General features: G+C 47.1%; 1 protein-coding gene across 2 annotated transcripts; it reads right to left on the bottom strand.

Moving 5' to 3' along the window:
• Window positions 1-19,683: 19,683 nt before the first annotated feature.
• On the bottom strand, window positions 19,684-69,221 carry LOC144121778 (protein spinster-like). Of its 2 annotated transcripts, none has more exons than XM_077655175.1 (10): window positions 69,024-69,221; window positions 68,242-68,393; window positions 58,693-58,759; window positions 56,557-56,696; window positions 51,759-51,902; window positions 45,192-45,387; window positions 38,924-38,989; window positions 32,807-32,905; window positions 28,710-28,878; window positions 19,684-21,393 (listed from the first exon to the last, which is right to left on the bottom strand). In XM_077655175.1, exons 1-10 carry the CDS (start codon window positions 69,138-69,140, stop codon window positions 21,293-21,295), a joined length of 1,251 nt encoding a protein of 416 aa, XP_077511301.1. In that variant the 5' UTR covers window positions 69,141-69,221; the 3' UTR covers window positions 19,684-21,292. The 2 variants fall into 2 exon arrangements, with proteins under 2 accessions (XP_077511301.1, XP_077511300.1); XM_077655174.1 differs by lacking the exon at window positions 19,684-21,393 and adding an exon at window positions 26,817-27,081.
• Between the last annotated feature and the right edge of the window lie 2,868 nt (window positions 69,222-72,089).

Here is a 72,089-nt window from a genome sequence, read left to right as displayed (position 1 = left end):
GCATCCGCGCCGGCTATACCGCGCGTCGTAGGCGAAACATAACAGACCGCCCCGCCGGGAGAAGGAGATCCCGATGGTCAGGGGACTACATCCGCTGTCCGGAGGGATGTCGCTCGATGATGCTCGTAATCGAAATCGGTCGTCCCTCGGCGTTGCTTGAGCGCAGCTCACAGAGAAGGCCTCGTTCTCAGGTTCAGGTTCACACAGGACACTGCAAAGTGACTTCGGGAGAGTTGCCACTTTTGTTCTCGTTCCCAGCAAGCGTTAGAACTACGCCGAAACGCAACCGCTCAGTCAGCAAGCACGACACAACCCTCACTAAGCTCTGCCAGGCTCTTTCCCCTTTTATACTACTGCCTAGTTCCTTACAGTAGTCAAGCAGCACTCAGAACGCGTCCACAAATGGGAAAATTGCACTAGAAAGCACGTCATCACTTTGAAACACTAAACAAAAGCAATGTGTTAAAAATCCTGCCTCAGGAAGAAAACATCAGTAACAAGCAACTTTGAGGCGGATTCCTACGTTAGGGGCCTCGACTTAAGCCATCGGCGTTACCGTTGAGACCCCTTTTTGTAACGCACCTCAAAGGAATATTGTTGCAAAGCGAGGCTCCAGCGCAGGAGGCGGCCATTTTTGAGAGAGATGGTCTGCAGCCATTGGAGAGGGCAGTGATCCGTCTCAATGATAAACCTCGAACCGGCTAGGTAGCATGACAATTTCTGGACGGCCCACACGAGACACGCACACTCTTTCTCGGTGGCGCTGTACGCCTGCTCACGACAGGTCAGCTTACGACTAGCATACAGGACGGGGTGTTCCACTTCTCCATTTTCCCGTTGGCACAGTACAACGTCCATGCCTCGCTCACTAGCATCGCACTGAACAACGAACCCTTTTGTGTAGTCTGGCGATCGTAGCACAGGCTGGCTTGTTAGGGCGCTCTTTAGGGCGCTAAAAGCTCTTTCCTTTGTCTCGCCCCAGACGACTGTTTGGGGCTCTGTTTTCTTTAGAGCATCCGTCAGGGGAGCCGCGATATCGGAGTACCTGGGGATGTACCTCTGATAGCAGCCGGCGACACCTAAGAACGACCGAATATCGGTCTTCGTGCGCGGTTGCGGGAAGTCTCGCACAGCGGCCACCTTTATTTCAGAGGGGCGGCGACGACCCTGTCCAATCACGTGACCGAGGTAGACAACCTCGGCCTGTGCTAATTGGCACTTGGGAGCCTTGACTGTCAAGCCCGCTTCGCGCAGGCGGGTTAGCACTGCCCGCAAGTGTGCCATATGCTCAGACCAGGATGCGGAGAATATCGCTACGTCGTCTAAATACGATAAAGCGAATTCTTCCTGTCCCCGCAACACTTTGTCCATGAGGCTTGAAAAGCAGTATGGCGCGTTCTTCAAACCAAAACTCAGAACTTTAGGACGGAATGTTCCCATTGGTGAAATGAACGCCGCATACCTGCTAGCCTCTTCTGTAAGTGGAACCTGCCAATAACCCTTGACAAGATCTAGGGTGGAAATAAACTGAGCGCTACTAACTTTCTAAAGGCTGTTACGTCTCGCCTACGACGCGCGGTATAGCCGGCGCGGATGCAACGGACGCCGCGGCTTTGTTCAAAGCGGCGGTCATTTGGACCCGTTCATCGCTGCCGCAACGCCTCCCGCCAAGCGCGTCCAGGCAGGTTTCAGTGCCACGTGTCGTCGTGCGTGCGTGTGTGTGTGTGTGCATGTTTTGCCCACGATTGTCAAAGCGCGGCAGCCGGGGAGAGGAGCTCCCCAACTGGGAGGCGAGGAGGTCTGACCGGCGCCGGCCTGGCGGACGCGCCCGTCACGTCTGGACATGTTCAAGCGTCGCCGTATCGGACGCCTCTTCCCAAGCCGTTCCTTCTTGCCCTCGACTCCGAGGGTATAAAACGCCGCTGCCCCGGACGCCGAGAGAGACTTCGATTTCTTCCTTCGAGTAACGTGGTCGCCCTGACCGGCTGCTCTTTTGCGATGCCAGAATAAACAAGTTGTTCTGTTGCCAGTCGACTCATCCTTTGCCGGGACCTTCGGATGTTTCCAGCTTTGCCCCAGGCCGCCAGGTCAACGCTACCCTTGGGGCTTGCAACCCATTTGCAACAAGGCGCTCCTCGATGTTAGGGATCGGATAAATTTGATCCTTAGAGATGGAATCAGGCCTGCGGTAGTCGACGCAAGGACGAGGTTCCTTGCCCGGTACCTCAACTAAAATTCAAGGGGAGGTATAATCACTCTCACCCGCTTCAATAACACCGAGCTGTAGCATTCTCTTTACCTCAGCCTCCATAATATCGCGCTGGCGGGGTGACACCCGGTACGCCTTGGATCGTACTGGCTCTGGGGAGGTAAGTTCTATTTCATGAGTAAGGACAAAAGTCCTACCAGGCCTCTCAGAGAACTGACCTTGAAACTTTTGTAAGAGTTGGTGTAGTTCGGTTTTCTGCTCAGGCGACAGCGGTGCTTTACTCAGTAAGTCACTAATGACCTGATCGGTGTCTTCCCTGTTCGTCACTGAGCCTAGCCCCGGAAGCTCGACCGGAAGCTCTTCGAGAACGTTTACCATCATACACACCACTGCTTCCCGTTGTCTATAGGGTTTGAGCAGATTACAGTGGTAAACTTGCTGTGCTTTCCGTTTTCCAGGCAGACTTACCACGTAGTTAACGTCCGACAGTTTTTGAACAATCCGTGCTGGGCCCTCTTACTGCACGTCGAGTTTGTTTTTTAGCGATGTGCGCAATATCATTACCTCATCGCCCACGTCAAAACGACGGGCCCTGGCTGTCCGATCATAATAAACCTTAGCCCTCTGCTGGGCCTTTGCCATTGCTTCACCTGACAACTCCTGTGCCCTTCTTAAGCGTTCGAGGAGCCTAAGCACGTACTCGACCACGACTGGGTCGTCGCCCCTGCCTTCCCACGAATCTCGAAGCATGCGAAGCGGAGACCGCAGTGAGCGACCGTACACCAGCTCAGCTGGCGAAAACCCCGTAGCCGCATGCGGCGCGGTCCTTAATGCAAACATCACCCCAGGCAGACACAGCTCCCAATCACTTTGTTGTTCAAAACACAATGCTCTCAACACGCGCTTCATGACGGAATGGAGCTTCTCAACGGAATTCGACTGTGGGTGGTACACTGAGCTGTGTAACAGCTTTACCCCACACCTTTCGAGAAAGGCTGTCGTCAAAGCGCCAGTAAACACTGTGCCCTGATCTGACTGGATTTCCGCAGGAAAACCAACTCGCGCAAATATGGACAGTAGTGCATTGACTATCTCAACTGAGCTGAGTTCTTTAAGCGGCACTGCTTCAGGGAACTTTGTCGCTGGGCAGATCACAGTCAAAATGTGTCTGTACCCCGTGGCTGTTACCGGCAGAGGTCCCACTGTATCCATAACGAGCCGTCTAAAAGGCTCCGTAATGATAGGTACCAACTTCAACGGCGCCCTCGATTTGTCCCCTGGTTTGCCAACCCGCTGACAGGTGTCACATGTCCTCACAAAGTGTTCTGCGTCACGAAAACACCCTGGCCAATAGTACTCTTGCAAGAGACGGTCCTTAGTCTTCTTAACTCCTAGGTGTCCGGACCACGAACCGCCATGCGACAAGCGCAACAGATCCTGACGGTAGCACTGAGGCACGATCAGCTGATCGAACTCCACTCCCCTGCGGTCTAGATACTTCCGGCACAGGACCCCACCTCTTTCCACTAAACGAGCATTTTTCTTAGCGATACCTTCCTTGACATTGCAGCGCATGTTTTCTAGGCTGCCATCCTTTTTTTGCTCGGCTATCAAAGCCGACCGGCTGACTTTTAGCAACCTATTAAGTCCATCTGACGTAAGCGCGATGAGCAAACCTCCAGATAGCTCTTCTAACTTTCCCGTGTCAGGCATTTCCTCTCCAGTACCTGGTGCCTTCAACGCTACAGGCTCAATTTTATTCAGTTCGGACGTGCTCTGAATATCAGCTTGCTGCGCCTCCGACCCTTTCTCATTGTTCGACAACGTCGGCCCCGCAACTACCGCCTTTGCAGCGAGCTCCCGAACTCTCGATCTGGTTAAGGCCTGAACGCTAGCCTCACCAAACAAAAGCCCCTTCTCGCGCAGGAGGTGATCGGACCTGTTCGAAAATAGGTACGGGTACTGGGGGGGGGGGGGGGGGGAGGGGGGGGGGGCAGCATAGATGACACTGCGGCCTCCGTCTCAATTGCTCCGAAAGGTCCTTCAATAAGCACTTTTGCTACGGGCAGACACACGCTATGAGCTTCCACGGCTTGCTTGATCCATGCGCACTCGCCCGTGAACATATCGGGTTCTACGTAAGAGGGGTGAACTACATCCATTGTAGCTGCAGAATCACGAAGCACTCGGCACTCTTTCCCGTTCACGAGGAAGTCTCGCATGTAAGGCTCGAGAAGCTTCATGTTCTCGTCAGTGCTGCATAATGACAAAAACACGGCTTTTGTTTTTGTTTCTGGACACTGCGCCGAAAAGTGACCCGGCTTCTGGCACGTATAACACACGCGCGCTTGCCTCGTCTCGAACCGCTTTCTGCGTTCGGCTTCGGCTGCCGCCGTCTCCTTACGTTCGGTCGGACTGCTTTCACTCGCATCCGCACTACGTGTGTTCCCCCTTGCTCTCATGGGTGTGAACTTCGGCCTCTCAGACTTGGAACCAAATTCACCCTTTTGACCGTCCTTAGCTCCGCGAGCCCGACGCGTCACAAACTCCTCGGCTAGCTCGGCGGCTTTAGCCACTGTACTAACGTCTGGCCTATCCAAAACCCAGTACCGCACGTTCTCAGGTAACCGACTATAAACCTGTTCCAGCCCGAAACACTGCAGAGTTTTCTCGTGGTCACCAAACGCTTTCTCTTCTTTGAGCCACTCCTGCATGTTTGACATAAGCCTGTAGGCAAACTCTGTATATGACTCACTTCTGCCTTTTTCATTTTCCCGAAACTTCCGACGGAACGCCTCCGCTGACAGCCTGTACTTTTTTAGCAGACTCGATTTCACTTGGTCGAAATCCTCTGCCTCCTATCTCTTCAAGCGAGCGACTACGTCGGCCGCCTCGCCGGGTAACAAAGTGAGCAAGCGCTGTGGCCACGTTTCTCGAGAGAACCCCTGCTTCTCGCACGTTCGCTCAAAGTTAACCAGGAACAAACCAATGTCCTCTCCAAGCTTAAACGGCCGCATCAGGTCAGTCATTTTGAACAATACTCGTTCTCCTGCACCGTGTGCCTGACTTCCATTACGAGCGCGTTCCATCTCTACCTCGAGACGCTTCATTTCCAAAGCGTGTTGACGGTCGCGCTCTTCTTTCTCTTTATCTTTTTATTCTTTACGTTCGCGCTCGTCTTTCTCTTTTTGCTCTTTACGTTCGCGCTCGTCTTTCTCTTTTTGCTCTTTACGTTCGCGCTCGTCTTTCTCTTTTTGCTCTTTACGTTCGCGCTCGTCTTTCTCTTTTTAATCTTTACGTTCGCGCTCGTCTTTCTATTTTTGCTCTTTACGTTCGCGCTCGTCTTTCTCTTTTTGCTCTTTACGTTCGCGCTCGTCTTTCTCTTTTTGCTCCCTCTCCTCAATGGTCTCAAGGCATTCCAACAGCTCGTCATCCTCAGCCTCCAACTCAAGAATAGCCCTTAGCAGTTCTGGTTTTCTGAGTTTGTCTGAGACATCCAGACCCAACTCTCTTGCAAGCTCCAGCAATTTCGGTTTGCGCAACGACTTCAAATCCATGGCTGCTCCGAATGCTGCTTTCTCTACTGCCTACTATTGTCTTGCCGCAAACTAACCCGGCAGCAACGACAACACAAATACCAGCTCTGTTTCTGACACTAACAAAAGCCTGGCAAAACTGAGAAGAAGAAAGTCCCGCACTCACCAAACCTCGCAGCCACGAATTCAGCGCAGTCGTTCCGCTACAGGCAACCAGTCATCACACAGGGATCGTTGCACTGCTCCCGGATGGTCGTTGTGCTGCTCAGCATACAGTCGACAGCATATCTTCGCTGCTGGCCTCCGTTGTCGCGATCTCACCGCTGGCAACCAGTTGTTGCAAATGGGTCGCAAGCCCCAAGGGTAGCGTTGGCCTGGCGGCCTGGGGCACAGCTGGAAACATCCGAAGGTCCTGGCAAAGGATGAGTCGACTGCCAACAGAACAACTTGTTTATTCTAGCATCGCAAAAGAGCAGCCGGTCAGGGCGACCACGTTACTCGACGGAAGAAATCGAAGCCTCTCTTTGGCCTCCGGGGCAGCTGCCTTTATACCCTCGGAGTCGAGGGCAAGAAGGAACGGCTCGGGATGAGGCGCACGAAACGGCGACGCACGGACATGTTGAGACGTGACGTGACGCGTCCGCCGGGCCGGCGCCGGTCAGACCTCCTCGCCTCCCAGTTGGGGAGCTCCTCTCCCCGGCTGCCGCGCTTTGACAAGCGTGGGCACCAACATGCACACACACACACGCACACACGAAGACACGTGGCATTGAAACCTGCCTGGACGCGCTTGGCGGGAGGCGTTGCGGCAGCGATGAACGGGTCAAAATGACCGCCACTTTGAACGAAGCCCCGGCGTCCGTTGCATCCGCGCCGGCTATACCGCGCGTCGTAGGCGAAACGTAACAGTATGCAGACGCATATGTCGCTCTTTGGTCGGACGTTGAAGGCTTCTTCAATCTCCCTGATCCGTTGATCAAAATACGACGGGATGACCATTGTGTTGATAAGCTGCGGAGCGCATTCATGCTCTCTGCAATGTTTTGCTAATTCACTGTTGATGGCGCCCTTCAGGGAACTTTTGTGCTCTCGAAGCCGTTTATTCAAACAGCGCCCTGTTTGACCAATGTATGTGCGTCCGCATGAACGAGGTATTTCATAAACCCCGCTTTTCACACATTTCACATGTTTTTTCAGTAGTTTTTTCTTGCACTGATTTTTTTTGCTCGCTGTTGACTTTGGCGCACAGGCTCCTTAACTTGTTGGATGCTGACATGAGCACTTTGACACCAGCTTTTGCTCTTACCTTTTTCAGACTGTGGGAAATGCCATTAATGCAAGGAATGACCGCGTACGGCTTCCTTTATTCTGATGCCGTTGTGACATTTCCTGCCTCTAGGTGCTTGCAGAATCCCTTCTGCTACACTTGATAGCAGTCTCGTCGGGCAACCTGCTGCTTTCAGCCGACGGTTAAGGGTGTCAAATCTGCCTTGAACCTCATGATGACAGGATCTCGTCAATGCGGCTCTCATTGCTGTTTTTTCTACCCCCGCTAGATGATCTTGGAGTGCGCAGATGTGTAGGGGAGCAGTCCCTTCTAGCTTCGTGGTCCGTACCGCCAGCATATGTGAGCGCCTAGAAAGGCTAGCGTAAAGTCAAGAAATCACATAACGTTGTTTTCGGAGAGTTCACTTGTTATTTCTAGCCCTAGTTCTTCTAGTCCTTAGCAAAAGTAGCAATGAGAGCCGCATTGACGAGATCCTGTCATCATGAAGTTCGAGGCAGTTTTAACGCCCAGAACAGTCGACTGAAAGCAGCAGTTTACCCGACGAGACTGCTATCCAGTGTCGCAGAAGGGATTCTGCAAGCACTTAGAGGCAGAAAATATGACACAACCACATCAGAAGAAAGGAAGCCGTGCGCGGCCATTCCTTACATTAATGGTATTTCCCATAGTCTCAAAAAGGTAGGCGCAAGAGCTGGTGTAAAAGTGCTCATGTCAGCACCCAACAAATTAAGAAGACTGCGCGCCAAAGTCAACAGCGAGCAAAGAAAAATCAATGCAAGAAAAGGCACCGAAAAAAGAAACATGTGAAATGTGTGAAAACTGGGTTTAGGAAATACCTCTGTCATGCGAACGCACCTACATTGGTCAAACAGGGCGCTGTTTGAATGAATGGCTTCGAGAGCACAAAAGATCCCTAAAGGGCGCCATCAGCAGTGAATTAGCAAAACATTGCAGAGAGCATGAATGCGCTCCGCAGCTTATCAACACACTGGTCACCCCGTCGTATTTTGATCAACGGACCAGGGAGATTGAAGAAGCCTTCAACATCGGGCAAAATAGCGACGTACATGCGTCAGCATACTTTTGATAGCGTTTCGCGACAGCGAAATTGATTACCTGCGTGCGTTGTCCTAATCTTTTACCACGTGTACATCTTATGCGTTTGTCATGCTTCTGTCCTTTCCTTATTGCACGAGCGAGATGTATATATTCGATCGAACGTGGATTAAAAATCTGGTTGTTAGTCAGCTTTGATTCCTGTCTCTCTCTACTTTGTTTCTTGCTGCGCTGCTCCCGCCACAAGAACATGAAATGTGCTAGAATTTTACACAGAAAGGAAATATGAATTCAAAAAGTCGCCCGATCCCGCCCATATAACAAGAAATAGCAGCGCAATACAGATGTAATTTCAGTTTATTAGATGTGCTCTTTGCATTTAAACGAATACAAACAGGAGACTCATATGTATGCACCATTTAACACGCAATGTACGGAGCACTACGACACCAGCAAATAATAATGATCAAAATTTTGTCTAGCTCTGAGAAATCTGAAAAAATGGAGCAATAAAAACATAATACAGGCTGAAAGTTGATGCACCTTAGGCAAACATTCTAAAGGGTACAAAAGCATATATGCACACGCTAAAGCGAACGCATGTAAAGAGCAACCTGGGTGCCAAAAGAAAAGACGATATGGGCGTACGATACAGATACGCGGTTTCAGGTCACGGATTTTCTGCAGGGTGAAACCTCCCTCTCGCTTTGCCTCTCGCACGAGCCTCGGAGTAATCTTGAGCTTGTTATCAAAACAGGAAAAAAAATTAATTCTACGAGGCGAAAATAAAAAACGAGCATAAACCACATACCTTGACGACGTTGCCAACAGAAACCCGGAGTGAAATGAAATGCTGCAACTATATATACGAGTTCAACGCAGCCTTCCGTCCTGCGCCTTCTCATGGCACAGCGAACGCTCAAACATACGCGTTACATCGTCGTTACACCCCCGTTTTATTTTCTTGTGACTAAGTGTGGAGATAAGACTTCTTGGAGCCGGATGGAAAGGGTACAGCAGACCACGCGTGCGGCAGAATACGGCGTGGGAGGCGAGATCAAGGTGATCAAGGCACAAGTAATCCGGTGGGGCTGGGTTGGGAGTCAGCGACGCGAACACAACACAAACTATACCGCTGCGACAGGACGGCAATGTAGGTAGAGCAGGTTAATCCATGGGCACTCGCAGCAAGAGTCTGGTTGCCTTCCGAAGATCTCTCCCGCCTATGACCGCAGTGGACGGCCACGCTGCCACCAAAAACACGCCACAGTCGTCGGAGGCGCTGAGGGATGCAGAGTGCGCGCTAGGAGTCGCCCATTGCCGTGAAATCCGCTGCCGCGAACGACGCCTGTAAGAGCGCCATTATGTTGTAGGGCCGTGAAGCTGTGCAAAAGGCTTGTGATGCGCCGCGCGCCGCTGAACCAGTTCCAAAAGGAATTATGTGGGCACGCCGAGGTGCGCGGGAAAGCTGCCATGAATCCGCAGCTACGAAGTTCACGACAGCCCAGTGATGAGAGCAAGAGCTGCTGCGCGCTGGGGCTTGCGCGCGAGCGGCTAGGGGCTGCGCGAATACGTGTGCGCAAGATGGCTTCTGTCCAGCGAGGAAGCCGGGCGAGCGACGGGAGGCCCATTACTGCGCCTCTGCTAGACAGCAACAAAACGAGGACTGCTGGTAGTTGGAGATGCCTGCAGGGACCGCCGCACCGTGCTGAAGTTGGAAACAATATAGAAGACGGGCACGTTGGTGGCCGCCGCTCCCGCGGCGATGCGATGAAAAGGCAGACCGCCGTCGCCTGCTTGCCTGCAGCATGGAGCCGACGGCCCACGAGAGAGATGCGGGGTAAACAGCGCTTCCTTCGGCTGTTCGAACAAAACTGATTTCTCAAAACGGCGAGTGCAAGCGCAAAACCTTCTCTCCCCGTAGCTTTTGGCTCGAGTGAGAGAGAAAATGGAGCGAGGAGTCAATTTGTGTTTTTTGTTGAAAAGCATTGGTCCCAAACACGTTCTCCCAGTTACCTTTCTGGGACCAAAATGCTATGATTTGTTTTTGTTTCTGCATAACACCCTCGAAAAACGTTTCTAGGACATTAGTGGGCGCACTTCTCTTTTGCTCGTGTTCCTGTGTCCTGCCTCTACGGCCTGGAAATGTTCGATAAATGTTGTACTGGGACTGGGACATTCCATCCTTCCAGGGCGCTCCTGGGTAGGTATGTTGTTTGCTGGTACACTTGCCGCGTTGGGCGGTACGGGTAACAAAAGTGCTCGCCGCTTTCGAATATAACTTGTTTCGGGATGTATGGTCCACCGAAAGTGATTAACGCCATCTTTGTTTTTCCCAACATTCTGCCCCGACGATCGTACGCCTTCCCAGAAAACAACGTACCTCCCCAGGAGCGCCCAGAAAGGATGGAATGTCCCTGTCCCAGTACATTTATCGAACATTTCCAGGCCGTAGAGGCAGGACATAGAAACACAAGCAAAAGGGAAGTGCGCCCACTAATGTCCTAGAAACGTTTTTTCGAGGCTGTTAAGTAGAAACAAAAACAAATCATAGCATTTTGGTCCCAGAAAGGTAACTGGGATAACGTTTTTGGGACCAATACTTTTCAACAAAAAATACAAATTGACTCCTCGCTTCCATTTCTCTCTCCCTCGCGCCAAAAGCTAAGGGGAGAGAAGGTTTTGCGCTTGCACTCGCCGTTTTGAGAGATCAGACAGTTTTCTTCGAACAGCCGAAGGAAGCGCAGTTCAACCCGCATCTCTCTCGTGGGCCGTCGGCTCCATGCTGCAAGTGGACAGGCGACGGCGGTCTGCCTTTTCATCGCATCGCTGGGAGCGGCGGTCACCAACGTGCCCGTCTTCAATAGTGTTTCCAACTTCAGCACGGTGTGGCGGTCCCTGCAGGTATCTCCAACTACCAGCAGTCCTCTTTACGCCGCTGTCTAGCAGAGGCGCAGTAATGGGCCTCCCGTCGCTCGCCCGGCTTTCTCCCTGGACGGAAGCCATCTTGCGCACACGTATTCGCGCAGCCCCTAGCCGCTCGCGCGCAAGCCCCAGCGCGCAGCAGCTCTTGCTCTCATCACTCGGTTGTCATTAACTTCGTAGCTGCGGATTCATGGCAGCTTTCCCGCGCACCTCGGCGTGCCCCCATAATTCCTTTTGGAACTGGTGCAGCGGCGCGCGGCGCATCACAAGTCTTTTGCACAGCTTCACGGCCCTACAACATAATGGCGCTCTTACAGGCGTCGTTCGCGGCAGCGGATTTCCAGGCAATGGGTAACTCCTAGCGCGCACTCTGCAGTTCTCAGCGCCTCCGAAGACTGTGGCGTGTTGTTGGTGGCAGCGTGGCCGTCCACTGCGGTCATAGGCGGGAGAGATCTTCGGAAGCCCACCAGACTCTTGCTGCGAGTGCCCATGGATTAACCTGCTCTACCTACATTGCCGCCCTGTCGCAGCAGTATAGTTTGTGTTGTGTTCGCGTCGCAGACTCCCAACCCACCCCCACCGGATTACTTGTGCCTTGGCCATCTTGATCTCGCCTCCCACGCCGCATTGTGCCGCACGCGTGTTCTGCAGTACCATGGGTGCGGCGAGCCAGGTCTCCTACATCAAGACGTCCCCCCTTTCCATCCGGCTCCAAGCAGTCTTATCTCCACACTTAGTCATAAGAAATGGCCAGGCTTAGCTTGGTTAAGCCAAGAATGCGTTGCATATCTCGATGGAGTTCCGTGCTGCTCCGTTGACTCGATAGGCTATTGACTCGATCGCCATTGAAACTGCCCGTGTAGCAGCGCTCGATCGCCTTTGAGTCGATAGACTATCGGTTCGAGGGCCCTCGAAATGCCCGTGCGCAAAAGGTATAAGACTGTCCCGGCGAAGGAGCGCAGCTTTTTTATACATATGCTGTGACGTCAATCATAGCGCAGCGCCCCTAGCGGTAGGAGCGGGAGTCAGGTGGTGGCCGCGGCCGCGCGCGACCGCGCCAGTTGGGGCCCAGCTTTGACTCCGTGACGTCACGCGCCGGCGCAGCGCTCCTAGCGGGAGGGGCGGGAGTCAGGCGGTGGCTGCGGCCGCGCGCGACCGCGCGAGTTGGGGCCCAGCTTTTCCTCCGTGACGTCACAGGCCGGCGCAGCGCCCCTAGCGGGAAGAGCGGGAGCCAGGTGGTGGCTGCGGCCGCGCGCGACCGCGCGAGTTGGGGCCCAGCTTTTCCTCCGGCTGTCGTGACGTCACGTCACGTGGTTTGGTGGCTGCCCGGCCGCGCCCAAGGGCTGAACTGAGTGATTGCAATTGCAACGCATAAAATAAAAGGGGGTGTAACGAGGATGTAAACGCGTATGATTGAGCGTCGCTGTGCCGTGAGAAGGCGCAGGACAGAAGGCTGCGTTGAACTCGTATATATAGTTGCAGCATTTTATTTCATCCCCGGGTTCCTGTTGGCAATGTCGTCAAGGTATGCGGTTTATGCTCGTTTTTTTATTTTCGCCTCGTCGAATTAATTTTTTTCCTGTTTTGATAACAAGCTCAAGATTTCTCCGAGGCTCGTGCGAGAGGCAAAGCGAGAGGGAGGTTTCACCCTGCAGAATATCCGTAACCTGAAACCGTGTATCTGTATCGTTCGACCATATCGTCTTTCCTTTTGGCACCCATGTTGCTCTTTACATGCGTTTGCTTTTGCATGTGCATATATGCTTTTGTACCCTTTAGAATGTTTGCTTAAGGTGCATCAACTTTCAGCCTGTATTATGTTTTTATTGCTCCATTTTTTCAGATTTCTCAGAGCTAGAGAAAATTTTGGCCATTATTATTTGCTGGTGTCGTAGTGCACCGTACATTGTTGTTAAATGGTGCATGCATATGCGTCTCCTGTTTGTATTCTTTTAAATACAAAGAGCACATCTAATAAACTGAAATGACATCTGCATTGCGCTGCTATTTCCTGTTATATGGGCGGGATCGGGCGACTTTTTGAATTATTTCCTTCGATAGCACTTCGATATAGCGCTTCGTGACAGAGAAATTGATTATCTGCGTGCGAAGTCTTAATATTTCACCACGTGTACATCTTATGCGTTTTTCATGCTTCTTTCTTTTCCTTCTTATACGAGCGAGATGTATACATTCGACGAACGTGCATTAAAAATCTGGTTGTTATTCAGCGTCGTATCCCGCCTCTCTGTCTCGTGCTGCGCTGCTGCCGTCACAAGATCATGCACCAACCAGCCCAAATTTTCACCTGGTTAAAGCACATTTCATGTAAACAGGTAAGTCTGAATGGCCTAGCCAGCAAGCATTCACGCGAATTGACAGATGTATTACACCACCTGTAACGTAAGCATGTGCCTGAAATTTGGCACATACGTGCGCTTAGATGCCTGAAGTCTGCATGAAAAAGAAGAAATAATTTTATTGAACCATAGCCGAGAAATCTCGCGTTAACCTTATGGGGCTGTCCCTGGGACGCACTTTTTGGACACGGCTAGTTGTGGGGACGTTTTTTGCACGTCTTCGGGAAAAATGAGAACCTCCTGGGGACATTCCAAATGTCCTGATGGGATATTTCTGGGAGATTTTGAGGAGGTTTTGTGTTGGGTTGGGACCGCAGCCATAGGTTTTCCTTGAGATAGCTTCGCGGCGTTCCGGCCCGGAGCCCGTGGATCACTCCTCTTTTAAATTCTTCTGGGACTGCAGCGTAGGCGTTCACTTGGTAGTCCTGACCGTCCATGTGGAGGGCGGTGATGTTCCGAATTAGTTTGGCGACGTCTTCGTTTGGTGTGCTCGCGATGATAGTTTTTGAGCCCGGGCGAAGTCTCACGACGAAGTCTTTGGTGCTCCCACAAGGTATGCCATTGCAAATGGCCAAGATTTCTTATCTACTGCTTAACAAAAGTTCCACAGTCATCCATGCAAGCACACAAAACATGAATACAAACCTTGCACTGACCTTATACTACATGGAAACTCGCTCATTCTTAATTACCCCACTCCAATGCCCTCTGCAATGTCCATGGTGAGAACTGCCAATCTACAAACTTACTGAAGGTATTTTCGTATCTGCTCATTTATTATTGGTGCATTAGAATTAGTCTGATTTAAATACAGTTTTCTGGTAGTTAACAGTCTTGATTCATAGCAAAGAAGAAAAATAAATCGAAGATACAAGGCGAGTCATGCACCAACTTGCTCAACAGTCGATTCTTCTGAAAAGCAAATGAACTCAGAAATGAAAGCTATTTTATGGGCATTCTACACACATTCTACATAAAAAAGGTCAAACAGAAATGTCTTGCAGACGTCTGTGAAAGATGCCTTAATTTCTACTAAAAATCACTGACATTTTTTTGTGTCTTTAAGACGTACCATGCTCAGTGAGCGGCCAGGCAGTCTACTTTTGAGGATAGCCCAAAATGAGTGGTTGACGCTTCCGATTGTCATACACGTTTCCTGTCGTAGACTGTCATTCAAGCCCATGTAGGCCTCTAGAATTTCTTTTGAGATATCTACAGGAAGTCTTGCAGAAAGTTTTAGCTCAAAAAAGTGGGAGCATTAATTACCTGGGATAGAAGGTGTCTACAAAGTGTTTCAAGATGCCTAGAAATGCCTTCTAATCATCTGCAAAATGTCTTGCACATCTTTTCAAGACGTCTTATAAACATTCAATAACTGTCGCAGAGGTCAACTAAGACACCTTAAGACGGTTTGTTCATCTTAGCGATGATCATGATAATGGATTTTTGTGGCGCAAGGGCATCTATGGCCAGAGAGCGCCATGGCACAAGGTATTTTCGATCACTCAAGGTGGGGTTCAAAGACCCATTTTCCAAGCATTTACCCCCTGATAAGCCGAGCACCAGGCTAGGGGAAAGTTTGTACCCATTGTATAACCGGTGAGTATCCTGCGGCACTGGGGATCGAACCCCTCACCTCCCGCATGCGAGGCGGATGCCCATCCACTTGGCCACCACTGCGGTGTTCATCTTAGCAAGGCGCATTATATCTGTTTAGTAGGTATACCGATGTGTGCAGTGGGCAAGGAGTTTGGTGTCACGCATGTGGCACAGGAATCGGAATAGCATTTCCGGTGCAATAAAATATTCCTGCTGTAGGAAGTTATGCATGTACGTGTAGGTAAAGTGAACGTTTTTGTTAAATTTCTGACGGCCACACTTCTCTCTAGGTGTTACCATGCATGTTAGCTGTTTAAATGCAATTACACTGCAGTTGCATATAACTCAAGCTGTAAAACGTCTTGTGAGGAAAACCTCCAGGCTTCTGTTCTGAAGCAGATTGTTTTGAAGACAACTTTCTTAAGTGGATTATTAAGTGTCTTGCGCAGCTGCTGAACACGTAAAAACCCTTCCTAAGAGAGCTTCCAGACATCTTGGCTAGATGTCTTCTGGACAGGTATCAAAGAGTGTCTTGCAGATATATTTTGTAGCCCAAGATGTCTAGACCATTAGAGAACTTTCAAGGCATATACAAGATATTCTGTGCTCAGTGGATCTGTGGCTGAACCCAAGTGTGTTGGCACCAAATGATAGCAAGAGCGGGCTGCTCAATTTAAGGCCAAGATTCAGCAAGTGCTCATCAAGCAAACTTCAAGCAACAATAGAGCCAAAAGCTATCAATAGATTCAGGTTCGTGGCAAAATGCACAGAGGGGAGACAGTGCCAAACCAGACCAGCATAGATGAAATTTTAGAGGAAGGATACAGCAGGGCAACCTCATCAGAGAGACTTGCAGCTGCTGAGATCGACGAAATTTCCTGCTCCAGGAATATCCAAGACGTTGATAATCCGCCGACGTTAAAAGTGCTCCGTTTTGCGTGCTCAATAACACAAGGGGCCATTTAGGGACACCTTTGTGAGTTTATCAGCAAACTCATTTACTGTCATCCTGCTGTGACCGGGTCATCATCATCACCATCATGTACATTAAATGTACAAGCATCAAATGCGCAGGAAGCAGGGATATGAACGTGCTTAAACTGGGAGAGTCAACAGGCGAAGCGAGGGACTGTGGTAATGGGTCTAGCTTGCATAGAGCAACCACTACTGCTGGAAACTCTGCTTGAATAATAGGGGTGAAATCCAGCAAGCGCAGTGAAAAGGACCTCTATACGCGGACAGAATATTTTCACACCTGCCTTTTCATTGCATTGCGAGGCGTCGGTTCTTATTGCAAAATTTGTATGAAGGGTCCTTAAATAATTTTCTAATAGTCCATTTAGAATACGAGGTGGTAAATGTGTTGCATTTTGCGGGAAAATGACGTCGAGAGCAGTGTGAACACAATAGCCATTGCTTAGTGCTGGAAGGATGTTATAAATTTGCACACTGAAAGGGTCAAGTAGTCTTTTCACAAACACAACTTGTTAAGTAGTGTATGAAGACGACGCCATTAGGCACCAAAGTCAGCTGGCAACAGAAAATGCTTTATGAATGGTGCAAATGCGATTCACAGATTCCGAGGTAAATCTGGACGGTTAGAGAATAAGTCTAGGTAAGAGAGAGGGAACGCAGGCTACAGGATACAGCACATTGGTAGGCACAAATTTGGGGAGGCCAAGGCTTGCACGAAGCACTTCTTGCTCAAAAAGGATGAGGACGAAGTTTGTAAACAGCACAGATACAAATTCTAAAATGGGTAAGACATACACTATGTAAATCATCAATAACAGAACTCACCTCATTCCGTACCGGTGACTACAGAACCTACGTAACATGCCCATGGCATGAGGCCCTTTCACCGCAGCATGGTTAATGTGAGGCTGCCAGGCAAGTTTGTTGTCATAAATGACACGCAGGTAATTGGTTGTGAATTACACGTAAGAGAGACAACTGGATCCTGTATAGGGTAAACTAAGTTGCTGAACCAGTGTTCTAGAGTACTCAAATATGATTGCAACTAATCATATAATGTATATCAGGTGCAGCCACAAAAAGGAATGTCGTCCGCATGGATGTAAGTGCGAACGTGGCAGTGGAGAGGAATGGAGCTCAGTAGTAAACAGCACCGCAGGGAGGGCAGCTCCTTGCGGTACACCTCTCAATTTTTTGTACCTCTCAGAATGTACACCATTAAAGATGCAAAAATATTCTGTTACAGAGGAGTGAGATATTCAAGCAAAGAAATAAGCTGGAAATTGAAAAGATTAACCTATGTATTAGGGTGGAGTATTCTACACTGTCGTAAGCTTTGGAGAGGTCTAGTGCATCCAAAGCAGCATACAGTTGTTGACGACCAAGGAAAATTTGACTCTCAATGTCAGCATTTGCATTCCTTATCAAATATCGTGGCCGGAAACAGCATTCACATGGGCTGAGAATAGTTCCGCAGTCCAAGAAGTCTGAAATTCGAATCAGTTACTCCCTTTCTATTAATTTTACCACATTTGATGTGAAAGAAATAGGCCTATAATTATCCAAATTGTAGCCTGACTTTTAAGTAAAAGGATCACCTTGACCAGTTTCCACTCAGAAGGTATCCAAGCGTGCATGACAGAATAGGTTACCAGGTGTAATAAGGAGTCAGGAGACTCCTCGAATAGAATCTTGAGTATCTTGAGTGACACCACCAGGACCGGGAGCAGCAGCTGGCAATCTCAGTAAAACTTGTGAAAGCTCCGATAGATTAACTTGAGAGTCATAATTGTTTGGCATCACTGGCGCAAAAAATGTACATTGGTCGCAAAGGTAGTACAGACGAGAACCGCTTTTGCAGGCCCTTGGCGATTCAACCGCATCGATAGCTTCTTTAGGTGAAAAAATTAATGCTTGTAAATTATGAGAGGTCGTGAGCTGTTTTCTGTTCCGTAGAAAGCCGAATAAAGCACGTCCGTTTCCCGACTTTGAAAGGTAATCGAAATGTTTGGCGTCATATTTGTCTTTCGTGTGTGAAACTGTACATTTGAAGGTGGCTGCAACGAACTCACAACTGTTCCTGTTATTTGGGCATTGGTTATGAAGAAGCCTCTTCCGTGCCACCTTGCTCCATCTATAATCTCCCATACACTCTGCATTCCTTGCATTCTACCAAAAATTAGAATTCCCTTCTGAACTTTGACTTTTTATGGCATTCCTTTAGAGCCAGGCATATGCTTGTTAACTGGTGATCCTTGGCGATATTACAAACTGACGCAAGAGCAGAGCGCAACGTCGTCTGAAAATTTGTCATAATTTACATGTGACCGCAACGGAGAGGTCGCAGGCGTTAAACGACATATGATATCAAAACGTATAGGTTAATGGTCGCTAGAGGTTCCCCATTCAGCAGTCAACCAATTCTTTATGCCAGTGCCAGGACTGGTGAATGCCAGATCTAAAACAGATTGAGTCTGTGACGGAAGGCAGTCACCACTCCCAAATTTATACACCTAAGGCTGTTATCTGAAACCCAGTCCCAAAGGCGCTTGCAGCACAGATTTGTCCTAAAGCCCCGCAACACATGATGTGCTTTGAAATCGCCAGCTACAAGAACTGGGTTTTTCAATTTAGCGAGCAGCAAGCAAGTCCAGAGGTCCAGTATCCTGTACTCCATAGGGGAAATAAACATTTAGTTAGGAAAAAGGAGGGCACCGAGGAAGAACAGTCTAATGCCAAAATCTCGCAGTCTAGATACATTTGCCAAAAAGATATCTTAGACCTGTGGCAAAATTTTGAAGAGAAAAAAAACCCCTCTTCTTGATTGGAAATCTAGACGAAATAAGCGATGGTCTTTCAAAAGAAAATGCTTGTTGGCCGAAAGCCACGTTTCTTGTAGAATTATGATATCCGGATTAAGAGTTTAAATCTGTTGAAGCTGAAAGAATTGAGTGACGGTTCCACTGTATAACTCGCAATGACGCTATTGTTGTTAAAGCATAATAGCAATTAACTGCCTGGTCTAAATTGTTATCCTAAGGCTTAGTGCCAAGCTGCTGCTTCTTTGATTTGGGCTGGGGACAAAAAGAAGATGAATGAGACATGGGGGACCCACTATGCTTGAGAACCCGTGCATCAGGCTCCATCATCACTGAATCATAGAAGATTCCAGCAACACTAGAAGTACCCCAGGTAGATACAGCGGTAGGGGCAGCTTGCTCCTGGGGCTGAAATGCTTCAGGTATTGAAGACTGGGTAAGTGTAGAGGGAATAGCTGTCAAGATCGGGGCCAAACTAGCCTGCACGGCATGGGTAAGCTGAGCCACCAGTGTTAGTAAAGCTCTTCGAGAGAGAGAATCCGCTCAACCTAACCTCAGGTGGTCGAAATTTCCAGAGCTCTTCACTACAGCATCCCTCATAGCCTGAGTCACTTTGGGACGTTAAACCCCCATAACCCATAAACCATTTCAGGCATCGAAGCCTCCACAGCAGACACAATTGCCTGCGAAAACATTGAGTCTAGCATAACCCCTTGACGAGCGGCCACATCTGCATAACTTTTGGCTCGTTCTTTAACCTCTGATATAGCGTCTCGACGCGAACATCAGGCACAATTAGGAATGACTTCCATTCGATTGCTCACTTGTTCCAATGAAACCTTTGTGGAATGCATATACAAACAGTTGCCTTGTAGCAAACGAAGGAGAAACAAAACAAACACAGAAACGAAACACAAAAGAGAGTGAGAAAATGCTTTAATAATGCATTAATACATGGAGCAATACTACTCAAAAACAATGCGTGAAATCAACAATTCTTCAGTACATAAATCGCATTGCTCTAAACACAATAAATACATAAACTGCACATATCAGTTTGACTGTAAAGAGATAAGAAAAAATATTCATATTTATGTGAAGACGCAAGTCTTTTTTACACAGCGTAGGATATTTGCAAGTTTCTCTGCGGGCCAGCTAGGTGAAATCACCCATGAGATTGCAGAGAAAAGGCCTGCATTAAATGCAGACAACGCCTGCAACAGAACACTAACCTTTTAGCCCTCATTGAGGGCAAAATTACTGTCGGAAAAATCCTGCACTTTGCCTCAACAGAACTGCAGTCTGAGCACTTTTGTACATCTCTTCGTGATGCGCATTTTTCCCATGGAAACAACAAAAAGTTTCCACAAAGTCATTGGTGCCGATATGCATAGAGGTCCAATAAATTATCACTGTACCAAGACTCTCCAATGTCCCCCGTACTTAGCCAGCAGAGAACAAATTTGCGTGCATTCAGCAACTTTACAATTCTATTCATACAAAGGAATATGCTGTTATATTGAATTACAACAGCAACAGATTGGCCACATCAGGTCTTTCCACAACTCCATTGTCTCCAAGTTGAAAAACAAAAACAAAAAATTACATTTCTTTCAATGGCTTTCACCAAATGAGTCAGCCTCTGTCCCTGGCCATCTTTATGCAGTCAACATCTGCTTTTATTTTCAAGACACTCGCAATTTACTTTATCAAATCCTAATGTGTCTGTACACAAGGTACAGTCAGTATTTAAAATACCGTATAAACTCGGGTAAGGGCTACACATTTTTTTTAAATATGGGTGTGAATTTTTAAACTGCGGCCCATACACGAATTAAAAAAATGTATAACTGTACTTTTTCTCAATTATCTAGTCAAAAACGGGGTGCGGCCGATACATGGGTGCGGCCTTTACACGAAATTATAGGGTATACCAATATATAACATCATTAGCAAGCATATGCCAGAGTCAGCACAACTGTTTATCGTTGCAAGAACAGTGAGATAGCTGGGATCATATACCTTTTCACCGCAACTGATTGCACATAAATATGTAATTCCGCCAAGCGACAACACCAGAGGATTATTCTGCCCACAAACAATGATCGACTAGACACACCGGCCCAGAAGTAACAAGGACTTTGGGCACAGCATCAGTTAAAGTAGAAAACATGAAAGTGAAGCAAATTCCCCTGGCACTGTATATATTCCCACAGTTTGCACCAAGTGTATGTGATATGTCAATCACCAACTTCATTGGTCCTTTGCAAATGACATCATCGCAATGACTGCCCACCGATCTTGCTGTTCTTAGGAGATGTGGCTTTGGTGCACCGTAGCCAATGCAGCAAGCCAGTCACTGAACTTTGCACCATAGTGGCAGTCGTGGTTGCTTGGTGACCTGCTCTCTTGCTCTGAGAAACTGCTGTTCGGTGGAGAACGAATTTACGCCGGGACTGGCCACACGGCCTAAGCATGGTGTCCATAAGGAGGAGCTGGTCCCCTGAGGTCGGAATGGCTCAGTTTCAGTCATCCTCAGGAATGAGATAAACGGTGTCGCCATCTGCCACGGCGGGCACCACTGATTGGTCAACGGCAGCCTCGCCACTGGGGTGGTCCATCTGGCCTGAAGTGGGAAGGCGAAGGACAACCAACATGGGAGTTTGCGAGAGCAGGACTCAGGCAAACAGATGAAGCTTAACCCAACAAACAAAACGTGGCACAATAGATGGATGTAGAACTAATTCATGTTGAAAGCACAGAGGCAGAATAGAAAGGAACATGACTTGTATGTATTACCAAAAATTGGGTAACCTAATTGACAAGCAACCACATCTGTATGCAACACAACTCATGCTAACAGCACCCATCGTATGCCTCGAGAAGAAGGGATCTCATAATGAGCTCTGTGGACCTCTTGTGTTAATTTGAATGCTTTTCTTGGTTCCCTCAGCACCTAAATATGCGCATGTCTCAACCCCCCCTCCTTTACTCACTCATTTTTGGGTTAATCCGACTGCCACAGCTACACCAGACTGTCATTGCACAACCAGCCATGTTTAGTGGTCGAATGGGCTTTTCTGAATGGCTGTGTTTGCGTGCTCTCTATATGTCTATATATGTCTATATTAAGACCTATAACTAGCCTTGCGTATGGGTCCCAACACTGCCTGTAAGTTTTGTATGATATAATTCTCACAAAGAGAATCCAGGATGTGTGCACACAGGCATTATTCTTGCTTGCAAAAGGAGCATATTCTGCACCTGTTATGCAGTGATAGGGAGAAAACAAAAAAAGAAAATGGTTTTGTTTTCTTCTCAATTCCCAGATAACAGCTGCAAGAGTATATTGTTCATGATAGCAAGAATGATGCCAACCTATGTACATGCACTGTTGATTACGTTGTGTGTAGTACAGACATTAGTCTTAGAAACAACTCGGTGAGCAGTAGCACTAGAGTCATGTCCTATCCTGTGCGTGCCTTTCTGCACTCCTATTATGTACTTGTACTCAAAACTTGCATAATAGTGTCACATCCCAAAACAGTCAAGGATGCGAGGTGACGTGATGGTGCTTTGATGGTTATTCTGAGTCATTCAGAATGCTTCCACATAAGGAAAAATGTGTAATTGATTTCACGTTTCACTGCCACTGCGATGCTCTCAGGTTTCTTTCTTTGGAAGGCTGCACAAGCCGCAAGGAAAGCCAGCAGCGATAAGATCCAACACTGGCCGTAAGTGCTATAGAGGGCACTGCAAAGAGGACTTCAAGCAAGACAGAGCAGGACGTGTTAGTACGAAGCCGGAGTTCAGAGACGAAATATGCGAACCAAACGAAGGAAGCAAGAAGGCAGTGGGGTAAGGCAAGGCAACAGATTGTTCGTGATCTTCATAAAGAAATGCGCATTAAGTGCCCAGGCCATAAACAAAACAATGCTGCAAAGGAGGGCCCGGTGCAAAGCATGGAAAGAAGCCTGATGCACCTGGCAAGAATGCCAAGGGAGGGCAGTCATTGGTGATCATCAGCAAAGGATCAAAAATTGCTGCTCAAATCGGGACAAACTGCGATGCGTTAAAAGCAGACGACTTTGAAGGCTTAAGCCTGGTACGAGCATGGCGCTAAAGCAAAATATTGCAAGCCTCAGGCTAGCATTTGAATTGATAAACATCTTCACTTTTAGCCTTAACCACTTGGTGCAGCCTACTTCGGAATCGCAAAATAACTAACAGCTGCCAGGAAGTTATTAATCATATCTGGCATAAATACTGCTGCAAAAACAACTTTTTTTGTGGCAAAAAGCTGCAAATGCATATAAGCCAAGAATATTGCGTTCGCTACAAAAAGAAAACCGAACCTGATAATGCTGGTGTTGTTACAATAGCTGCACGATGTTTCGAAATTACGAATCTCATGAGAACAATACTATTAAAGCCATACTTAAGTTGTGAACATCCACCACAGTTCAGCTCTAGAGCCATGAAACTCAAAGTTGCTGAATCAACAAAAGAATCCGTGTTTGCACATCCCCTTCAGACACAAGAATATAAAAGTTGTTAACATAAACAAAGGCATAATTTTCAAGCTGTCAGTGTTTCCCTGATTAGGGAAATTATAATGCAGTTGTACATCCAAACAGTTTTTTTTTTGTGCTATGGGTATCTTCACCTTCAAAACTGGGCAACATCTGTTATGTATACAGTCAAATACATACATAAAAAATTATGTATATTTAAATATACATAATTCTTATACATAAATCGGGCCATCTTGGAGTAAGCTGCCATTAAACTTGGCACTTTAACATTAGGCAGCAGTGAGTAAAATTGCAAATGGAATAAGGCGGCCATCTTTGAAGTCTACTCAGAGCACCCATTTTGTTGCGCAGTTACTAGAAAGGCAGCTAGAAAAGGCACTGCAAACATACTGATTTCCCAACCTTAATTAGGCTGCAGGAGTGCTGCATTTTTCAAGAAAGAAACTGTACGCCAATCCGTTGCTGAGAGCTGACAAGTATGTTCACAAATCATGCACTAATGCGCATGACGAAAGGGCAGAAAAAGCAGGCTTCCACACATTTGACAACAATATCGCGGAAACAATCAGAAATGACGCATTGCATTTTAGTAAGCATCGTGGGATAGTATAAAAATAAAAGAGAAGTTACTATTTCAAAATTTTTCAAAAGCTTCTGTGTCAAGCTCAAACTAACAAAAGACTGGTGCCCACAGCAGCTTTTACAGGTCCTTGTTCTCTATAAAAGCATGCAGTGAGACTATGCGGCAGACTATGCTGTTATCCAAGAACCGAACATTGCGCCTAAGTCTCCATGGTGGTACCACCAGCGGTGGCCCTCCCAGCTGGTGCACAAATGTGACGACACTTAAGCTTCCCGGGGGTTGACGTTCCCACTTTCCCCAAATTTCAGTTCTGTAAATCATAGAAGGGTCCCAAGCCTTAATAGAACAAGCAAACTGCACAGAGAACAGCACAAGTGACAACACTAAATGCCTACAATTATGCAAAAGCAAAGCTATTAAAATATCCTGTTCTCTCGGGGAGAGTCTACTAGCTGGTCTCACAGAAGGCTGATGAGCATCATATAACGAATGTCCCGTTAAGTTGAATGCGCTCATTCTTGATTGTCATGGCACGCACACATTCACATCACCCTTAAAGCTCAGGTTCTTATTGCCATTTAGCCCACTACTAAAGTTATATCATGCTTTCATATACCTTCACATCGCCTACGCAGTCACAGTACTACATTGTCTAGCTTATCCCACAATGCTCCATCTGGCTGAAGTGGCTCAAAATACAGCACTGCACTCTATTTTTTTTTTTTTTTGAAAAGACATGATTCAGTCGTGTTTGCATTTCCGCAGCTAAATATTCAGCCCCTAATGCTTGCATTAATTAGTACTATGTGCATGTCTGAACTTAAAAACTGATTCATTACGTTTTAAGCTGTCGTTGATCACCAGGAACACATGCACTACAATCAGTTTCAGCCAGTAGGCTAGCCGCACCACCTATTTGAAAAAATTCCGCATCATTCTCATTTTCATTTTTGGCTAGAAAGCGGTGGAATAAGTTACCATGAACCGTTACGTCAGATATGCCGTTTCACTCATGCAAACAAGCAATTGGAACACTTGAACCCTAAGTAGAATAGCAAAAAACACAAAATTGAACACCCTTTCTTTGTTATTTTTATTGTTCTTAGTTATTGCATATTCCTTTTTGTACTCATTTTGTATCTTTAAGGATCACCCCCCGGTGCACTGACTTTAGTTCAAGGGCCCCTCATACAACTCCTGTGCTGAGGTCCTTTAAAAATGCAATGCAAAACCATGGAATAAAATTAAAACATTTCTGATTTTGCAATTTCTAAAAGTGATACCAGCAGCTTGACAAGACCACTTCATTATGCCTCCCAAATTATATTAACTAGACCCCCCCTTGCCTGACATGCGAAAGCTGCTTACTTGGCCACCAACAGCCAGCAGGGGACGAATACAGCAGTTAGGGGGCCAGGAGGAAACAGCGTGCCAAATATAAAGACCCATGTAAAAGGCAATGCAAAGGCCACTTCATCACTAAATGCTACACAAAGGTCATCTGAAACAATGACTGTTGGATGTCCAGAAGCAATTTTTAATGCTAATTACCAGAGATGCACTGAACAATATGTGAGGCTGTATATACAGCACGGTGGACACTGCACAATCTGACCTAAAGACGTAAACTTTTGCTCTGCTGTAAGCAATCCTCGAGTGATCATCAAATGTGTAAAGTGGTGAAGAGCACTACAAAAAAGGTGGAATGATGACAATGAAGAGTGGCTGCTAAAAACCGGCTTTTGACGGACTACACAGGGGCCGGGGGCCATCTATCCGCCAAGCTCAAAATGAGCTGCATATGTTTGTACCTAAACAATAATCTACGGTTACACTACATGGTAATACCAGCATATACTGAGAATTCAGCAGAGAAATTATACGGTAAAATCCCGTTCTTCTTACCCATTCAAGAAGGCAAACTGAAACTCGAAGAAAAATACATTTATATTTACGCATGTTAGCCTAGCCTGGTGTCCTCTGGCTGGGGCCATGGATCCTGATTTTAAGGTCGTTAGGCGAAGATCCCTTATCGGGTGCAGTTTTTTCCAAACTTTTGCTAATAATTGGGAAGCTGGGGCTGTCAGCCAGTGTTGGTGGCATGCGCAGATGTGGACCATTCAAATGCCTACATGTTTCTCAACTTAAGACAAGCTCAACTGAGCAAGTCAAAAAGCTATCCTGGCTTCTGTTACACGACTGTCAAAAACTGTGTCACTGCACTTACCTGCAAACAAGACCTTCTTTTAAGCACAATCAGTACACTAAGCTACAAAATGCCAACCTGAGCGAAATGCTTCTTCCTTGCAGGCATGCACGCAAAAGCAAACAAGCATGCACTGTTGAGCAAGCACAGAAAACAAAGCTCTGGCTTAAACTGAAGACAGGACGATCCTCCTGGTGCCGCAAAATAGTCGGCACCCACACTGCTCCAATTCACACAGCACGGCCAGCATGTATGCTTGCCTAGACACAGAAGCCATGCAGCTCACAGGGAATGTTTGCACCACACGGCATGCATGTACAATTGCCGTCAAAAAATGTGCTAAAACAACAAGGAAGCACACAGCATATGGCAGGAATGAAATGCTTATAATCTCGAGGCTTTCAATAATCTCAAGAAGACCAAGGTCACACACAACCTTAGCTGTTTTGGGATATCGGGAACACAGTTCAAGGCTTTTCCGGTCAACAGCACTGTACATTTTTTTTTTGTCCAAGGAACAGGAAAACTTGTTATGGTCACATTTATTTGTACTGTGTACAAAAGGCACGCATCCACTCTAAACACAGCCCCTCAGCAATGTGCAGCTTGGATAAAGAGAAGGGGCGGGCCAGTGGGCATTGTGTCAAAAGCAAGAAAACGCTCATGTTAAAAGCCGTTGCAAGTGTTTAATGAAAATAGGGGAAATGATTCAAAGTGTATGACACACAACAGACCCGTCACTTTTGTGAAACTGAACAGCCTAAGTGAGGCACATGACTGCCACTTGTTCCAAGAATACGTGATCAGCACATCACCAGCCATGCTGGTGGGCATGCATGGACTATTGGTGCACTAAAGAGCAACACACGCTGGGTCAATGCACGCGTTCCTTTCTCCGCACAACTCTGTCCTCCAGCAATGGCACAGTGCAGGACGTGATGTCCCCGCCGTCCAAGGGGTCATCATCACATGAAAAGCCCTTGAGCATCTCTGGAATAGGCAAACATGGGTGCCAGGCAAGTATTCTTTTTTTACTGGTTTCCTGGTGAGCACTGGCTGCTCTCATGAGGTGGACAAGCATAGTGTTGTCCACAAATTCTACATTTAATACAATTCGCAACATTGACCTATGGGGCATAAGCATATCTGCCTGTGTGCAAACAAATATGAAAGATGTCTTGGCTAACATTTTCTTTAATCTAATCCAAAGTTTTGCTTCCCCACACTATACCACCACTTTGCTGCTCTATGCTAAAACCATGCAGTCAATTTTGAGTGGTACTGAAGAATATAAAGTCTTTTTGATTGATGCAGTTGCTGCCAAAATGGTGAGATTCCAGTAGCAGAGAAGTTTTTGCACTGATGCATCACAAATCATGGCTACACTTCAAACGGGGTTCATTCTGTGAAGCGGCAATGGCACTGTCAGTTGTCCCCAGCAAAGCAGAGTCTGGGCGCATCCAATGTTCCTCACTTACAATATTCAGATAAAAAACCACTTTTACTGAAATGAAGAACAGATATTTGCAGACTGCACACAATTATCATGATAAAAAAGAATACAAACTACAGTTGTTGAGCACCAATGACAAGATACTACTATGAAGATCACACCTGCAAGTATGAGTTCTCAATAAACCTCAACAACAGCAGTATTTACTTATTCAGTAAAAACAACATCCCTACTGATGCCTAGTAAGCTGCCAAATTTTATGGAATGCAGGAGCTCTGAAAGCGCACAATAACATCACACCATCTACACGCAGTCTACATCTGAATAACGCAGTGTGCACGTGTACAGGGCGATCGAAAGAAACGCGAACAGATCCGAGCCTAGGTACTCTGCTGTTTTCATTTCTTATCATCGCACTTTTACTTCGGTGGTAGCAAAGACACCCATGAGTCATCCATGATGCATCCTAGCATGACTATAGCGTCTTTTTTTTTTACCACTCAGGTAAAAGCACGACCGGAAGAAATTCGAGCAGGCAACGCAATGTTCACGCGATGAACGGTATCTGTATCCAGCACTTTGCACCTCTCAAGTCTACTGGGTGCATCTGGACAATAAAATTTCAGTCTTTTCCATGAACTCTGTACTGCATTGACTTTGACAGCCAACTATACACATACATGAGTGCACTCATGTAATCAACTCCCCTTTAAGACTGAAAGCCTGCACTTAGCGTTGCTGCCTCCAGACCTTGTTTACACCAAAAAAAGATCATTTTTGAAGAAGTGCACAACCCACAAGGAGAAAAATCAGGCACAAACAAAGTATATGATAAAGGCTTTCCGCGGGATCTTCTCTGAGAGTTTTCTGAGCCTGAAAGGCCCTGTGCTCGAACGCACTTCGAGACGAATCTGATATGAGCCAAGCTCAAGTGGTGAGTTTCTGAGCAGTGAGCTGCCAATTAGGGAGTTAAGCCCTAAACTATACCACCAGTGGGGCAGAGGGCAATGCAGCCATGGTTAGTGCTATCTAAGCAATCCAAGTGAGCCAAACAATAGTGCTGCCGCCCTGCCGGACAAAGCTAGTGTGATATATCAGTAGCACAACATATGGCTAGCATGACACACCAAACAATCACGTCAGCGTGCGGGCAGCAGTGACTCACCACGGGTGAGCGCCGTGCAGCGGTCCCTGTCACCCACGATGTGCCAAGACAGGACAACGAAGAACAGGCTGCCCAGCACCAGCACAGCCACGGGCAGGTACAGTGCATACTGCAGGCTGAAGAAGCGTGACGCCTCGTCCGTGTGGCCTGCCAGGATGGCATCGTCAAGCTGCATGCAAGCACCGCCATTGCAAGATTTATTCCCAGGTGAAGGTCTCCATGAGTGCGATGAAGCACAGGCGTAAAGCCAATAGCATCATACTCACTTCACCACACTGAAATATTACTTATGAAATGCTGCCAGCTTCTGCACACAAATAACACAGTCTTAACGTACATGTGACACCATCCTCCCCGTGAGACCGCAAACCCAGCCCTATTACAATAAACCTACGCCTGTAGCCATACAAAATGGTGTGCAGTGTTATGGATGACACGGCGAAAGTCGAGGAGACCTTAACTTTGCAAGCAGCAGAAAAAGACAAAGTTCCCAAAGAGAATGCTGCCTCCAACTGATCCCCTATGTGCTGTATATCTCTTGGAAGTCCTTGCGGCCTGACCGTTTGTGCAGTCTCAACTGCTGCCTCTGTCTACAGCCCTTTCTTCTCTGTTGACAATGTCATCTGTTGACAATGTCATTTTTACTTGACACATCAGTAGTCAAGACTCACTACAATGAGGAAGAGGAGGAAACAACTTTGTCTGGTCGCCTGCAGAACGACACCATGACTAAATGGCGCCGCGAAGCGGGCCCTGACATCTTCTCAGCGGGTGGTCTCTACACAACTTCAGCGCGTGTTAGTCCCGCAGTCAGTCGCCCTGAGGGGCAACGTTTTGACAGTTTCGCTCAGCCTTTGTCTTTCAAGAGCCGCCAAGATCTGCTGGACGCCCCAGGTTTGGATTTCGTGGTCATCGCATTCCGCCGCAGCCACAAGTCGTGGCGGAATCATTCTACTTGTCGAAGCTTCTTCGGGGAACTTGGTGCAATCCCATAGGATGTGCGTCAGGGTGGCCCTCTCCCGCTGGCACACGCGGCACACATCACTCACATATACAATGAACAAAAATATTACACAGTATTATCTATATCAAACTATTCCTACATATTTTAAGCCAGCACATGCACTTAATTCTTTTATTAATCGAACGCGGTTTACCATAAATTGGATATATATATCGAACTGCCGAGCGCCTAGCTATGCCCACTCGGATGGCAGGCAACAGGCTTTGCCTTACTACATGGGTGACTTGGTGGTGTGGCAAGCGTTCGTGCCACAGTTCACGCTTTATCTTGCATTTTCCAACAGCACCACACACGATATACCGGTGATAACAGCTGGTAGGCAGGCTGCTGACACCCATTTGCATATCCAGCACTCATCAATAGTGCCCTGGAACCAGCGACGTGGTCGGTTGTTGCAGCTTTCCAGCAGCCATCCTCTACTCACGTAGACTGTCACAGAGCGGAGGTGGTGAAAACGGCAATAGCTTTTGTCCTGGCCTCAGATTTTTACGTGACACTGTGCGACGAAGCCACCCTAGCTGGCATCTGACCCACCACCGTCGCGTGCTGTGGTGCTGTGCGGGGAAGCCAACATAACAGGTTTTTGCCACTCGGGTTTTTGCGGCTTCCGCAATTGGCACGAGCAGCTTCGAAACAACGCCAGAACTACAGAGAAGGTCTGTCCCAGTTGCCATTCTTTCGCTGCCTAAATTTTGCTTCTCCACCAAAAGTTTTTGTTGAAGTTTGATATTACGAATTTCGGCTATATCGAACTATTTCACAATTTTTTACCTATTTGCTATAGCGAGGTTTCATTGTAGTGACCACCACACATGGACTGTGATATGTCCAAGACCATGAAGCACTGTGAGATAGATGCATTTCTGTCAAGTCTTTTAGCAACAAAGCATCCGTTTCATTTCTTGTCAACCCCTTCCAACAAGACAAATCTCAATATGCAGAACTGTCTACTGCCCTATGCTCCAAACCTTGCATTTCCTGTTGTGGAAAATACATGCAAGCTTAAACCTCATCACAGAGGAATCGATCACGATGAAACAAAAGATATATAATGTAGTTAACACAGTACTCCCTCAACACCCTTATAGCAACCTGTTTAGTTAATCATAAGGAAATTAGATTTCAACACAACATAGCAAAACAATTTCCCTTTCAAAGCAAAAAATAAACACCTGCTCCACAGTGCACCTTTGGTTTGAAATAGTAATGTGTAATTGGGAGCTTGTTCATTGTGGCATTTAAAAACCTCCATGCTTTCAGAACAGACTGTCAAGCTACCTAACCTCTTTCATCTTCATATGCACAGTGCACTTAATGACACTGTTGCATGGCTAAGGCCCCTAGTTTCCGACAATTATGCGTAAAGTTCTGTATTTTAGCGTTTTTTGCAGAACTGTCTAGTCTATCTGCAGCCACACACTCTTTTTTTGGTGATATTGCATTTGTGGACGTCAGCAGAAGTAGCATATTGGAATTACAGAAATGTTGTTTCAAACAAGCTCTGTATGAATGTTCAGAAATAAAAATCAATTCGATTCAATTTAATTGCATGAATTCTCTCGAAACATCAAATTTGCAAATGAGCCAAATTCTGCTGGTGCCTTGACAAGCTTGCTCCCTCACCCCCTCGAGCGAGCAAGCAAGCTCATCACGCACTGAGACTCTGGCAGCAACGTTCCCGCACGCTTCGGTGGGATGAGTCAAGATGCTGGCGCCTGTCGAAAGGAATATTGCTGTATGTGTACAAATATAATGCGAGTTTTTTTTTACATCATCTGCTTTAGAAAGCAGTTCATGTTATATTTGGAACCAAACAAAGAAAATAGCACGAATTTGTTTTTTTAAGCTGTTCTTCGAGATACCCGGAGCGAGCATACCCACTAGGTTCGTGAGTTTACAGGAAAAGCCAACTTCTAACAACCTAATTCTATTGATGCAAAGTGTGCGGCCGCTTCTGCGCAGAAGGCCGCATGCGTTAAGACGTGAGAGACTTCCCGCAGAATATTTCAGATTCTTTGACCTCACTTCACAAAATTTATAATTTTACGACGAAAAAAATTTTAAGTTCCGTGAAGCGAGTTCAAAGAATGCAGAAAATTCCGGTCCTTTATGCCTGATTCACAACCCGCACAGTACAGTTTAAATAATGCAAGATGAGTGAGCACCGCAGCCATGGCAATAAGAAAGAACTGTTGATGAAAACTGCATGTCAAAAAACTGTACTCGCCGGCACTTGTTGACGTCAGTTTTACTTGATACATCAGTGGTCAAAGCTCGTTATAATGAAAAATGAATGTTAAGGACTGCTTCAACTAAATGATGACATTAGAGCTAAAGACTGCAAACAGTTTAGATGCATGTCCAACATAATAATGTCATCACAGGAACTAAATGCCAAAAAAACAGCTGCAGGAGGGCACAAGAAAACATGAATACTGGGGCTGGGCTCAACACTGCGGCCTGCCAATGATGAGACATTCTTTCATTTGAGGAAGAATTAGCAAAGGACCACTGCAGGCTTGACTGTGAAAAAGTTTAAGTTAAGAGTAACTGCCATGACTGATTTCCAGTACAGGGACTTGTGCTGTTATTTTCCTGGCAGCCGATCACCTTTGCTGTTCGCAACAGCACCACTAAAATTTTATCAAGCAGGTAGCCATTTTTTCAGACATCTAGAAGACTGCTATGCTGGATGTGATGCATCTGCCATTACTGGTCTTCCTCAGCTGTAGTGTACAATAAATATGCAGGTCACCCATATAGTATGCAGAAAAAAAACTATCATAGCCAAAAAATCCAGTGCACCTTCAACCTCGCTGTTACGAGCTGTCGCTGCACTGCTGCGAAGATGCTTTGATGTGTGCATACTTCCATGGACTGAGCTTCAACTTGACTGACGATGCCTTTCAGATGACAGTTGGCATTGTTGCACTGAAACACTGCAACATACTTCGATACCAATCCAGAGGCACTTCTTTTACTGATTCACTATCTGGAGGCACACTCATCTGTGATATGAGGCAGCAGGGTCACACCCCAGCCATTACCGCAGAAGATGGCACTGCCCACTCACCAGGCCGACAATGTATGGGCTGGTGGCATCACCCAGCAGGTGGGACGTCAAGATCTGGAAGGCAGCGCCCGTGGCCCTCCGTGATGGCACCAGTATGTACTGCACGGACCAGACCACAAGTACCCAGCATCAGGTGGTGGCAAGAACAAGCCATGGTGGGCGGGCATGAGCAGGCCAGCATCCCAAGTCACCATGTGACCCATTCAAACTTGATCAAAATGCTCTTCTTTTTTATCTGACGGTTTATACTTACATAAATATAACACCTGCAAAAAGAAAAAACAATGGCCCAGTGACAAAAAATGAGTGATCTGCTATGACAGCGTGAAAAAACTGAAAAGCATGCATCTATCTCTATAAGCCCTGCTTGTATGCTGTATAAAAACCATACATTGCATGTATCATAGACGTGTGCTGGCTGGCTAGTTGGTCGTGCATACTTAAGACTACAGCACAGTGGTAACAGGGACAAGACAAGCAAAAGACGCAAAATACAAGTGCTGTGTTTTGAGTCTTTTGCTTGTCTTGTCCTTGTTACCACTGTGCTGTAGTCTTAAGCATCATAGAATGTTACATACATGCTCCTTCTCCTCAGTCTTAACACCATGCTGCATGCAGTGAACCATCATGCGCGATTTAACGACATGATTAGCATCACATCCTGTTGGCAAACAACTGGCATAGCAATTCCAATGCCAAGCTCTCCAGGCTGTGAGGCTGTGAGGCGAGTTGAAAAACTACCCAGCAATCCAAGCAACAGCACAAGCAGCAGCAGAAAATATGCAAGTGGTCATCAGGGCCACAAACTCTTGCAACCAGACCTACCTTCGAATGCAATGCTGCTATGACAATGTGGAGGAAGTGACGCCAAACTCCACCCTAGTTTTAGCACACCTTAAAGTGCTGCGGATGAATGTGTGTACTACCAGCAATGTGCCACCATTTCATGAGCCCCCTGCTCAGCCATGAAAGCTCACTGCTATTTGAGAGGCCCCGGTCATCCGCCAGCAACACTCTGGATTGCCAGCTGACATTTGTAAAATTGGTAAAATAAAGTTTCCACCTCCACCCTTGAAGCTATCAGCATCGTTTTTTGTCATTTGTGATGAATGAGACAAAAATTTGAAAAGCAGTAATTGTCAGAACAAGCTTCCTGAAATTCTAAAGCACGAGAACATGCTTTCCTTTGACTTGTTTGTATGCATGTAAATGGTAGCAGAAAGCATGATTAAATACACATGCACAGAATACACCAGGCAACTGCTCATTGACATGCAATTCATGCACTGCAAAAACAGAACCATTAATGTAACTTCTGATGCACACAAACTCCTTTTCTTGTAGTAAGGCACAAACACCACACACAGAGTCCTCAACTTTTAGCTGCCGGCCAATAGGTCTGTGAACACAATGCTGGCAAAAGCACTGCAGTTAACGGCACACCCAGGTCAAGGCCAACCATGCCGAAGCCTCCGTCTCTGTTGAAAAGTCGCCAGTCCCACAAAAGCAAACAGTTTTCATTTACCCAATCCGTGCTATGATGCCTTACACTAATAGTGTTGGCACAAGCTACACATGCCACTTGTAGTGAAAAACTTGGAGGCCTTCTTAACCAGATTCTAAAGAAGAAAATGCAATACAGTAAAACCTCGTTAATTCGAAATCGCTTAATTCGAACTTCCGGTTAATTCGAACTGACGGCCGGGTCCCGGCAAAGCCCTGTGTATTTCAATGGGTCAAAACTCCCGATAATTCGAATATGCCGGTATCCACGTCGGTTAATTCGAACTAGGCGCCGATGGCTGGCATTGCTCCTCGCATATAGAAGTCACCTCGTAGCAAATACAATGCGCTGAAAATTAAAAAAAATGCAGAATGATGAGAAAAAAAAATAAGCCAGCACGCATGAGGTGAGACGTGAATTTCGGTGCCCGAACCAGCCCTCCGGTCCATGCCGTAGCAGGTTTTCGCTGCCGGAGCGTCGAAGCATTGGCTTGTCTATTTTTGGCTGACGCGCGGTTACGCGGGTAGCCACCCTACCGCAGGCGCCGCCTATGCTCCGGCCACGGTGGCTCCGGCGCAAGCCGTTGCAGCAGGTCAACTAAAGGACTACCTTGCCGATTACTCGCTCAGCGATGTGTTCAATGCAGATGAAACCGCGCTTTATTTTAAGTTGCTGCCGAACAAGACTGTCAGTTACAAAGGCGACAAGTGTTCAGGCGGGAAGAGAAGCAAGGAAAGAGTGACGGTGTTGGTGTGCGCAAACGCGACTGGCACGGAACGGTGCGCTTGCTAGTTATAGGCAAAGCAGCGAAGCCTCGCTGCTTTAAAGGGCTAAAAACTCTCCCTGTTGATTATACTTTCAACAGAAAGTCGTGGATGACGCGAGCAATTTTCACGGATTGGCTGCGCACACTCGACAGGAAGTTCGCGGCACAGAACAGGAATGTTCTGTTGTTCGTCGGCAACTGTTCAGCCCATTGCGACATCAGCGGACTGAAGGCGATCGATCCGTCTGGCCTTTCTGCCGAAAAACACTACGGCTGTGCTGCAGCCTATGGACCTTGGGGTTATTAAAAACCTCAAAACACTGTACAGGCGCCACCCCCTAGAGCGGATTCTTGTGTGTATGGACAGCGGCAAATCGTACGACGTCAATCTCCTCGGAGCCTGCCACATGCTGGCAACATCGTGGAATGCTGTCAAGGCGGACACAGTCGCGAACTGTTATCGAAAGTGCGGCTTCATTGAAGGCCCAGAAGCCTGCAGCACGGCAGAGCTGGATGCTCAGTGTGATGACTCCGTCGCGCTGCACCCTGCCTACGCTGCTTTATCGGAGGGTGTTGACTTCCAGAGCTTCGTAGACGTTGACAGCGGCGTGGAGACATCGGGGCCGTTAAGCGATGCCGAGATTATTGAAGCGGCCTGCGGTGACCAGATGCCGCACAACTCCGGCGCGGCGAGCACAGCTGACAGCGATGACGAGTCCGACGGAGGCGACGATCCATTGCCACTCCCGAGTGCATGTGAAACAGCGTCAGCACTCGATCTGGCTGCGCGCTACTTCTCCGCCGATGATAATTCGGACGCTGCGTTGGAGCTGTTGGGCAAGTTGCAGACGATGCTTGTCGAGTCACGGCAAAGAAAACGAAAACAAATGCGCATCACCGATTATTTTTCTCTTTGATATGCTTTGCCAATCTGCTGTTAATAAACATGTTTTTGAAGCATAGTGTCATATTTAATCATTAAGCTTGCTGCTTACGCGAATGCATTTTGATGTTAGCTCCAACCGCATAAACAAATTAACTTTATTTCCTTCGACATTCGGGCTCTATGATTTTAATTCGCGCAATCGCCCGCCGCAAATGTGTAGTAGAGCGTAGTAAGAGATAACGATCTCAGATATGCCTGTTTTAGCTTCGGCCCGTGCTGCCGGGCGTGATGGCCGCTTTTTTTAGCGCCCACTCGTTAATTCAAACTCCGCTTAATTCGAACAATTTTCCGGTCCCCCTCGAGTTCGAATTAACGAGGTTTTACTGTAGCATTCATGTTGCGGTTGAGCATCCGCCTCGCATGCAGGAGGTGCGGGGTTCGATCCCCAGTGCCGCCAGGTACCCACCGGTGGTACAATGGGTGCAAGCTTTCCCCTGGCCTGGTGCTCAGCTTATTTCGGGTGAAATGCTTGGAATATGGGTTTTTGACCCCACCTCAAGTAATCGAAAAATATCTTGTGCCATGGCGCTCTTTGGCCACAGATGCCCTTGCGCCATAAAAGTCCGTCATCATCAGCATTCATGTTTCCTGCTATGGTGTCTACAATGAATGTCTAATGTTGTTCTTCCAATTTTCCTTCCAAAACCCCTATTGGAAACAGTTACATTGCTCTTAAATTGTATGCACGAGTAATCACGTTCTAGCATGTTTCAGTGCCTTTCATTTGGATTATCATAAGAGATTATACTAATCCAACACACTAATCTACCATTAATCCACCCAAAAAAAATGAAAATTGGCTTTTGGGGAAATGAAGTGGCGCAGTATCTGTCTCACATCTCAATGGACACCTGAACCATGTGGTTCCCGGCCACCTTAAGGGAAGGGATAAAGGAGGGACTGAGAGAAGAAAGGAAGAAAGGGCTCTCGAATAATTTGGACCACCTGGGGATCTTTAACATGCAGCCCACTTGGGTGCCTTTGCGTTTTCATCACCATCATCATCAGCCTGACTACAGCCATTGCAGGGCAAACGCCTCTCCCATGCCTCTCCAATTCCTTCGCCAGCCGCATCCACCCTATGCCGCGGTGGGGTTCAAACCCGGGCAGTCCGGATCAGTAGCTGAGCGCCCTAACCCAGTAATCTACCTTAATCTATTTTCCGGGGTGGGCCTACTTCCAAAATTTTGAGGGCCCTTAGGAATTTTGGGGAGTGGGCCAACTTCTAAATCTTGGGGGTCCTCAGATTTTCAAACTTGGCAGTACCCCATGACTGGTCCACTGGTGGTCATGTGGTGCTGATGACATCATGGCCCTCTTGACCAATGGGGGAATTAAGTGACAGAGAAGTTCGAAATTTTTTGTGATACGACACCTAAATGCCTAAATGCTATCACATTAAAAAAGGAAAAATGCATCTCCCACCAATGCCCCAGAAGACCAGAGTCCCTTCAAAACTTTGGAAGTACCATAGGTGCCACATCTCTCCGTCAGTGGTGCCCTTGAGAGCACAACATGAACGATGCTGCCCAGTGACACATCCTATCTTTAAAGGTTACACAGCAATGTTTGCCATTCGTTGTGAAACATAGCCAGACAACTGTTGGTGCCTTTCAAAAGACCATTTACAACTGAATTTCTAACTGCAGCTGCTAGTGGATGTGCTGCTTGAGTACAGAAGTGCAAGAACTGTATCCCTTTAAAACAATCATGAACATTTCCTATGCTGCTGATGCCATGTGCTCATGTTGCCTGCTGCACGCATTAAACGATGGCATGCACTGCACTTCACTGTCAGTCACCATAGCCTAGCCAAATGTGCCACACTAAATGTGTGCTTTGAAAACCCAAAAAATGCTGTCAGCACAAGGGTCCGTAGATCATTAGTTATGAATGGTCAAGTATTCTTCAGACTGCTGAAGAGCATTTTTCCTCATACAGACTCAAGCCCATTAGACCACACATTGTGCGTACCTTAAACAACAGATGACAGTTAAAACCCTGCCAAGAAACATAAGGGGCACACCTTATGTGCCATAATAAACACCTCAGCTGACTTGCTCCTTCCTTTACAACCGTAAAGAGAGACATGGAACCAAGAACTGTAAAACTTCAAGGCAGCTTCCATAAATCTTGTCTTCATAACAGCATTTTGTTTTTAGAGCGAGAGCTCTACTCCTCAGGATATAACTTCCGATTTCGATGTTGATGACACAATGACCTTCAGTGCCTCACAAGGTCAAACCGAACTTAACTACGTGGTTGTACAGCCCAAGCTATGGTAGTCTGAACACGTGATCATATGACTATGGCAACTGGGCACCTGACCTTGACCTTTGACCTTGACATTTGCTTTGAGACAGTACGCACCACATCGGCAAGGACCTTCAATGCCTCACAAGGTCAAACCGAACTTAACTACGTCAAGGTATGGCCCAAGCTGTGGTCGTATGACTACATGATCATATGACTATGACCATTGGGTACCTGACGTTTTTATGAAAGCAAGGAGCAAGTGTTAGCCTTCAGAGATGTGGAGGCCTGCTGGAAGATAACTTACTGTGAACGCTAACCCTAATGGCAAAATGGCCTAAAATTTCTGTGGATGTACAGCAGCAATAGCAGGTGATGAAACAGTTATGCATTTCGATATTGGTTAATGTACACTTCATTTATGTGAAGTTTTATTGTTCTTAGACACCCAGATATTGTAATTTTATGCAGGGATCATGTTTTTCTCAATAAATCTGCCAGTTTTTTACATTTCTGCAAAGCAGGGGCCACTGTTGCAAATTATTGGAAGTTCATTGCTTGTCTTCCAAAATATCATTGCCTGGCCGTTACAGGGTTAAATAAACGACTTGCAGACGTAACTGTGCAACAGATGGCGCCACCACTCACCAGAAGGATGTCGGCAACTATGGACCAGTTGAGGCAGATGGCTGTCATGCCAAAGAAGAACAGCACCTGCACAACACGAAAGGAAGACAGCGCTCGAGAATGGCGACCACCACAAAATGACCTCATGAGCTGGTGTGCATTAACTATGTAAGCACGAAATTAGTCTTTTCTACATGGCCTGTACACAAGCAGAGATGCATCACGCTTGCAGTCTAACAACTGGTGAGTGCTACTGAATCCAACCAATGGCAATTTGGCCCTTTTTCATTTTTGCCGTATCAAAATGCCAGCACTGAAAAAGGAAAGTCCTCTAAAAGGTAGTCTACGACAGTAAAACGTCAAAGGTTCGATCCCAGTTAATTCGAAATCCTAGATAATTACCGTAAAAACCGGAATATAGGTCGAACTTTTTTCAAGAAACCATGGTGAAAAGTAGACCCCCGTCTTATATACAGGTCATTGGCGGAAAAACTATGGGAAGGCTTGCAACGATGGGCGGCTGAAGTCAACAGCCTCCATCACCATTGCCATCAGCAGCAGCGCGGTGACGCTGTGGCACCTCCATTTTGCGTTTTCGTTGTTGCAAAGCTATTTTGGTTAAAGGCTGCTTTTTCACATTTCGTTTCAAAATGAGCGGAACCCAACGGCAATTCACCATCGCCTTCCAAGAAAAACGTGACTGGGTACGCCGAAGCTCACGACAACCTGGCAGCACAGCACAAATTTGGAGCACCTCAAAAGAGCATTCGGTACTGGTGGAGGCAGAAGCTGCGTATTACAACTTGCAGCAAGCAGAGGAGAACATCATTCCGTGAGTGGTCCACAGCGTATCCAGAACTGGAAGGAAAAGTTGCAGAGTTCATCCGGGAGCAGCGCGCAAGATCGCTGCCTGTGACTGCCAAATTCATCCGCGTGAAAACGGTAGAGATAAGGCATGGAGCGGCAAAAGAAGCGAGAGTAAGCGCATATGTACACGTGCGCGTACCTCGTTTGTTTTCGCCACTCTGTGCCATGATGATAAGGTGCTGACAAACACACGGGTCGATGGGCATGTGATACTGCTAAAAAATTGGCCGGGTGTACATATGAGCAACATTTAAATGAAAATAAATACTGTCACCATTGTGCAAGCTGAATCGCATTTGTTTCAAGGTAAGGGCAACTTTCGGTACTTTTTCCACTGAAAAAGATTTTTTTTTTTTCATTTTTAGAATTGCTCAGCTGGGAGTCGGCCTATATTCTGGTCCAACCTATAGTCCGGTTTTTACGGTAGAGGCATTCATCCAGTGCCTTACTACATAATGTAAATTATATTAGATGATCCGAGCTGGCAGCTTGCATCTTCTTGGTTAATTTGGATGCCTGGAGTGCTTGTGAGAACAACAGAGTTCAACTAGTATGGTGGCATCTTTCCGCTTAATAAGAGCGTGGCCCACATAAAGCAGCGTGACGCTAAATCGCTGTTCGAAGCTGCCCTGCACATGCTCTTTACAGCTAGGCTGTGCCATTAACCTGGCACATCCTATGTTCATTGCTGCCCTTGCGGGCAAGAATATCAGAGTATAAAAGCAAATGATGATGAGCTTTGCCAATCACAAAACCTGATAGAGAGGAATAGGTGACCATATTCCGGGAATGTCAAAACTGGCGTGACAGACTTTCAGGCGGCCAGCAGTGACGCAGCACTCACGAAGCATCCAAACGAGCTCCTGCTGTAGAAGTTCCCCAATGAAGTTGACTGCAGCTTTACTCAGTGCAATGGCACCATCTGGGAAGTGCTTGCCTTCTTCGTTGTTCTTCAGTTTCAGTTAATTCGAAGACCTGCTTAATTAGAATACTTTGCACGATCCAACAGGTTTTGAATTACTGAGGTTCTACTGTATCTCCAAGCCCTGATGCTCAAACACTCAAGTCATATTTGGCAGATATGGATGAACGGACCACTCAAGCAATGCTGTAGAGAAAGGAGGTTCATGGAAGGCAAGCGATCTGAGTGAACAAGACTATGGGGGTAGATAAAGAACTGGCCTCTGTGCAGGACAGTACAGGACACATTTACACGAGGGGGTGTGGAACAGTTCTTTGGTGGATGTCAGGACACAGTCCACAAGAACTGGAAGCGCTAAGCCACCAGGTGAACCAACAAAAACTTATGAAGAAGCAGCTGTTCTGATCCAAATGCTAACAAAAACTAACCCCACCATTGCGAGAGTTCACAAAAAGCATGAAAACAAAGCCGTCCCCTTTGTGTGCTCAAAGGTTATTTGAATGTGGTGTGATTATGTTGAAGTTAATGGCATATAGGGCATATACTCCAGAACTTTTCATTATTAGATGGCCTGCTAGAATAATACCGACGTCACATGGCATTTCTTGAAGGCCTTTCCAGCAAAGGCACCTCTTTTCACCAAAAGAGAAGTGGTGCAGCTACATGGTGCAGCCCAAAGGTTAGTCGCTGAGGCTTAACACCCAATGCTGTGCATGAGGTGGCTGCAGTGAGAGTCTTTAAAACTAAAGCGGGGTATTTTGTTCATTCGTTGAGCACAGGCATTCTTTTTATTTTGATTGCTTCATTAAAAGAACTGCAACAGATACTCTCATTAGTAGCAGTAGGTTCTGTGTGTTGCCTTAGCCTCCAGGGGTAGTACTCGGTGTTGCTGCAACAATTTCACTATCTTGAAATCTGAGCATAAAATATAAACATCCATCGATAAAGCAAAACTAGACATACTTTTTGTATATTTATAAGATGTTTTCAAACATTTGTTAGCTGCGTAGATTTTTCTCTTTGCTTTAAATGTCTGATGTTAGATGGCACTGCGATTGCAGGTTCTCAAAGGCCGTGCCTTTGGGCTCCAAAAGTCTTGTACTGGTGCCATCACCTCCAAGGCCCTTAGCGACAAAGGCACAACATATGCGCCATGTAGCTGTACCCCTTATGCCCTTGAACCTAAAGATCTGATTCTCAAAGGCCTCTGCAGTGCCCATGTGTAAGGGGTATAAAGAACAAAAACTACTTTCACATAGCAGTTATATGGGCCCCAGGCAAGGATGCCATGCACTAAGATGCATAGAAACACAAACTGCTCATTCGGAAGAACTTGTTTGTGCATTTCAAAACAGCGCTGGGTGGTGATAGCAAGTAGCCGGGTGGTCATCGAGATATCTCCCCCCATTAAAGGGGCCCTGCAAAACTATACAATGAAGTTACGATATGCCACTTCATGAATATCCTCAAACATGAATTTTCTTTTATGCATTTGGTAGAAGCGGAGTTATCGGCAAAAAAAATCATCAATTTCAGCACTCCTCAGGTCAGTGCTCCTCCGCTCACCACACCCACACCGTCCCATCACCGTGCTACCGACCTGCTGGCGACTGGCCGCGGCCACGGCAGCTGAGTGACGCCTGAAAGAATCTTAACAATGGCCACTTGTAGACCTGGATGCGTGCACGCGCGGCACGATAGACAGTGCAAGTTTGAAAAGTGACCGGAAAGGGCTCGACAACTTTTGAGTACGAATGTGGGTTCTCTGCTACACATAGAGACATGTTATTTGGCTCAGATGTTAATGACAACCCAATCTAGAAATTGAGTAAGTTTACATACAATGCTCAGGTGTTGCAGGGCTCCTTTAAGATGAACTCGGTAAAAACGAATCCTCGGATAAGACGAACACTGTAAAAATAATTGAGTATTGATTCCTATACATAGTCTGAATGCAAAAAAAAGAGGACACTTCAGGTGTCCTTCAGAACCTTCGCAGCAACCTTGACCCACAGCGACATGGCGCAGCGGTACTAGCGGGGAACGGTCTCGAGGCAAGCAAGAGAAAAAAAAATGAAAGAACGCTTTTTCGCACGAGAACTTCCCCGCATGCAGAGCTTACCCCCGCAAGGCAGCTTTCCCACAGTTTTCATTAAAGTGCGAGGAAGCGTTCTTGCGGGTGTGGGGCAGCGATCTGACACGGCCAGATCTCGGCGTCTCACGCGCGTCACGTGCCGCGCGTTTCCTCAAAGAGGGGCGAAAATTGTTAGTTACCTAGGCGCTTACAAATTTCGATGAATGAAGACAAATATTAAGTTGATGTGGCATCACAAGGCGGATTTTCATGGCGCATGCGGACAGCTGACATGGCCAGAGATAGCGCCGCATACGCGTAGCCTGCCGTGGACGCAAAGGCGTGAGATGCACCTGCTTGTGGAGCTGACAACGAGGCACGCTGCACGACAAATGGGACAAGGCAGAAAGATGGTCATTGGCTTTCAAGCCTTTACTGCACAGCTAGCCAGGGCCCCATTGGTGCCCTTGAAGCCTTTGAAAAAGCAAAAATCAGGAAGATCAAACAAATAGTAGGTGCTGCGGAAGGGAGAGAAGAAGAGACAGCGAAAAAAAAAAAGAAGCTAGACCAATGTCATTTTCAAGTAGGACGATGTGAGCTGGTTTCCTAATTCCACTTTTCAGCTCACTTCATGCATAGAGCAATCAATACCCTCTTTGTAATTAGGTCTGGCTGCAAGGTAAATTTCCTTCCCTGCTCTAATGCAACAGAGAGCTCTCGTTCTGTGTTCTTCTTTCAACTGGTGCTCGATCGTTTCTACATTGTTTTTTTGCAATAAGAGATTATGACTCACCTAGCATGCTTATGTATCCTGTTTTAGGGTGCTTCTGATAAGACAAACACATTTTCACGGAGTCAACTGTATACATGAGCAGGCAGACCAGGCAAATTCGCAGCCAACACAGCATTAGGTGCACTTTCTGATGAAGAGCTAGATTACCTAGGGTCATGGCAACAGATTAGTACTTAGCAACTGTCCATGTGTTGCATGCTTCTCTTCACAGCTAATGGACACAAATTTCCACTTTTTCGTGCTACAGCATGACGAAAGTGAGCACATTTCATTCACGCAAACCACTGTCAGTTGCTCCGTCTTTGGTAATGCTGTCTGCCACAAGGTACGGTCCACCAGTTATTATGAATCCTAGTAGTAGTAGTAAAAACAGCCGCCGCCTTGGCCCTTGCCACCAGCATAAGCTGTGTGCTCCGTTTGAAGTCAGTCAGGAGGGCGTCCCACTGCTCTAGACTAGGGCTAGTTATCTTGGGTAGTAAAGGGCTTTTTTCACAGCCCCAGGTGACTTGGTACAACATGATGTAGCCCCCATACCACAAGCACTTTTTCATGTATCTATTCGGCCACATTTTATAATAAATGGCTCTGCTTGGGTAGGTGTCTGCAGGGTAGGTGTTTACAGTCATCTGAGTGCGGTGGCCTGCTCTCTGTTGAGGTTGCCCGCCGGCGCTGAGTACTTCTTGCGCACTCCTAACAATGCTTTCATTGCCTCCCCGTAAGATTCTGGTGTGCTGAAGGGCTCGACCGGAAAACCCGACCTCCAGTTCGTGAACCCTCGGACAATGGTGTCTACCATGACATTTCCCTCAACCCCAGTGCCCGGGAACCAAATGATGGTGTGTTGAATCTTTGTGTTATTAGTTCCACATCTGTGCTGTTTTCTAATACTACCCAAAAAAGCTGCACAACCATCAGAGCAACACTCCACACAGCCTTGCCTACATAACTGCAGACAGGACCAGGATAGGAGCTAGCATGCAAAATAATGCCTGTCTTCACAAAGCGCTGCAGCCCCACACAGCTGGCAGAGGCCTTTTCACTGAGTAACGGCGTAGTACGGCTGCCGACATCATCTGTCAAGTTAACGGTAGTTTCCAATTCCAGGATTCCTAGCTCGGAATCAAACACATGGTCCACCATCCTCTGTAACATTAAACTTGCTACACACTTCCTTCTTGGAGCAAAGCATATCAGCCAAGTAGCGGCACTCAACTAGGAATGCCGCTCTTCACAAAAGCCACTGGTTCTGCTTGCCAATACCTGCTATAATACTACGACGTTAAAAAAAAAAAAACAACTCCACTTGAGAAAGTACTTTCAGTCGAGTGAGCTGGCTCATGACGGTTTAAAAAAAAGAGTGCAAAAACACATTGGGATGCTGAGGAAATATATGGATATCTCATGCTAGATGCGATGCATTTACGCTGTCCCTTCTAAGTCTCTGTGCATTTTTGCACCGTGTTCAATTCCACCTGTGCATCAGAAGAGGAACAAGTAACCGGGAGAGGTGCACTCTTCACTTTTTGCACCCTATTGCTGGTATTCCGTGTCCAATTTGTGCAATTGCAAGCACAGGCTCACAACAATACATGAGAAGAAGCAGCATCAGTGGGTTCGGCGCATGGTGGCTTACCCATGTGAGGGTGGGCATGCGGTGGGCGAGGGTGGCCCCAGCAAAGATCAGGGGCACACTGATGAGCAAGCCTGCTCCACAGATGAGCGCGTCGGCCCGCACCGACCGTTTGCGGAAATGGGACGACAGGGCACTGCCCGTGGCTACGCCCACCAGACCTGCCAGGGTGGTGATGACGCCGAAGATGCTGTTCACCCTGCATGTGAGAAGAGGAGGGCACACAGCACACTTCAGCTGGAGTCAAGCTCACCTCTCTCAAACCAGGCTCACTGTTCCTTAGAAGAGCACAGTCAACTCTCCTTATTTTTAACTCACCTTATTTAAACAGCCGGCTTTTTTAAACTGATGTTCTGGTACCACCAACGTCAAAAGTGTAAAATATTTAGACTCAACATAATTCAAACAAATTTTCAGACTCCACTAAGAATCAACTCTACAGACACCAAATTTCAGGCGTACAAATGTCGAAGGCTTTTAGTGCTTACAAAGTGGAGTCTAGGCATACTTCAAGTGTAAAACGCAAGCAATGCACAAAATATATGCTACTATTTACATAGTAGCACACTGAGCTTGACTGAGTTGCAGAACCTATCGTGAGCAGCACCAGTCTAACCGAAACGGGGTAAAGAAATGTACCTCTCCTTACACATTCGTTAACCTCATTTCGGTCATTTCGTTTCAATCACTCGGTAATTCTTGCTAATATATTGACCTATATGATTAACGCACTTCATATGCTTGTATGTTTTTTAGCAAAAAAAAAGCGTCTTTATTATGTGAGCATGTACTCCACACATAAGCACAGTCTTCACAACTAAGCATGCACTTTGCAACCCTTACTAATCATCATCATCATCATCATCATCAGCCTTACTACACCCACTGCAGGGCAAAGGCCTCTCCCATGTCTCTCCAATTAACCCTATCCTTTGCCAGCTGCATCCACCCTTTGCCTGCAAACTTCTTAATCTCCTCCGCCCATCTAACCTTCTGCCGCCCTCTGCTCCGCTTACTTTCTCTTGGAACCCACTCCGTTACCCTTAAAGACCAGCGGTTATCTTGCCTTCGCATTACATGCCCTGCCCAAGCCCATTTCTTTTTCTTGATTTCGACTAGGATGTCATTAACCCGTGTTTGTTCCCTCACCCACTCTGCCCGCTTCCGATCTCTTCCGTTGTCCTTAACTTAAGGTGAACTCTTTTCGTTAGCTTCCACGTTTCTGCCCCATAGGTGAGTACCGGTAACATTATGCTGTTGTACACTTTCCTCTTGAGGGAAATTGGTACACTGCCACTCATGATCTGCGAGAATTTGCCATATGCGCTCCACCCCATTCTTATCCTTCTAGTTATCTCCCTCTCATGATCCGGATCAGCTGTCACTACCTGCCCTAAGTAGACGTATTCCGGCACAATTTCTAGGCTCTCGCTGCCCTTACTAATAGGGGTGTGCAAATATTCGAAATTTCAAATACGAATATAATATGTTTGTTATTTGGTTCATATTCGATTCGAGATATGGATATAGAAAATTTAGGAATATTCAGCCATTCCGCAGCGGTCTAATATCGCGGCCTAAAGTGTTTGGGCAAATTATCTGAAGATCGGGTGTAAATTGTCAGGAAAACAGCAAAAAGATGTCCTCTTTGCTTTCTTCTCCGTCGTTTATCGCGTGGACCGATAACATTCGGACATTGCTAGGCTAGGACCTCATGCGAAATTCCGCAAGTGGTCTTTTCCACATATCAAATGTGATGAGAACAAGATGGCCAACCACCTGCTGTGAATGAGTTTTTTTTTCAGAAAGCAGCTCTTAAGCACCTGTTCCTGGATTGAGCGTAGGCGACAGAGCAAACGAGGAGGAAAGGGGTGGATGAAAGTAAGGCGGGTGCTCGGAGGAAAGCAGATGAGAAGGGTACTGCGCGAGTATGAAAAGCGGAAGAGGAGAGTATGGCGGGGGTAGGCGAGAGTTGCGTCATCCTCCGTCCGCAGCGGCTACTGCTGTGAAATGCTATGGTTGAGCTAGCGCTGAAGCCAAGGCCAAGCATTGCTGCTGTTCTTCACTGCATGTTCCACATGCAATACACTATGGTTCAAATGCCTCAACAGCTGCATTCAAATTTCGCATTATCGAGCATCGTAATCATCTGCCAATTTTTTGTTTGATCTTTCCATTCCTTTCACTATTACAGCTCTTCTAGCATGAGCTTGTTCTGGTCAGCTATAGTAATGCGGAAAAGCCCACTTGTAATATCACAGTGGGGAAGGGGGGGGTATGCGAGCGGCACGGTAAGCAAAAATCTCACTTATTGCATGGTGCATTGTAACCCAAGCACCTGAGATGTGCGCGTAATGGCAGGCGTAACAATAATATGAAGTTCCCTGTCACTAGGCCACAGAATAGCCTGGCCACATATTTTCACTTTCTGAGGTTCGCCGTCAGCCCGTGGCAACAGCAGCTGTCAGCCGTGCCTTCAGATGCACGCCACTTACTGCGCACGCGTCACGGGCTTTTCGCTGTCAGTGTGACAGAACCTCCTCATAAGGATTCACCACATTTTCGAATTTCTGGCATTTTCCATATTTATTTCAAAAAAGGGGGGGGGGGGGGCAGGAAAGGGCATTTAATAACTCTACCTTTGAATTATAGGGGCACTCCTTCCAGTACCTTGAAGTCTGAGTTGATGAACTTTTACTACACATTATGTTAGTTCAGAGTGCAGCTGTTAGGCACCCATTTGGGGATTTTGTCGCAGTCAACGTCGTCGGCGTAACATAGCACCTGACAATGGTGGCAGGTAGCAGCAGAGCAAAACACCAACTGCTACGGCCACAGCGGAGGAATGGACAACCGGAAGGTGGCTTTTAAGGAAAAATCCTATAGGGTGGCTAGCAGCGTAACATAACACAGCACCTGCCAGTAGTGGCAGGTGGTGTGTGATCAGCTGAGCGCAAATTTAACATTACCAACTATCATAATCATCTGCCAATTTTTTAGTAGCCAGTCATGTGTCATTCATGAATTTCGTTTTCTTGCTCATTTCGCATGATCCCGTGCAAGTTCCACACTGTCATGTCTAATTAAACAGTATACACGTATACATTTCTGTGCAAGCCATGTATATTAAAGCGAAAGCTTTACTATTCCCCTCCGTAGCTTCTTCGCTGTGTGCACCGTGTGCGCGAGTTTGACCTTGTGGGGACTCAGCCCCGCAGCCTCCCTTTGTGGTTTGCTTTCCCGCGGTGCACCCTCCCACGGCTTCACCTCGGGAGGGGCACGCCAAGTGACTTTCCCTGGTTAGTTACCATAACTAACAAGGGAGAGCGCCACGGACGGCGTGATTGCTGCGCACGCGAAAGAGCGCACTATCTTGGGCTGGGATCGTCGACAAGGGTGGATGTGTCGCTCGCAGCACTGCTCTTCGCCAGCGGGGTGAGAAAGTGACGGGGAGGCTTGCTCCTGTATCTCGTCCCGTCCAGCTTCGGAGTATCCCTTGCCTTAGCATGGGCGAACATTCGCTCGAAACCTTGCTGGTGAGTCAGACAACCTCGATTCATTAGCGTATTTTGTTGCTAGCTGGCGTTATTGTTGCTGTAGCAATAAATGCCTGTGTGTGTCAGCCAGTGTGTCGTTCCTTTGTTCCCTCAGAGCAAGGTCCGCCGTGGTCGGCGTGCGATCGGTAACGTACGCGACCACAGGGTGGAGTCTGGCGGGTTTGAACTGCGTCAGCCGCAATTAAATGGGAAAAACGTATTTATCATCCCTGATTAAAATCCCCACAACCTTGAACCGAGGAGAAACCATGTGACACCTATGAAGTCACTCAGCCGCCGAAACCGAGTGCTCGTCTCTGATTTCATAGGCCGTCACCGTTCATTGTGTTCATTGGTGTAGGCGTTGACAACATTCTACACTGGGACGATTATGAGGAGAGGAAGGGCACGTAACTGGCTCCCTGGGTCACTGGACACCTCAATCACACTGAGCTATGTTGCGGTGGTGAGAGAGAGATGTGGGCTGCATGCATTAGCGCTGACAACGTTGAGGCAGACACGCGGCACTGCAGCAATAGGCCGCAGCATTCATTGGGTGACCAACCTCTAGCGTTGAGCCATTAATTTAACTGCCACCTGCCAGGGTGGCAGGGTGGGTGCACACTGCCTATCCAGTGTGCAGAACGCACTCAGCGTTACAGATGCCAAGCCACATCTAATTGCCCGATGCCCCACAGCTTGCGCTCTCTAACAGGTTCAGCAGTAGTTAAACGACAGCAATTCTTTTCTTTTGTATGGTGCTGAGTCAGCCTAGGTTTGCTTATTGCAGCTGTAAAGATTGTATACTATTTTGCAAAACCCGAGGAGAGCAATATTTGCGTATTTAATCTTCTCCTGAAATTTTCTTTTCCTACTGAACATAATACACAGTATTCAATATTCAAAGGCATTTTTTATCCACATCCGTATTTGATTTGTATTCGAAAATTTGAACATTTGCACACCCATATTTACAAATTATTATTCATGCTTTGCACAACAGCCATTCTCAGCTTGTGCAAAAGAACTGTTAACACATCCACTGCACAGGCAATTTTTGGAGGCCTAATCACTGTACATCATGGTGGGTCACCCTTATATTTCCTTGGGTAGTGTAACCTACCAGTGAACCACTGACGATCTAGCTCCTTTGAGCCACCACATGGCATGTGTGATTAATACCCCCGTCACATGGGCACGCTAAAGGCCCTTTGACATAATGCTCCTTTATGCTCCCAAAGGAGCACTACTTCAAGGGAGTTCGTCCGTGCTACACGATCGCGGAACGACCTTCGCAAGAAGTTTTTAGCGCCCTCATCGACGAAAAGCGTTATTAAAATTGCAAACCTCACTGCGCATGTAAATATAGAAATGTCACATTCTTTTTAGTAAATTAGTTTTATAACCGTATTATGTTAAAGCAAAGCAATTTCAACTGCAATAATGACATGATTTTCCAAGTACAGAGCGTAACATCACAGTGCTGGCCACACTGAGCCGTGGCTACCGTGACGCGAGTATGGCGTGGTGAGACTGTCACAAAACAAATGATCTTATATTTTAAAACACCACTAATCTTATGAAGTGAATTTATAAAATGAAAATTGAACGTTTCTTTTCTGAATTTATTTATGCTGTTAACTCGCTGGGAGAGAGAGTACTCCCTTGAAAACTCAAAGGACGAACTCGAGCTGCCTTGTTTCGAAGCTCCTTTGAGCTAGGTGTCCTTTGGCGCGTCCGTGTGGCAGCGCGCGTTCGTCCTTAGAGTAATGGAGCATTAGTTCGAAGTACCTTTACAGTGTCCGTGTGACAGGGGTATTACATCGGCTCTTTGAAGTCACTGAGCTATCTAATGGCTTCATCCTGTGACTGAGCATTCATGCCGCACAGCTTGCATACAGGACATGACCTACCTATGACCCATGATGAAGTAAACTTGTTAGCAAGCAAAGTGCAAGTGAAAAAAACGAGATGAAGAGTTGACAAAAAAAAAAGAACTGTGCTAAAAAAAGCACACAACTGCGGCTCAACAGAGAAAGGCTACGGTAGAATTTCAGTCAATACAACCCTACCATTTCACGCTTCCAATGAACTTCAAGCAGTGCTTGTGTCCAACCAGACACAAGACATAGCAAAAGGAATTTCAATCATTACATTTCTAGTTCAAAGCTCCACCCAATACAAAACAATGCTAGTGTGAAAACTGAAAACAAACCACTGAAGCAGGAATACACTGCCAACAGCTCAACAGCCCCAGAAGTTACCTAATGTTGCTGCAGCGGTCGCCTGCACTTGGATACAACTCAAGAGCAAAAAGCAGCAAATGTCGCTTACAGAAGAGCCTCCGGCCAAAAGAGTCGATAAATTTTCATGACGACACGGTTGATTCATGGTTAATCCATAGTTAATCCGTCATGGTAGTATGATAGAAGATTTCCATGGTTAATCCATAGATTTTTTTGTCTTATGCTAGCGTGGCAAGGAATCAACCCCAGATTAACTGTGACATTATGAAAATTGGTGGAAGCTACTGGTTGGAGGCTCTCCTCCAAGGGGCACTTGCCGCTTCATTCTTGACTTGTACCCGACTGTAGTTGTTTGAGCATTTGCCTCCTATGCAAGAGGAGCAGGGTTTGATCTTCGGTGCTGATGGGTGCCCACTAGCTTTCTGTAGAGTACACTTCCTTCCCCTGCCTGGTGCTGGATTTCTATAGGGTGAAATGCCTGGGAGTATTGGATCCTTGACCTCACCTTGAGCAGACCAAACATATTAGCCATGGCACTCCTTTTCCACACTGTTCTTGCACCATTAAAGTCGAATCACCATCAGGCTAGCTAATTTAAACAAAAATAGACAGCTCAGCCAAAGTCAGATGTCGAGGACAACCAGCCTGAAGAAACAAAGAAAAGTGTACTGACAATTCCCAGTGTACTGCTAGTGAATCCCGGAATTATTCGCAGCACCAAAGCTAGTTCGATTGAAAATTACGCAGAAGCCACCCACACAAAGCAAGCCAAAGTAAGCAAACCGAACCTTGCTTCTGCGCCCGCATCCAGGTTGCCGTTTCCAGCGTAGAGCTTGAGGGCACGTGTCATATAGACGGGCGCCCACCAGGATAGGGCACCCGCTGAAAACGTCACACACGTGAAGCCCAGCGTGGACCAGATGTACGAGCGGCTGCAAAAAGGGAAGGAAGCACCATGTCATCAGGAACACACTTTATGTTAGTATTCCCTGGAGCTCAATAGCAATCACATCTGTTACTTAGCAACCATTCCACTCAGAGGCATCAATAAGGGGGTGCTGACTGCAAAGGCATGGTCAGCTCCAATGCGGGAAGAGAAGGCAACTGTGGTGGCGATGGTGCGCTCATCACTGGAGCCTTCATTTTATGCGACAGCATAAGCCCGTTGGGGAATATTCCCAGTGTTGTGTCGCTGTCACACTCGATGAGGTAGCTTGTGCTGGTGCAAAGATTGTGCACCTCAAAATTGCCAGACAATTGCCGGACTGATTGCGTTTCAATATGCTTGAGAACTAGCAAAGAATTGCGAGTTGTAACTTGCGCCAGCTATTGGCCCGGAGTTGAACCGTCAACCAGCACATGCCAGGGTGTCTGTGAGAATGGATCAGACATGGGTGTCTTTGGCATGGGTTTCTATGGGGCGCAGCTCTGCTATCGCTATGTCACATGTAATCAATCATTAAGTGCACCCTTTGGCAGGTAATTTCAACTTCAGAGAGAACAATGAAAAACAATGTCATAAGTGGAGGTGACATGCTTTCCATCCACTTTATAGCAAGCTGTACATCTGTACACCTTTATAGATGTACAGACCATGGCTCACATGGGACCAAGAGGCAGTTGAAAACATCGAAGGAATAAAAAAAATGATTTGGTGAAGGGACAAAAAGGTGCAGGGTGCCCATCACTAAGTGCAGCAGAGCAGCTATATTGTTAGTAATATACTATGCATTTTAAAGCGCTTAGCACAAGAAGACTCGGGATAAAGGTACAGTTAAACACCGCTACAACGAACGCCGCGACAGCGAAATTTCCACCACAATGAAGTATTTCCAATTCCTCATCAGCATGCCACACAAGGCAATTCAATTACTTTCCCCGACAACGAATTATTTTCAGAGCAAGGTTCCACTTCAACTAAATTTTTCCAAGTAAGCACGGCCGAATTTTTTTTTTTTTCGCGTCCACATGTGCCCGTACCTCATTAGATTTCCCCAAAAACGGCTGGTGTAAGACAGTTTGCACTTTAAATAGCGTAGCTGACATTCTATGGAGAAGCGAAATTAATGTGCAGTCATGCGCGCATAAACATGTGATGCAACAGTTTTGCCAACGGCTTGGACTCCGCGCTTGTGAACTGCGGTTGTTGGTGCACAGAGGCTTTGAGCTTTTTCGCTCACTTCACTGACGAAGGCATAACAGAAATGAGTTCTACAGTGCTTGTTTCGGTGTGAGGCAATTGTGTCAACGGAAATCGGTGAAAATGTTAAACGTTATATGATAACCGGTGGCTAATTCCAGGACAATTTTTCTGAGGCTTCTTTGTGGAGCATGTTAGGCGTTAGGCCTAGTGACACCGAGCAAGCGGCACGCAATGCTTCGCTGTCACCCTGCGCACCGGCGGGCGGCATGTCGTTGCAAAAGCCTGACGCCGGCTAGGGTGCATTCTATCTAGTCTCACTTTTGTGTCGCAGGCGAACATCATGATACTAACTTTCTTTCCGTGTCTCCCCCGTCTGGTGCACTCCGGAACTGACCGAATACAGCCACTGCGAGTGTAGGTGGTTCATGTCTAAAGCCCGTTTCACATGCAAGCGAACCACTCGCGAACTCCGCCGCGGCGGCGAGTACACCCTCTCTCAAGCGGCGGAGAAAGCCCCAGCAGCTGGAGCGGCGAGGTTCGGGCAAGTTGGAAATTTTCGCGGCGGCGACGCGGCAGCACCACATCTCAACCAATGACGGCCCGGCGTTGCCACGCGAGTTTGTACGCCGCACATACGAACTTTTGTTTAAAAAATAAATTGTATAAAGTGCTGTTTAATGCTTAAAACGCAAGAATTATATTTATTTAAAGAAACTGTGAAAAGAATTGACAAAATAATGCTTTTATATTACGCTTTTTTTTTGTGTTTGCAGGCCAACAAAACTGGTTGCAGGCCACCAAAACCGGTTGCAGACGCATATCTTTTGCCAGCAACGTTGGTTTTCGCAGTGGTGGGAAACGCGCAGCGGCGATGCATGTGAAACGAAAGCTCGCGAACCGCTTCGCAGCGCCGCGCCGCTGTTCGCTCTGTTCGCCAATTCGCTTGCATGTGAACCGCCCTTAACAGAACGACACTCCGCTGGTACGTTTGCACTGCGCGTCGCAAAACGTAAAATGTCTTCGAAGAATCAGAGCAACTACATTTCTAGTACGTCATCTAAAGGATTAATTTTGCGATGCACGTAGCCGCTACTCAACACGCAGTGACGCGGGTACATGCGCGCATAGTCTATGCTGAAATGCCTCCAGGCAGCGCAGTCTAAGTATGGATTCTCGCACGATTAAAACAAAGGTGTTTTTAAAACGCATTGAGAAAAAAAATATCAGTTTTGATAGCCAGAGACTCATCGTTCCACGCACTGGATTCTGCCTGAAACAGCGAACACATGGTGTGCCTGAACACTGCCAACTAGTCTTGTGCACTCGGCATCCACACCAGAGAGGACAAATTGTTATCGAAACGATTTCCTGCTGCGCTACAGCCAGAATGGGGTGCACCCACGCTAGTGGCACGCTTCCTTGCTACGATATGCTGCCCGCCCGTAGTAGTGCGTCATTCACCCAATGGCACTAGGCCTAGCGCGCTTCACGTTGAAGCTGCAGCAAAGGTAGCTTGAGTCTAGTCACAGTGTATAATAAAATGTCGAACCTTGTTTGCCATCAGACAATAACCTCAAAATAAAATGAACACACAACTGATTTCTGCAAGACCTTCGACAGTGAAGCGCAGAAAATAAAACTGGCAAAGGCCACTTCACACTGACAGCTGCGCATCACACACGTGGAGCGCCGCTTCGAACACTTCGAACAACTGGCCAAGCCATCATTATTCAAATACTCGGAGGATCTCAATAGCTTTGGATCATGTGACGTCAGGCAGAAAATTGATTTGGCAACCTGTTTTACTCAGGAGCATTAATCTCAATGCATTATGTACTTGAAGGATTAGCAGGGGCAGCGCTAATTCAGCATAAAAATGCGTATCACCCTGTCAAAGGGAGACGATAAGTAGGACTCACTGCAGTCAGAAAAATTTGACGGAAAAATGCCGGCCACGTGTAAGAGCCGCACCATGTAAAAATACAGAAAAAAATGCGGCCCTTACACGAGTAGACGGCACATCAAAGAAAACGGTTTATGCAAATAAAGTGAAATTTGCTTTTTCTGCTTCTTCGGGTAATTTGGACTTTTTTTTTTTCAGTGCCCTGAAATCCAAATAATGAGGTTTTGCAACCCAGCATTTAGTTGTATTGTAGTCACTCATTTTGCGTGACCACATTACATATTGCATACTATCATTTGCTGTCCAATCAAGCAGTATAAACGGCAGCCACATATTAATGGAGGCAAAGCACAAAAGGCAACCATGTGCTGTGCGATGTTAAAGACCCCCAGCTGGCCTAAATTAATCCGGAGCCCTCCACTGCGACACCCTTATAGCATGAGTTGCTTTGGGACGCTAAACCTCACATACAATGCAAACTTTCAAAGCATATCATTTTTTTTCTTGCATGGCACTGAGTCAATTAAGTTTTGTTTAATATCAATTGCAAAGACTTTGCAATTTTGAAAAAACAAGAACAACACTGTTTGCCTGTTTATCTTTCTTTTACATTTTTTTATACTGAACAGGTATCTCATATTCAATTCGATATTCAGAGCCATGTTTTATTTATATTCATATTCAGGTGTTACTCAAACATTTTAACGTTTGCGCACCCGCAATATAAAATCATTCGAACTACAAACAGTCATAAGACATGCAATCACATTTATTTTGGAAGAGAAGGAGGGAGCTATACACTTATGTGCACCCTCTAAAATGAACAGCGACTCCCCATAAGTACAAGCAAGAGCAGGCGATTAGGAAATGACACACAAAAAATGAATTATGTAGCAAGAGATGAATAAGCCAGCAGTTCACACCACACAATGCAGTATAAGCCTGTCTTCAGCACACTTTTGTGCAAGTAGTGTCAGAACAAACTATGTGGTGTGTCCTAGTTTTACCCAATACAATGGCTCAGTGATACAGCGTTAGGTTGCCAAGCACGAGGACGTGTCATGAGACCCCAGTCATGTCCAGTGGATTGAACTGGAGACGAAATTCAAGAGATTGCCCCCTGCTGTGCGAGATCAGTGCATGTTAAAGAACCCCAGGTGGCTGTATAGTCCACAGCCCTCCACTACAGTGCCCCTTTCTTTCTTCCTCCCTTTTCCTTTTTATCCCTAACCTCACAGTGTGGTTGATGCACCACCTAGAGTGAGAGTTACTGTGCCTTTCCATTCTGCGTCATCAATTTTCAATTATTTCTTCATGGTACCTGAGCATGCTTAAATGTACCTACCAAATGTTCCAGGATATAAAATGAGAAAGTACCCACCAAGACGCAAAGACGCACAAGGGCAGTACTCTTTCTAGCCACCAGGTGTCACTTGCATGCTACTGGCTCTAGGCACCCATGACATCATTAGGTCACCCCACAGCTTGGGGTTTGATCATCTGGCCACCCCTGCTCTGTGGATTTAAGTGAGAAGCTCACTTAGTGCACAGCGCCCGCAGGTCGTCCCAGAGTGATGAGGGCCCCAGGGTGGCGGTGCTGCCATCACTGGCACCCCGTAGGGGCTCCCGAAGGACAAAGAGAACCAGCAACACAGCTACCACACCCAGCAACGGTGTCACCTGGAAGGGTGCAATTACGAAGCAAGAATGAGTACCCAAGCTGGAATGATGTGGCTTTGTCCACAAGGCACTGAAAAGATGGTAAGGATGTGCTGTCAGGCTGGAATGAAACGCAAACAGTGCTTGACACAGTTGCTCAGGCAACTAGAGAGGCATCGCAGGGCATTTCGGACATTCCACGCATGCAGAATGATCACGTAAGCCAAGAAGACTTGCAAATTCCAGAGAAGCATGTTGCGCTTCAAGGAAACAAAAGAAAAGGGCGCATACAACAATCTACAGTTTTTTTACGCGCTGGTTCTCAGTTTGTACATTTCCAAGCTGGAGCTTTCTTTTTTCCGCAGTCCCATGAGAAACGTAAGAGCGAGATTCTACTTTATACGGGGCTTTTTGCAAGGTAAATGGCACTGCTGATTCCGCCGCATTGTCATACTCAAAAATTGCATGCCCACTTGCAGGCCAACAACAATGTTGTCCAGGGGAGTCTGGGCAAGAATGTGGTCTGGGTGGGCCCTGAGGTAGGAGCTTGCAAGGTGTGGTGCCACAGTGCAACAATTACTTTTCTTTCCCACAAAAATGAGAAAAGTCTGAGAGTCCTTATTTATGACTCGTCCAATCAACATTCTCTAATGTCTCAAGAGAAGTGGTCACTTCCTCAGTACAACACTGCAGCATTGCATAGTGTGCACTCATGAGACAAAAACACATGCCATTAAGTGCATGGCACTCAGTGTTCTGATTCCTTGAGCTTGGCTATTGCGCCTCCTACTTTTGCCATTGCTCAGACATTCGGCATACAACACAGCTAAACTCCGCGGCTGCAAATCACCAGACGTATGGTGCCTGAAATGCATGCACATTTCGAACTGCTGAAAATCAGCATAGGAAATCTAACAGACTTCAGAGTAGCTGAATCCACATTAAGTGGTGAAGGCACCTAGGTTTTACTTTACTGTGTCAGTAGTCTTTGTCATCGAAATGCAAGTTTGAAATGACGGGATGATGACCATAAACTACCAGTGGCTTTGTGCACCTAGAAGAATGTGAACCAACGAGATAAACTCCATATCAAGGGTGCTGCCTTCACCTGGCATTGAGTGGAATGACCCTGCAATGACACCGTCTGTAAAGGCACACTTGTAACACTAAGCAACAAAAGTTGAACAAAAATTTTTGCAGCGGTAAAAATTACAAAAGAAGGCACATCCATCAGAACACCAATTACATTGATTAATGTGTGCTTGTCTGCCCTCTCATGCCAGTGTTTATATCATTATCAGTCCATGTAGTTCCATGGTGTCATCGCTTGCTTTTGGTTGTCGCTCTATCATATTAGGTTAGCTTGCCCATGATTGCACATTAACTCAACATCACGCATATTCTCAGAAGAATGAAGGCAAATGCGAGCTCGAGCTGACACCAGGAGGCATATTACGAGCTATCGCCATGAATCTACTCCACCTTGGGGGATCCCCCTAAACATTTGACCAACACTGTTCCCGCTTCGAGTTATTGATCAATTCGCTCTTGACCTACCATAAGTTTGCTGTCCCGGTTAGCTCACTTGGTAGAGCAACTGCACCTGTGAAGCGGTAGTGCTGGGTTCGAACCCCGGACTAGGACGAATTTTTCTTTAACTGCAAAGTTTCTCAGAAAGCTGTATAGCTTTCTTTTGTAGCCGTATGGCTGTACTTGGATGGATGCCAATGAATAATTACCCCCTTATTACAAATCTACTCCAGCTTGGGGGATTCCCTTAAACATTTGACCAAGCTACAGCTCACAGCAGTAGCTAGAAACCCTTTTAAGAGTGCCCTTCTGGCCACACCCATATTGCTACTGGGCTGTGGCAGCTGTGTGAGGATCAGCGCATTTCACAGAGGCCATGCACGACACAGTAAATGGGCATGCACGACACTCGCAGGGCAGAAAGCATGTGCGCATTAAATGAAATCGTAAGTAGCGAGAAGGTTTCATAAAGTGGACCACTACTTACTCTGAGGGCCCAGTACCAGGCACCCATGGCTTGTGCCACCGAAGCCCCCACGATGTAGCCAAGACCACTGCAGAGAAAGCGCCATGGTGGTCAACGAGCACACAAGAAAAAACAGCCCCTGCTACATGCAAGCGCCCCACAGAGCCTCGGCTAACATTGGCACAACAGGCATTGAGACCTTGTGCCACTCAATTCCATGTAGCTCATAACAAACCAGTTAAAGAAGACCTATCTTTCATTTACAAGGGCAGCCGCCACCAATATTAGCCAGAAACTTGTTTCCTGGAAATTAAGATTTCAAGTGAAGCAAGCTTTGTGGGTTTGCTTCCCTGCGATGCGTTCTCCCTAGTTAGCAAATAGGGGAGGGCGCCTGCGTCGCAGCGACACTAGCGCCGCGTGATTGCTGCAGGCGCAGGGGAGACAGCTCGTGCTCTCCCTCTTGGGCCTCAGGAACTCCTAACGTGCGGACGTTTCGGCATGGCACTCCGCTCTCCGCCATCAGGTTGAGGCCTCGCGAGTACGTTTGCAATGAACTCATCCCGTCCGGCTTCGGAGTTTCTCCTCTGCACTAGAGTGGGCAAACACTCGCTCATAACCTTGCTGGTGTGTTGGATGACCTCAATTACATAGCATATTTTAATGCTCGCTGGCGTTATTCTCGTAGCAGCAATAAATGTATTTTGGTGTTATATGCTGTCGTTCCTTTGTTCCCACACAGCACGGACCATAGTGGTTGGCTTGCGTTCGGTAGCGCTCGTGATCTCGAGGTGGGGTCAGCGATTTGAACTGTCAGCCGCGAACAAGTGGGAAAGACGCATTTGTCCATCTATATTTATGCCAGGAGCTTATACTCCATGGTTTGGCAGCGTACCATTCAGTCAGGAAGCAAAGCAGATGAAGAACTACATCACAGGTCACTGAACACCTCCAAACGAAACTTCAAAGGAAATGTCATTTTCTTTCTGACCACTCACTGTCTTTGCGAAAGGTAACCAGGAAACGTGGTTTGCTTCTCTTCCATACAGTGGAGCACTTTTACGACACCCCTAAGAACCAAAAGGTCTCGAACAGTGAGGAAAAGTACTCTCCTTACCTTAAAGGGGCTCTCAAACACATTCCGAGGAGAACACATCAACTCACTTAATCACTGCATTGCGTTGTCATGAGAACCTGAGCCAAATAATACACTTCTACACAAAGCAGAGGGCTCACAATCACGCGCGAAAGTTGATGAGCCCTTCCTGGCTACTTTTTCATGCTCGCACCCTCCTCCGTCGCTCGCACCTCCGGAGGTGGGACCGGCGGAGGAGCGCCGACCTTCCAGCGTGCAAAAAGTGACGAGAGGAGCGGGAAAGGCGCAAAGACACTGAAATTCAAATTTTGACTACAGATAACTCAGTTTCTACAAAGCACATTAAAAGTTTCTTTCTGGACAAAATTTCTGAAGTGGCGTGCTTTCACATGCAAGCCACTCTGCAACTTGATTAGAGCCCCTTTCAGAGCTCCTTTAAACATATTTAGAGCTAAAAAAAGGTGTCACAAGTGCTCCACAGTACGGCTGAGAAACAAATCCCAAATGACAACAGTACAGTCATGGACAAAAGCTCACGGCAAGCAAATTCACTAAAATTTTTCTTTCTGCGAGGACAGGGAAGATAGTTCACTGTAAAGCCAGCAAGCATGAGAGGGCATGCTCCATCCGCAGGAATGTTCTTTTTTTTCTGAAAACTCGCACCCCGTAAACTTTGTCCATGATTGTACACCAGCAGGGATGTATATACTGCATATGCAGTAAACTCCCACTGAGACGAACCCTATCGAGACGAACTCTCAGATAAGATGAACAATGTGAGACCATTTCGCTGGTTTCCTGTTGGATTAAATGTAAGAAATATCTGCTTAAGGCTAACTGTTTCGTGCATCCTTCAATTAAGATGACCTTTCGTAGTAACCCCGACCGACTCGGCGACTCCGTTTAACGGTACTAGCGAAATGCCCGCAATGCACTCTCTATGCAAGCTAGAGACAAAAAAAAAAGGTGAAAAGAAATGCTTCCTCGCAAGAAGATGTTCCATGTGGGAGAGTTATCGCTCAACCCCGCCAGGCAGTTTTCCCGAGCCTTCTCGCGAATGTGTGGGGACTTCATTTCCACTTCACAAACGCACACACGAGTGGGAAGCACTTTCTCCCAAAAACTACCTGGTAAAAAATGCAGCACACTCCCATAAAATGAAGTTTAATAGATCGAGAGAGTTTGTTAGTCATATAGAAGGGACCCCAAAAAAGGCTATATGAACATGTAAGGTTTGCTCAAAATGCTGTTGCATGAGAGCAATAAAAAAAAAACTAGCAGTGCAATGATAATTGCAAAGAGATCATGTTCTGCACTTTGCATGCAGTGAGGTAAACAGTGACTACCTGGAACAGGTTCACGTGAATGCACTTGAAAAGGGCACTGGTATGTTTTTTTTTAAACATTAATATTATTCTGCTCTCTGATTTCTCTCTTTTCCGCAGAGACCTCTGCTTGAGTTCTTTTTCGCTGGCTTGTTTTTCAGCTCCGAGCGCTTCGAATGCATCCAGTTGTGCAGTACAAGCTCTGAAATCATGCAACTGTCGCACTCCTTTTGCAGCGCGGCCAACTCTACGAGTGGATGCACCACGCATCCTTTTGCCCGCCGCAAGTGGCCCGCACGCGGCACCAACACCTGGCCATGTCCGATCTCTGCGCCACGAAAACGGATGTTGCGACGTCGCATCAGCTGAAAAACTTCTTAAGCCGAGACTCAACATCACCGGGAATTTGGCACAAGTGCTTCTAGTTCCCTTGGCAGCCACCACGTGGCGCCTGGCTTTGAACGTTCAAACGTAGCGCGCTGACATCATCCGTGACGTAAGAAAAAAGAGAATGACAAAGCGGCAGCAGAACAGAACACGACAGGCCGCAAGGCTTAGCGGTACTGGGAAGGCGCAGTTACGAATCCGCCTTTTTCACACAGCCGCTCTGCGCATGTGCGGCTCTTCTCCAGCTCCACACTGGTTGAAAACAAAACCACCAGGTCCTACTGTGCATGCGCAGTTCATGTTAGTGACAAGTGCATGCGACAGAGGGTGGCAGCTGTCAAGCACACACTTGCCACTTCGAAGGCACAACTGGCTTCTTGTGAAACCAGGCCGCCGCGGTGGCACAGTGGTTATGACGCTCAGCTGCTGACCCGAAAGACGCGGGTTCAATCTTGGCCGCGGCGGTCGAGTTACAATGGAGGGGAAATTCTAGAGGCCCGTGTACCGTGCAATGTCAGTGCCCGTTCAAGAGCCCCAGGTGGCCAAAATTTACAGAACCCTCCACTACGGCATCCCTCATAGCCACGGTACGGTGCTCATAGCCTGAGTCGCCTTGGGACGTTAAACCCCCATAAGCCATAAAAATTGGCTGTGGTTCAGCTCTGGTTAACCCTACTTGAATTGTGATAGCTTCATTTCCTCGGCACGTCGTCTACGCAGCGTCTCAGTTTAATGCTCTCGAGAACATAAACGGGTCTCTTCCGCAGTTGAAGAGTCACTCAGGGACATGGCACAACTTCTTGCCGTATCTTCGTTACAACGCTTCTCGAGTCGTGCGGCGCGTTTTTCTGCCATCTCTTGAGCACGTTGTCTCTTCCTCGCTTCGTTTTGTCGTTTCCTCTCTTTCGCGCTCTCCATAACGACTAGAATCCACTGAGGCAAAGGGAATATATATATATAATATAAAATCACCAAAAATTGAAGAAACATAACAGGATTTAATTCACGACGTTTCGGCTGGAGGACCAGCCTTTTTCGAAAAAGGCTGGCCCACCAGCCGAAACGTCGTGAATTAAATCCTGTTATGTTTCTTCAATTTTTGGTGATTTTATATTATATTGACCAAATCAGCTGCCAGAAATCGCTTTTGGTGTATATATATATATATATATATATATATATATATATATATATATATATATATATATATATATATATATATATATATATATATATATATATTAGCAGACAAGGCAAATGAAATGAGGGGTTTGTTTGACAAACATATTAAGGAAGCCAACAGTCACCAAAACCAAGGTGCATAGGGGAATGTTTTCTATTTTTTTTTTTAATTTCTAATGCCAATCAATTGTTTTTTTTTGTTTTTTTAAAGAAAATTACTTAAAACAAACAGAAAAAGCAACCATGCCGCCGGTGGGATCCGAACCCACGACCTCCGAATATCGCGTCCGGTGCTCTTACCAACTGAGCTACGGCGACGGCTGTCCAATCTGCTGCTTTCGTGGGTATTTATGTTTTTGCGTGTAAGCGAACCTTGAGAGTGTTCACCAGCGCCACCCTCGTCCATAGCGGTGGACGTAGCACGTCCTGTAATACCGCAAGTGTGACGTAGAACGTCTTCTAACGGCGAGGGCGGAAACTGTGTGAGAGCCCTCTTATGCTACCTATGGCATCAAGACTGCCAGAACCGAGACCCCCGTTAAGCTATTAGCAGACAAGGCAAATGAAATGAGGGGCTCGTTTGACAAACATATTAAGGAAGCCAACAGTCACCAAAACCAAGGTGCATAGGGGAATGTTTTCTATTTTTTTTTTAATTTCTGATGCCAATCAATTGTTTTTTTTTAAAAGAAAATTACTTATAAACCAGCAGAAAAAACAACCCTGCCGCCGGTGGGATCCGAACCCACGACCTCCGAATATCGCGTCCGGTGCTCTTACCAACTGAGCTACGGCGACGGCTGTCCAATCTGGTGCTTTCGTGGGTATTTATGTTTTTGCGTGTAAGCGAACCTTGAGAGTGTTCACCAGCGCCACCCTCGTCCATAGCGGTGGACGTCGCACGTCCAGTAATACCGCAAGTGTGACGTAGAACGTCTACTAACGGCGAGGGCGGAAACTGTGCGAGAGCCCTCTTATGCTACCTATGGCACCAAGACTGCCAGAACCGAGACCCCCGTTAAGCTATTAGCAGACAAGGCAAATGAAATGAGGGGCTCGTTTGACAAACATATTAAGGAAGCCAACAGTCACCGAAACCAAGGTGCATAGGGGAATGTTTTCTATTTTTTTAAATTTCTAATGCCAATCAATTGTTTTTTTTAAAGAAAATTACTTATAAACCAGCAGAAAAAACAACCATGCCGCCGGTGGGATCCAAACCCACGACCTCCGAATATCGCGTCCGGTGCTCTTACCAACTGAGCTACGGCGACGGCTGTCCAATCTGCTGCTTTCATGGGTATTTATGTTCTTGCGTGTAAGCGAACCTTGAGAGTGTTCACCAGCGCCACCCTCGTCCATAGCGGTGGACGTAGCACGTCCTATAATATCGCATGTGTGACGTAGAACGTCTTCTAACGGCAAGGGCGGAAACTGTGCGAGAGCCCTCTTATGCTACCTATGGCATCAAGACTGCCAGAACCGCAAGGCGACACATCCTCTTCCTCTACCCCAGCGGAGCACACCTGGTGGAGCGAGCGTTGACGGCGGTGCCATCTGTTGGAGCGCAGCAGCGGCGTTGCTAGGCAACAGCGGCTCAAGGTCGTTCGTGGGCCACGGCATACGGCTGAAGTGCGACCACGTGAGGAGCCGAGCTGGTTGCCTGCTTGGCGTAGTGCTGTTTTCGTAACCAAACCATAAACCTCGTGGCACCGTATGGCGCCTACGTCTCCCACGCGCGTTTCTTTTCAATCAGTAATAGGCTAATTTTTGCCACTCTCCAGATGGCCCCACTTGTGAAAAGGGCAGATTCCTGGTGCCGGCAGGCGCAGTCCGTGCCAGAGACAACGCAAGCCACATGACGCGCACAATGCAGAGATCTGGCCATGCTCTCTGCATGGTGCTGCCTTGCCTATATCACACCTCTGCAAGAAATAACCCCCCCACAGACACTTCCCGGAGACGCGGGAAAGCCTTTTTTCTTGCGAGGGTACGCTTGGGGAAGAGACTTTTTTTTTATCTTGCTGCTTGCCTCAAGAGTGCCCCGCAGATGTTCCGTGAGTACTGTTTATTGAGCCGCCGCAGCTGTTGATCCATGTGAAAGACCGTCTAACCAACAGACATGCGAAGCAGCCCTATAACACTGTTCAGTAAGGTTGCAGTATACGTGAAAGGACGCTGCTTCCAGAATATCCTCCACTCCTCCAGCACGAAATTTTCCAATGCTGACCCAAAAAACAAGGGTGCGATCCTGGCCACAGCGGTCCAATATCGATGGAGGCGGAATTCTAGAGGCCCATGCAGTGTGCGATGTGAGTGCATGTTACAGAAATCCAGGTAATCGAAATTTCTGGAGCCCTCCACTATGGCATCCCGCATAACCTGAGTCGTTTTGGGACGTTAGACGCCCATATACCGAACCACCAATGTATCAAGTAGAAGCTGAGTTATCTGTAGTGAACATATGAATTTCAGCGTCTTCTCAACTTTCTATCTCCTCTCGTCCCTTTTTGCACGCTCAAAAGTCAGAGCTCCTTTGGCTCTAATGACTCTAGACCTCACTCACTGCGGTCGCTTCGTTGGGTGGGGATTGGACTCCAGTTTCTGTTACCCTCTGCGAGGATCACTGCTCAGAGCCAGAAGTGAGGTAAGGGGGTGTGGAAGGGAAGGGGAACAGGAAATCCGCAAACGAAGTCGTGGTGCGCATCAAACAAAACGCACACGCAGAAGTTCGGTCGTGAGGTAATCTGGGTCGTGAGGTAATCCAAAGCTGTTCAGGAATATACAGATGATGAAATTCTTGAAGGTAATACAAATAGGCACGCATCCACGCACATATGCACACCACGCAGCTCCAGGTAAGAGGACTTGGGGGTTGATGAGGAGAGTCCACTGGTGCAGACATGTGGGGGAGGTTCAAGGGGTTGAAGATTACTCCTCAGGCAATGAATGGATGATGATATACTTGAAGGTTGATGAAGTGGGGCAGGGGAGCGGTCCTCTATCGTAGGAAAAGGCCCAGCGGGTGCTGGGCAGCTATGGCTGCTACTGCCATGGAGGGCTGCAGCAGACTGCTTGGAGGTGGGGAGACATTAGTGTGGCCAGAGAAAAAAGAAAGAGAAATAATGTTGCCAAGCCCACCAGGTGGGGAGACAGCGGGCCGCCACCGCTAGTGACCATGGCCCGAAAAGGGTTCTTCTTCAAGGGGTAGGAGACAATGAGGCCAATTAAGTGGCTGAGTGGTTGAGGAAGTCCGGCTGAAGCAGAGGACAGGGCCGCCAAAGCGAACGACGGGCAACGAAACTTATAGCTGAGGTGGGAGGAAGCCCCGCGGCCGTGTGCGTACTCCTTGGAGCGAGGCGCACGAGCGCAGAATTTTGGGAGGGCGTCAGCAGGTGCAGGAGGTCCATAGGAGGAGCAGTGGCGAAGAACCGCATTCCTCAGGAGTAGTCCAGGACAGGCATGAAGGCGTGCGCGAACACAGCGAGTGACATGGAGCAAGCGAAGTGCCGGAGCGATGCGCCGACGAGTCCGCCCTGCTAGGGAGCTGGCCAGCGAATGAGCGCAAGAAAGGAAGACGAAGAATGCGGGTGAGCTGGCCAATCCCCCGTTGTGGGTATGTGTCAAGCCTGAGGACATCATCATCAGGCGACGGAGGTCCACTCTCTTCGGAAGCCAGGAGAAGAATCTAGGCCTGCCCACGCGTGCGGAAATTCTTGGGGGGTGGGTGGAGGAAGGGGGATGGAAATAATTTTTACTTTGAAGGTGCACACTACGCTAAAGATTGAAGAAAAAGAATGTTACTGCTGATGGAGAAATGTCTCCACAAAAATGGCGGACAACGCGTTGCACCGCTGATTCGCGAAATGTTATCCAATGCGTTCGCTATATGGCATAAAAAGAAACAGCTTATTTGCGAGAGGAAGGATATGAAACTCACCTGAAACAACGAAATCACTGCTAGACACAGCCCACTCGCTGAAAAACTGCAAGTTCGCTTTGTACGCAGTTGTGTACGTAGTGTGTGAAAGGGTTAAAAAAAAGGCTCTGGTTTGTTGGATTTAACGTCCCAAAACGACTCCGGCTACGAGGGACACCGTAGTGGAGGGCTCCAGGTAGTGTCGACCACCTGGGCTTCTTGACATTGACATCGCACAGTACACAGGCCTCGAAAATTCCGCCTCCAGAGAAATCCGACCGCCGCGGTCGGGTTCAAACCCGTGTCTTTCGGGCCAACAGCCGAGCACCATAAACACTGAGCCACCTCCACGACCTAAAACAGGCTCTGAAGCATGTTTTCAGAAGAGTACATGAACTCCCTATATTACTGCATTGTGTTCTAATGAACACTTGAGCCAAATAATACACATGTACACGCAGCAGAGAACCCGCGATCGTCCGCGAAAGTTGGCGCGCCCTTTAAAGGCGATTTTTTTCATGCTCGCGTCCTCCCCCGTCTCACGCTCCAGCGTAAATTCTGTTCAGAGATGGCTTTTTGTTAGACTCTTTCAGGCATCACGCAGCTACTACTGCCACGGCCAGTAAGCCACGTAGCTCTGGCGGGTTAGAAAGCTCCGCCTGAGAATTTCCGTATGCGTCGGCGATGGGGCCGGAGGAGGAACGACCTTCCAGCGCGCAAAAAGTGACGAGAGAAGAGAGAAAGCTGCAAAGAGGCAGAAATTCAAATTCTGACTACAGATAAATCAGCTTCTACAAAATGTATTAAACAAAAATCGTTGCTGCAGGATATATCCATGAAACGACGTCCTTTAACATAAGCAACTTTATTGAGAGCACCTTTCTGAGCCCTTTTAAAGTATGACACTTGCTACCACCATTATCAAGCGAATGTTTTACACACCCCCTTTTTCAAGAGCCAGGCAGACAGTGGTGGAATAGCTGAGAGCGGGCTGTTAAGTGCTAACGCACAGAAAATCACGCTGCAGCTAGCGAGTTGGATGCCACAGCAAAGTGCGTCTGGTACCAATACTGAGGAAGGCAGCAAGAGCGCCTTTTCACATGCAACAGCAATGCCAATTAAGTTGTTCACACACATGGAGCGGTGAGCATCCTTAGCATGCGACATCGGCAGCGCTGAGTACATTGAGAATTTCTGCCGAACTGTAATAGAACGAAATCAAGGGCCTTTATGCCTCGAGCGTTTTATTGCGCTTTGCTCGAAACGAAGCATTGAATTAAGCAAGTTCACTGTCTCCAGTGGCAAGTATGCGATGCGCCATGCCGGCCGCCTTAGTTGAATGTTTGCGGCTCGCAGCATCTGCCCGTCGACCTACACTAAGTTTACAACTTCTTTTTTTCCATTCCCCAAAGATTGGGGCGGACCTACATGATGCATCAACCAACCTGCGAGTACATACAGTGCGTGTGCCTTTGTCTCTGCATAATATTCAATCATAACGCAAGGGGCGACCTTTAAGTTAATTCTATTTACGGCAAAATAAAGAGTCACGCTACATTCGAGTAAATAGAGTTCCTTAATTGTTGCAAGACTAGAGATAGCCTGCCGATGCGAATACAAAAGTTAAAATCAGAGGGACACTCCAAACATGCCAGCAAACTGACCTGCCAACAGGGATGGCAAAGTAGAAGACGGCCAGCATGGAGCTCCGGCGCCGGCCCGAGAAGAGGTCGCCAATGACCGTGGGAGCCACTGTTGAGTAGCTTGCCTCACCGATGCCCACCAGGCCACGCAGCAACGCGAACAAGGCGAATTCCTGCACATATACGCACCCATAGTCAGAAAAGGCTAAATAATAAGAAGACATGTAGCTAGGGGAGGGATGTATGCCCAGAAAGTTTACAATTGTCATTGTATGCCATATGCTCTTGTTTGTACAGAGGCTCACAACCAGCAACTCCTTGCTTTCACTTGGCCTTGCGTTATTTTTTTCGAACCTAGACTAGCAGCAATATTAATGTCACTAAAATTTAGAGCCATTTTGTGGTGCGCAGTGCTGGCAGACAAAAAACAAAAATATGGAGGAGATAACTGCACTGAGCATTAGCAACTCTTCCTTCTTTGTAGGCAATTGGGCCACACCTTTTGCAATGTGGAACAAAAATATCAAAAGGTGCAGACCGATCGTTTCTGAAAATTAAGTTTCAAGTAAACCCATCTGTGTCTCCTCTGAGTTGCTCCGTCATCTGACAGCACTGTATACGCCACAAAACCACTGTTCACTTGAATTTAAAATGCTAACCATTCCTGCACTAGGTTAGAACATTTGGCGGTAACCGACACTGGTCGCACATCTGACACGGAGGAGGCAGCTGCTTTCGCTGACGCTTCCTGCACTCCCACTGTTGCACAGCCGGCCTTCCCAGCACAAAACTCTTCCACCTACCTTTGGGGGTATGGACCCCAGGAGGGTGGTGGCACTCCAGAAGAAGACACCGGCAGCCATGATGGCTCGACGACTGTGGCGATCGCCCAGGTAGCCAAACACGGGCGCTGTCAGCATGTACGCCACCACAAACACTGTCTGAAGCAGCCCTCCCTGGGAGTTGTCGAGCTTGTAGTTTTTGATGACATCCTCCAGCACTCCTGCACATACACAGGACTCAGCATATGTAACACATGGCCGAAACGATCAAGAGCTCACGAGCTGAAAGCACACACCCTGCTTTTGTGCCCCTTTGTTATAATTACAAGTTCTTCCACGACAGGTTGGAGTTGAGAGGAACTCAACCAGAGCTCTCCAGAGGTTTCGAGTTAGGGATATGGGGCTATACTCACCAACAAGAGGGATACAGTACAGGCCACAACCACGTCACTGGACTGAAAACCCTGGAGCTCATCACTCATTCCCTTTTGTTCTCTTGAAGGGACACGGTCGTCAACTAACAATAGTCGGTTTGGTTTAGTGCCACGTCCCAGAGTGACTCCAACTGCGGAAGAGACTGGTTTGAGTTCTCGAGAGCGTCGGAATGAGACACTGCCTAGACGAGTGAGGAAACGAAGATTTTGCAATTCAGTTAGGGTTAACCAGAGCTAAACCACTGCCAATTTTCCCCAGCCCTTCACAACTGCACCTCTCCTCCTTGCTTTTCTCACTCCCTCCTTTATCCCTTATATCATGCCCAGTTCAGGTGTCCAGGTTCATGTGTCCACCATGTGAGAAAGATACTGTGGCATTTCCTTTCCTCAAAATACGATTTTCAATCATCATTTCAGGCTGGTGCTCTGTTATGTGAGGTGCCCTCCTTTGACATGAGAGGAGTGGGGCAAAAGTCCCACATTTTCAACAAACAATTCTTTTTTTTAATATAGTCCTAACTTTTGATATAAGGAGCACAAAACGAGAAATTCAAGTTTACTGAAACAGTGGTGGCATGCGCATTGCGTGCATCTCACAGAACTGCCCCAGAACACACTTTTCGAAGAGCGCTCGAAGTACTCAAAGTACTCACGACGACGAATTGATATACTTTAGAATGATATACTGGGTTCTGCTGCCGAGATGATAAGGTTCCCATTTTCTTCCATTTCTTCCGCATAAAGTAATTAAAACAGGTTAATTCAGCACACGTTTACCAAGTTATTGAAGTATGTTTATAAATATGCCTGAACGACGAGTCTGCCTAAGTGGATAACGTGACCGCAAAAGCAGTAGCCGCGGGTTTAACTACCACCGGTTGTCACTTCAAAACAAAGGCGAGGGGAGGAGGGTACGTGATAGAGAGCAGTTTGCGCACTGCGCAACTGCTACAGCGCCTGTCTTTTCCGCATCCTCCTAAGCACCGTGCTGATCGTCCATTTTAATGCAATAGTGTTAAGGGCTCCGTGTCGCAGAAAAGCCATTGTCGTCGGCAGCGTTAGCGTCGTTTCACATGCTGCGAATTTCACCGCGCGGCACTGCGAATTCGGTCCCGCCGTTGACGCCGCAATGCGATTGCCGCTCAGTCGCTTCACATGCAACGCAGGACCTGCGAATTCGTTCCGTGTGACAGCAGGGTTGCTAGATGACTGCTCATGGAAGTCGTGATTAACGTGGCATTAATGCAATAAGGAATGTGGTCGTGTTGTTGTAGTCATGCGTGTTTTTAGACAAAAAAATATTTTGAATGTTTTTTATTAAAGTAAACAGTTCTGAATTATTCAAAAAGTACGTTGGCGCGCTGAATGAAATCATTGTACGTGAAAACCAAAAGACACTTTGGCTGCGTTCCAATACTCCCAAGTAGACGGCTACTTAGACGTCTAGCCGGACAGCCGCCATCTTGGGACGCGTTCCATTTCTCGACGAAGCAGTCTCATAAGACTGCTTCGCCGAAGTCCACATCGATGCAGGCTAACTTGCTGTCTAAAGATGGCGGAGCTGATGTACGCGGATGAGCGAGTCATGCTCTTGCGGGCGTCGGACTGTACGCGGAGTATAGGAAAGGAAAAATGTGAGTCATTCCATAATGTTATTTGGTACGCAAACTAGTGGCTAATTAATCTTCGTGGACGTGCGATTCCTAGCAGTGAATCACGCAGGAGAAAATCGTGCACTTGAGAGCTTTGCTACAGCAGCGGACGCTGTAGGTCTGTTTACGTGATCCGGCATCGTCAGATGCCGGATCTTAATACCTTGATTTTAGAGAATACTCGTCGCTGTCGTTGGTTTCCTCGACGGGCGTTAAGACGGCTGGCGTGATGGTTAACAAATGTGTTCTTCTCTTGCTGTGTTAGTGGCATCAACTCTTTCGCGTGCATTATTTTTTTATCTCTACACTCTCAGAACAAATACACCGGCATGTTGCGAACTGATTTTAGTCTTTGCAGGATTAAAGATCGCTGCTGTATTTAGGTCTCTCGCTGTCTCCGAGTGCCACGTACGGCAGACAGCAGGTTTAATGTCACGTATGTGTTTTCCTGTTGCAGTGTATATTAGCCGTATCGCATTTCGCGCATATTGATTACAGTCTTTCGTATTCTTTCTTATGTTTACAGGGCCGTTTGGACGAGCACGTTCGAGGAGCATGTACAGTTTAGCATCAATAATAAAAGAATAATCACATATCTCTTTAGCGTCGTCTTTGGAGAGCGGCCCCGTCTGCTACAAGTAGACTAACCGATAGGCACATCCACCAGTCCGGTTTACGCGCAAAGTCATTGCAGAAGAAATGTGTAAACTTGTTGAAAACACGTTTTTAATTATCGTTATAGCTCAGTTTGTGAAAAATAGTAGTACAACTGTTCATAAGCTTTAGTTGCATTATTATGCCGCGAGGCGGCGTGAGCAGTAGACAAGTTCCAATACATGGACATTGTAGACTGCTTCCTAGACGTCACACTAGACGTCTTGTTAGACGTCTAGAGTATTGGAACGCAGCCGTAGACTGCTTCCTAGACGTCACACTAGACGTCTTGTTAGACGTCTAGAGTATTGGAACGCAGCCTTTGTGTTTGCCGCGGCGCCGCTTCA

Source organism: Amblyomma americanum, chromosome 2 (genome assembly GCF_052857255.1).
Source record: "Amblyomma americanum isolate KBUSLIRL-KWMA chromosome 2, ASM5285725v1, whole genome shotgun sequence".
Taxonomy (NCBI): Eukaryota; Metazoa; Arthropoda; class Arachnida; order Ixodida; family Ixodidae; genus Amblyomma; species Amblyomma americanum.
Note: the sequence above shows the minus strand (reverse complement) of the source record. Positions and strands in the feature narration are given on the sequence as shown.

Bases quoted from the DNA above. Each gene is read 5' to 3' on its own strand.
- LOC144121778 (XM_077655174.1), bottom strand. From the start codon at position 69,140: ATGCTGACAGCGCCCGTGTTTGGCTACCTGGGCGATCGCCACAGTCGT. The intron at 68,394-69,023 runs GTAGGTGGAAGA...GTATATGTGCAG, and splicing joins TGGGGTCCATACCCCCAAAG to GAATTCGCCTTGTTCGCGTT. The intron at 58,760-68,241 runs GTCAGTTTGCTG...CTTTCTCTGCAG, and splicing joins TTTGCCATCCCTGTTGGCAG to TGGTCTTGGCTACATCGTGG.